This window comes from Netta rufina, assembly GCF_964035555.1.
Source record: "Netta rufina genome assembly, chromosome: 17".
Classification (NCBI taxonomy): domain Eukaryota; kingdom Metazoa; phylum Chordata; class Aves; order Anseriformes; family Anatidae; genus Netta; species Netta rufina.
This window is the reverse complement of record NC_140141.1, coordinates 7,821,281-7,875,604: the sequence shown is the minus strand read 5'-3', so window position 1 is coordinate 7,875,604 and position 54,324 is coordinate 7,821,281. Positions and strand designations below refer to the sequence as shown.

General features: G+C 45.7%; 3 protein-coding genes across 7 annotated transcripts; 2 read left to right on the top strand and 1 right to left on the bottom strand.

Moving 5' to 3' along the window:
- Window positions 1-2,128: 2,128 nt before the first annotated feature.
- On the top strand, window positions 2,129-15,608 carry RNF185 (ring finger protein 185). 3 transcript variants are annotated; one of them, XM_084297079.1, is made up of 7 exons: window positions 2,129-2,206; window positions 7,398-7,629; window positions 9,201-9,219; window positions 9,870-9,982; window positions 10,560-10,614; window positions 12,334-12,451; window positions 13,891-15,608. In XM_084297079.1, exons 2-7 carry the CDS (start codon window positions 7,448-7,450, stop codon window positions 13,986-13,988), a joined length of 585 nt encoding a protein of 194 aa, XP_084153205.1. In that variant the 5' UTR covers window positions 2,129-2,206; window positions 7,398-7,447; the 3' UTR covers window positions 13,989-15,608. The 3 variants fall into 3 exon arrangements, with proteins under 3 accessions (XP_084153205.1, XP_084153207.1, XP_084153206.1); XM_084297081.1 differs by having other exon boundaries at window positions 2,144-2,206; window positions 7,439-7,629; XM_084297080.1 differs by lacking the exon at window positions 2,129-2,206 and adding an exon at window positions 4,119-4,233.
- Window positions 15,609-16,374: 766 nt separating this feature from the next.
- Window positions 16,375-46,397, top strand: LIMK2 (LIM domain kinase 2). 3 transcript variants are annotated; one of them, XM_084297122.1, is made up of 17 exons: window positions 16,384-16,414; window positions 17,036-17,447; window positions 18,408-18,507; window positions 31,657-31,792; window positions 33,015-33,124; window positions 33,382-33,570; window positions 33,918-34,023; window positions 34,878-35,074; window positions 35,669-35,855; window positions 38,272-38,358; window positions 39,138-39,269; window positions 39,541-39,597; window positions 39,781-39,846; window positions 40,655-40,829; window positions 42,273-42,328; window positions 44,152-44,309; window positions 44,490-46,397. In XM_084297122.1, the coding sequence occupies exons 4-17, from the start codon at window positions 31,775-31,777 to the stop codon at window positions 44,644-44,646; spliced, it is 1,695 nt and encodes a 564-aa protein (XP_084153248.1). In that variant the 5' UTR covers window positions 16,384-16,414; window positions 17,036-17,447; window positions 18,408-18,507; window positions 31,657-31,774; the 3' UTR covers window positions 44,647-46,397. The 3 variants fall into 3 exon arrangements, with proteins under 3 accessions (XP_084153247.1, XP_084153249.1, XP_084153248.1); XM_084297121.1 differs by lacking the exon at window positions 17,036-17,447 and having other exon boundaries at window positions 16,375-16,414; XM_084297123.1 differs by lacking the exons at window positions 17,036-17,447; window positions 44,490-46,397 and having other exon boundaries at window positions 16,375-16,414; window positions 42,278-42,328; window positions 44,152-44,232.
- Window positions 46,398-47,278: 881 nt separating this feature from the next.
- Window positions 47,279-53,883, bottom strand: PIK3IP1 (phosphoinositide-3-kinase interacting protein 1). The gene is made up of 6 exons (XM_084297140.1): window positions 53,748-53,883; window positions 53,520-53,639; window positions 53,289-53,405; window positions 51,107-51,292; window positions 50,897-50,975; window positions 47,279-48,892 (listed from the first exon to the last, which is right to left on the bottom strand). The coding sequence occupies exons 1-6, from the start codon at window positions 53,815-53,817 to the stop codon at window positions 48,685-48,687; spliced, it is 780 nt and encodes a 259-aa protein (XP_084153266.1). The 5' UTR covers window positions 53,818-53,883; the 3' UTR covers window positions 47,279-48,684.
- Between the last annotated feature and the right edge of the window lie 441 nt (window positions 53,884-54,324).

Genomic DNA, 54,324 nt, shown 5'->3' with positions numbered 1-54,324 from the left:
GATTCTTGATATATGTATGACTTCCACAACTATGAGAATGTTTGTGCATAGCACAGATACACAGTGCCATAACCATTGTTTGAGTCTTGTGACTTAGATCATGAAAAAGTGAATACATCAAATTAATTTATTCTCATGCATGCCATGAGAATGAACTGGCAACCAGGCTACAGTTTTTTTTTCCTACCTCTAACCAATTACTGACTACCAGATACATTGAAAAACAATACACATAACACCTTTAGAATATACATAAACATTAATGGTATTTATATCCCTATCGTGCAAGTGATATTTAGCTGACTTCTTAGTTTCATCAAGGAAAGTATTCCCTTGCATCGTTTATTATTGCCATTCAATTTAATTCCTTCACCAGTGGGAGTAAATCTGGGTTTACCTACTGTTTTAAATAAGATTAATCGGACAGGAACAGCCTTCTCTGTAAACAAGCTTAACATTTACAGTCTCTTCTTGTAGAACGTCCTTTCCACTCACCCAGTCTTATTCACTGTCTATCTCTGGATATTTTCCATTTTAAAAAGAAAATACTCACTAGGAGTGGAACAAGGGTACTGTAAACATGGCATTATAGAAATGCATAATTATATTCCATTTTTTCTGAGACATAAAGGAAAGTATTAAAATGAACACTGGGCATTGTAAGTATTCCCTGGCTATGTCGTCTACAGCAGTAACTGTATTTCTTTACAAATTGCTTTTGTTATCATAAGATATCCAAACAATACAGGCTATTCTTAGCATTGCTCTTACTTCCATGATTAAAATAGCACAGGAAAAAAAATCCTCTATTACTACTGAAATTCCTGTGACTATAGACGTACATGGTGACTAGTCTAAGCTGGTCCAAATTTCAGAAGCTCGTCCTTGTTTTAACCAGCATCTGGAGGACACCATTTATACCTTTGGGGCCTCATTAACTTCTCAGTAATCTGATATTACACTGAGATGCCGAAGTTTTGCTTACGTGCTGAAGTTGTGCCAAGCCATGCTGCTTTACTGTCTTGGTGAAAATGAGTAAGCTTGTCTCATTAGAGAAATTTTCACAGACAGTAAATACACTGCTAGTGTGGGTAGTGGAGCTTCACAATGCGTGTCCTAGGACATAACCACAGTAATTTTCAGATACTATCTCCATTTGCACCCCAGCTACAAATTTCCCAGTGCAATCCACCACCATGCACAACAGTTCCAGCAGGGCTGCTGGATGACTGCGTTGTCATGGGTTTTGCCAAGCCTACGTGCTACTGTAAACTGTACGAAGGCTCAGGACATCTGTTTTTATATTGCTGAACACTTCCCAGCTGGCACGTTCAAACCCACACGAGACCTGTATAGTCACAGGCCATCTCTGTCAGTGGACAAGCCTCAGGCAATATCCTTGGTCTCTTTCTGAAAGGCTCCCTTGGCACTAATCTCCACTTGTTACCTTACCTGTTCCCTTGTAAGGCTCACCTCTAGCAGGAGACCTTAGCTCAGGATTCACCCATTTTCTATCAGGTAGCACAAGCTGCACTTCCAAGCTGTTTTCCACCTCAGCGTCCTCGGGACTGGTGGGTATGCTCACAGCGGGGCCAAAGCCCTCTGGTGGTGTCACCTTGGCTCTGACAACTCTTTCAGACACTAGGCCCCCTCCTCTCCCTCTTCCAAAGCACCTCAGAGCTGTGTAAATACCTTTATAAAGCTCTTTGTTCCCATCCCGGATGTGCTCCTCTGCTCAGATCCTAGCACTGCACACATCTGAACAACGATTCCCCTCAAATCCGCCTCCTTCCTTTCTCTCCCCACCGGTTCAAACGCTGGCTGCGGCTGACGACCTGCACTTCTCGCTCTTTTCAGAAGTGGACACCCGGCGCTGCCCCCGCAGGCTGCCGAGCTGCAATCAAAGCAGAGCAAAACGTCAGAGCAGAAAGCCGACAGGGAGCCGTGGGGGCTGAACGCGGGCAGAACGCGGCCCGGCTGATGTGAGACCGGCACGGGGGTCCTGGGGGAGGCCGGGCAGGAGGCACCAACCGCCCCCTGCCCCGGGGGAGCCCCGTGCGGGCGGAACGCGGCCCCGGGGCCCGGCGGGGAGGGAAGGGGAGGCCGGGCCGGTCCCTTCCGCCGGGGCCGGGCTTCCGGGCGGTCAGGTGACGGCGGCCGCTGGCAGGGGAGCGGCTCCGCGGCTCGGGGGAGCGGTGGGACCCCGGTGAGCGTGGGCCGGGGGCGGAGGGGGCGCGGGGAGGTGCGGGGTGGGGAGCCGGGAGCGGCCCGGAGGGGCCGGGCACGGGCAGCGCCGGGAGGCCGGGGCCGCTCCGCCCGCCTTCAACGAGCGGGGCGGGGGCTCCGGGGGGCTCCGGGGGATAGGGGCAGCCCCGGTGCCGGTGCCGGGGCGCTGCGGGGCAGCCCCGGCTGTGGTCCCGGCGGCCTGCCGTGTGCCGGCCCCGCTGCCTGACCTCCGGCCCTTGCTGCCGCCGTGGCGGTGTGCTGGGCCCGGGGCCACCCGGCGGCGTTTTCTGGCGAAATTCCCGTGCTGGGCGGCTTCCCGAGCCTCCCCGGCCGAGCCGAAACTCTCCTGCTCCTCCTCCTCCTCCTCCTCCTCCTGCTGCTGCTGCGAGGGGCGCCTGGCGCTGGGCAGGGTGCGGGGCGGCCGCAGGGACCCGAGCCGCTTCGGGTGCTGGGCTGGGAGCTGCCTGGCGCCCCTCGAACCCAGTTTGAGTGGGTTTCTGTTTTCTTTTTTCTTTTTTTTTTACATCGTGATGTTAACGTGGTTAGCCCACGGAGCACTTAATGTTTTACATAACACTCCAAACCAGGAAAATGCTGGGGCAGTATTACCCAACTGGTTATATCAGTTTGCTTTTTCTCGCTCTTTTTTTTTTTTTTTTTTTTCCTCCTGTAGACTTTGTGAGGTAAGAGGATAAAATCTTTGTTTAAGGATTTGTACAATGTTTTCTTGCAGTCTATATTACGCTCCTAGGGAATGGTTAAAGAAAGAGGATTATTGTAGTCACTTCCTTTTTTTGACAGCGTGTGACAGTGGCTGGCATTTGTGAGGTACGTTGAATCCTCGGAGCTGCCAAAAGCGCCTTTCAGCTGGGCTCTTACCCTGGAAGCAGCGACTAACCCAGACCTGCGCTGCAGAATCCCAATTAATGAAATGAGGCCAAGCAAGGGCACATTGGTTTGTAAGGCAAACGGGTGCTCTTGAAAGATCAAGTGATCACACAAAGTTGTATGTTGGGAGCACTTTGTGGCAGTACTAAAAAGCAGCTACGTGATGCTGGCCAGCTTCCAGGAAGTGAAAAGATGAAGTTGCAGAAAATGTTTCTGAGGAGTTAAAATGTAACGTGTTTGGTGGACAGAGTAAAAAGGTAGTCAGAGATAAATGGGTATTTAATGATTAACTGTGGGACAGCCATGTACTTGGTAACATCTATCTTAAAGTTACTGTCAAGAAGTAAATGTACTTTCTTCCAGACATTGCCAACGATTACCAGCTCAGATTATCTGTTACTTCTACTTGAAGTCCAGACAACTGTAATAGGTTAAGAATCAGATTCTTGTTACGCTTGTGAGCAGGAGGTATTTATACAAACAATACTGAGCAATACTTTTTAGATTTAGCTAGGATTTCTAATGTTAATATTCCTTTTATGCAATCTATAATGTATCTAAAAATGCCATTATCATTGTGGTAATAAGAAAAATAAGCTGACATTTTCCTTTCCATTTGAACAGCAAGAAGTTCAGAAACTAAATCAGAACTTTCAGAAAGGAACTACATTTGGGACTGTTTCTGTAATTCCAGACAAAATAAGAGCCATTGGCAAAGAAATATGGAAAAGTGTCTTTCTAGTGGAATTTGAAATCTAACTAGGCGCCTCTTATTTCATTGCTATGTGTTAGACATTGCAAAAAGAAAGAAATTCTAGGTTTTATAAATAATCTAGCCAGAGTCCTATCTCTTCACTGGATATTATTCTTATGGCTCATGAAAGAAGATTAAAAAGTAAATACTTCAAACATTCTAATATTGTAGTGCTGTGAACATATTCTACAACTGTTTCACACTGATGACATCAGCTTCTAATTTATGTTCTCTCTCTGTGTCTTTCTCAGGCTGAATTATTGTTCACCTGCTCTGTTTCCAATGGAATTTTTCGTATGCTTTAACTTATGCTGAAAACTCTCCCAGTCTGTCTTGAACAGTTTTTCTTGTATTTTTAGAGTCAGGTCAGTGTATTTTGGCAAATACAGTCACTTTTACTTTGCTGAGTCCAGAAATATGATCTTTTACTCTATCTATTGTGCTTACATTTTCCTGGTGTGCAGTTTCTCCCACTAGATTTACAGATTAGTTTTTAAAGTATTTGAGTAAAATTTCTTTCTTATTGCCTGTTAGTGAGATTTATATTAGCACACAGACCTTACCTGTTTCCCATGTTTAATTCTTTCAGGGAGCAGCTCCCAGCTGTCAGGAAACATTCAGGTCCCAGTGTGCCATCTGTTTCTTGGAGGTCTGCTTTCACCAGCTCTGTTCAGCCACACTTACTCTTTACACAGCTCTGTGGGATTCATGCTGGATCCCTAAACATGTAACTTTCCTTACACATCTTCTTCGACTTCCACCTGACTTTGCCAGTTTAGGAAGCCTATTGAGGATGTTTTTTTGTTTCTTAACCACTCATCTACTGCCACTCTTGGTCTCCTGATGTAGTCAATGTCAGCGATTCAGTCACTTTCAGAGCAGCCTGTTGGGATATCACAGAGGTGATGATTAAAATGCTAATTAAAAGGCATTTGTACTAGTTGTTTATTTCAAAGATAAATTTCAACGATCAAAGATTTTCCTATAAATATCTAGAGAGCAAAGAAATAAAGAAAAAGAGAAAAGTTTTGAGTGCTTGTAGTTAAATAACAGCTGATTTTTGTATCTTTCCTTTTGTTTTGTTTGCAACTCATCATGCCTGTAGTGTTAATTTGGACACCTGATCAAGGGCAAAGGTTTAGCAAACTGCACTGACATCTGTCCAGTCAGTCCTCTCTAAATTCTGTTAACTTAGCTCCAAAAATTTTAAGATAGCCCAGTGCACTCAGTCTTCCTCCTGAGCTCTCTGTTGAACAGCAAATGGGGTCTGCTTGGCCTGCTCTGTTTATTTGCCTCCACCCCTCCCCACCCCCAATTTTGTCTTGCAGTTTAAGTGGCTCAAGTGCTATTTCAACAATTTTGAGCTTGTCCTACATCTGGAACAAGTTGAATTTGCAGTTGAGCTTCTGCTTTAGGATTCACAGACCACACTCGCAAGTGACACGATACACAATTATCAAATGTACATTTTAGTCATAGGATGCTGTTTCATGCTTGCATCTCTGTAAGTGTCCAGCGTGCTTTGCAGATCAACAGCCACGGACAGCGCTTGCTGTGGACCTAGTTATGTTAAGCCATATTCCACAGAGAAGAATAAAGGATCGTGAAGGCTTTCCAGAATAAGATAGTTCATTTTTATTGTTACATTTTGATACATTTTTGATATTTTAAATTGTTTAAATCCTAATAGGTCATTAGGCACATTCAGCCTATGGAGAAAGAATTAAGAGAGGATTCCAGTACAAAGTAAAAATGACCTTCCAGGAGAGTAGATTCAGTGCCTGTCACGTTATATCATTTTAATCTTTCTTCTGTCTCAGCCACCTTTATTCCATTGCATTAATTATACTTCTGTGGATTTCTCTATCATGTCTTCATAAGTTGCTGATTTCTTTTCATTTTTCATAGTTACTGAAGGCTATTTTTTTTGGTTTGGTTTAGTTTTCTAAGCAGGTGTTTGTGAAGATAAAGTGTTTTTTTTTTTTTAATGATTCTTCATATTTCTGGGGTTAAATATATGAAATTTGATTTGGAGAAAAGAACTTTGCTTCCCGCATTGGATTTAGGGACATGTAAATTAATTTATTTGCCTCCTGCACATGTTTACCTTATGTTATATGGTTAGATACGAGAGCCAAGCATCTCTTGTACCCGTTCCATAAAATGATGTCAGCATTTTTTACAATGTGTTGTAGTTTCCTTAACTCCCTAAAACTAAGGAGACTAAGTCTCCTTAGTTTTCTTAATGTTGATATTAATTTCCAGCACACTTGTATTGGTCTGAGCTGATAAGCTTTCAAACATCACTGAAGAAGATAGGTTGATGCTACTAAAGATTCTGGTAGTAAGGATGTGTGAAAACTCAGCTTGTTTAGCGCGTAGTTTGTGGGCTGGCAGTGTTTCCATCTGCCTTGAACTAACATGAATTTTAATTTTGTACAATAAACTACCTTGCTGCTGAGTGTAAATGAGGTCACAGTGTGAAATGCTAAGAGTCAGCAGTGTTGAAAGCAGTGTATGTTGAAGTACAGCATCTGTGAATACTGAGCTGCCCTTCTGGGACACTGTGTGAAATGATGTAACTGAGTGAAAAGCTCTACAGAAATAAATTTCATCTCTCTTGCTGTAACTTAGTATCATTGCTGCAGTACTTCTGTGACGCTCGAGTACGATGCTTTACTTGATGTTTTCTTGACCGTGCAGTTGGATTATATTTTATGAAAAAGCTTTTGAGAATAACAGCTAGAGATGCTGAGGTTTTATTTTGCTCCCACACACTTGTGCTTCAGCACTGCTACAAAGACAGAACACTGAGGAAGCTTTTAAAGCTTGTGGGGTAAGTTTGTAAGGAAATTAGCTTCTGAAAAATCTAGTGTGCACTTTTCACATGTTTAACTGCACTTGCAAAAGGTTCAGATAGTCACCTGGTTCTTTCTCTCAACCTTTTCTAGATATTCATATCCCTGCAACAGCAGCATGATAACAGATTTATAAAAAGCACAGTGGATTTTTTTAAACATTTTTGTTTTGGTTAAATAATTTTTGTAACTGCTGAAACTGTCTCTAGTTCCTATATTTAAGTCTTGAAATAGTAAAAGTGTTTCTGGAAATGTAAATGTCTTCTGCTGAATCTCAGAGTTTCAAGTACTATGGAATTTGTATATCGAGGAATTAGACTGGAGAGGTTGTTGCTGCTGAAATAAGTTATCGTCGTATTTATCAAAGAAGATCATGAGAGTTGAAAGCATGTCAGCAGCACATTTAAGCTTAGCACTTAGAAATGTTTGATAGTTTGAAAGTATGACTAGGTGAGCTCATCTTTCTCACAGCAAGTGGTGTTAAAAGCCAGGTTGTACTAAAGGACCAAGTTATCTCTTGGACATGTTAAACTAAAACCATCAACAGGAGGATTCAGGTGCTTCTTAGGTAAATCACTGCCAGTTTGTAAAAGGTCAAGAATACAATGCTGTAATGCCAATAATGTGTTGGTTTTTTTGTTGTTTTTTTTTTTTCCCTTTCTCATTTTTAGGATTCCAACAGGAAAATTTTCTTGATCTTGTATCTGTGCAGCTCCTCAGAATGGCAAGTAAAGGACCCACAACTTCCACATCAACAAAGAGCTCCAGTACTGGAGGGACCAGTGGCAGCAGTAGCAGTAATGGTGCTGGGGAAAATACGAATCAGGACAACACTTTTGAATGTAACATCTGTTTAGACACTGCCAAGGATGCAGTTATCAGCTTGTGTGGACATCTCTTCTGGTAAGTACTCCAAGTCCCCACAGATAAACCAGATCACCGTGCACCTCTATGATCATGTAAAAGCATATTTTTCTTTTTACTTTTTTTTTTTTTATAATTCTAAATGTCAAATAAAAATCTGTTTGTCTTAAGCTGAATAAGGACCATGTCTTTGGGTTAGAAGCAGTTTGCGTTTGCATCTAAACTGCTTTTATCTATTAAACGTTCATGTTCCTAAGAGCAAGTTTCTTGCATCTTAAACCTTCTGGATTATTTTGTAAAAGCAAACAAATGAGGAAACCTCCTTAAACAGTTCGATGTTGATTAGTTGTGTGTGTTGTTTAATCAGTGCTGCCTGGTCTAGCATAGTTATCTTGTTCCTATCTAAATTCTTTCTAACCTGTGCATACCTAAAACTACATCTGAAAGCAGTTATTTTTTTATTCTTAAAAAACATGCTTTTACATGTGATCTAATTCTCTTTACCCATGGTATGCAGTTGTAATTACTAAATTTTCAGTTCTTTGATTTGTTTTGGTTATGTATTGCACAAGTATGTTAAGCATGTCACATTTATTTAAGTAGCTTGGTCAACCCTTATGTAGGATTGACATGTCCAAATGTGTTGGGTTTTTTGTTTGGTTTACAGTGGAAGCTAAATTGTGCTTATTAATAAGGAGGCCTAAAAGAGCACTTCTATCTGCTAATATATGTAACATCTAAAGGTACGGGTTTTTAATTTAAAGGAGATAGAAAATCACATGATGATGACATAGAAGTTATTGCAATAATTTTATCTTAATATCGCGAAAGGATTTGGAAAACTGGAACTGTAAAAAATAACACTTATCTTGTTCAAATAATGTTGGAAAGACTGTTTTGAGAGCAGATGGCTATTCAGCATTTTTATCTTGTAGTTTTCTTGTTTGCCTTCAATGTTGAGTTGCCACATTAATTTAACCTTAGGAGTAGTACTGTGTAATGGAGGTTTCTCTGTCTTGAGAAACCTGGTCTGATCTCACAGCTGACCCTGTCCTAAGCAGCAGACTGCACTAGAGGCTGCCTGAGATCTGTCCCTTCCAGCCTGAATTATCCCATAATTCTATGAATGTGCCCAGTGTTTTAGCTAAATGTCTCTTGCATGACTTCTGGTAAGGTCCTGGAGTCTCATTACTGGTATTTTTCTAATTTGCATATTAGCTCAAGGATATCTTCCATGGGATCAGTAGGGAAAATCCACAGTAAACACCAGAAGATGAATTGTATCTCTCTAAAGAGTCCCCCTCTGTATGGGGCTTTGGTATAGATGAAGATGCAGGAATCAAAGGCGATACGGAGAGAATCATGTTCACAACATAGTTAGATTGCATAACCTGAAAGGACCAGTGGAGATCAGGCTTGGGCTGTGCTTTCAAAAATTGTTTTAATGGGAGGTTATGGAACTGGCCCAGCTGGATTCCAGGGTTCTGTTGTCTGTAAGCTGTGCTATCCATGGTACACTTCATATGTTTGTCAGATCGAGTTGTCAGTAACTAATTCTGTTTTTCCCTTTTTTCTTCTCTGTGAACAAATTGTCCTGGGAATGCTCACAGTTGGCCTTGTTTACACCAGGTAAGACAGGTTTCCTTTTACTTCGTCTTTCATCAGCTCCAATGACTCAATAAAGCCCTCGGTTCTCTGGAGTATCCCCCTCTTCAAATGCGCTTCTATCTCTCCAGGGCAACTGCAGCGTGCTAATGCAACTTCATGTGCAACAACTTGCAATCGAGTCTTTTGGAAAAAAGAAAACTTAGATTCTATTCTGCTTACCTCCGACTTTTCATGTTATTAACCACTGGACATTTGTGGTTTTGTTAGGAGAATTACTGTAGGCTGTTTACTGAAGTGTAGTTTACAGGCTTAAATGCTGAGTGCACTTGTTGCATATGTAGTGTTGCACATTGTGGTACCATTATAAGAAAGGAAGATGACAGGAAGGTACCTGTGCTAGCCCTTGGCCTGTGAGGGACTTTGGTACTGTTTATTTCATAACATTTTCTCCAGTGCCATTCTGAATCTGTATGCATCAGCAAATAGATCATGGCAGACAGGCAAAATGCCAACACTTCAAGAGTACTTGGCATTTAGTATAATGTTTTCCACTGTGGCTTTCTGAGAAGTTGCTAAATCTCTCTGCCTGGATGCAAGTTAGGTTTGCATGTTGTTGTTTCCATGGTCTTTTACTAGTTTTCTCATAATTTCCTTCTGTTCTTTTTTTTAAGTGGCTAGAAACCAGGCCGAACAGACAAGTATGCCCTGTGTGCAAAGCAGGAATCAGTCGAGATAAAGTTATTCCTCTGTACGGAAGAGGCAGCACTGGACAACAGGACCCCAGGTAATGAACCCAAATACAACTATTTGTGTGAAAACTACCAGGGTTTAAGGTAAAACTACTGAAGTGTTTGATTCACAATGTGAGATATGTTGCCAAAAGATGGACAGAACATTCAACTCTGCCAAATATTTCTGGCCCTTTCAGCGCTTGGGTCTACAGACCTTACTTCTTGTTCAACTGGCAATTTGTTTTAATTTGAATTGAGTGTTAATTATCAGTTATAAATGGTAGGTTGCATGGAATTATGTTATCTGACTGGAGAAGCTTATATCAGATGTTCACGGCCTTCATTGGTCCTCAGTTTCCAGCCTTTGCAATGGAATATTTTATTACTCAAAAGTGCAATATCTTAGGTTAAGGATGTGATCCTGAAGGTTCATGTAGCTAGTTGGTCTAGTCTAGTTGGTCACACACTACCTCCAGCTTTGCTGCAGTACGGCCCTGTGAGAGTGTGCTCCATGTTTGTTCTTATTAGTCAGATTTTTGCAGATACTTATTAGATCTTATTAGTCAGATATATTGCAGATACTGTTGTCATGCATCCTTGCACTTGAGCTAATTCCACAACTTCCTGCAGAGAGAAAACTCCGCCACGACCCCAAGGACAGAGACCTGAACCAGAGAACAGAGGGGTAAGTGGAGAAAAAAAAAGACTTTGAGCAATCAGGTTGTTTTTACTTAGGTGTTATTTTTCATCTTGGAGGACACAGTGTGTGCATAAGGTCCTGTATGAGGGTCCTGCAGAGATCACCAGAGGTTGTTAGTGAGTAACTGACAGCTGCTATGTGGCAGAAAATTCCATTTGCATAGTACTCTTTAGCATCCTAAAGAATGGACTAAGTTCAATTGCACTTGAAGTGGGATCTGTGGTTTGTTGAGGAGATTGCAGAGTGAACTTAAACAGCAGCTGGCATATGGTGAAGACATAGGAGTGAGGCAGTAGGACAGACCACAGTGTTTTCTAGCATGATGACAGTGACCTGATGAAACAATTGCCTATTTCCGTGTAACTCAGCCTAGGGTCCTCAGAGAGCATGTACCTCACGATTCAAGCAAACAACTCTGCTGGGTGTGATTAAGGAACATCTTAGTTGTTCTCTCTCGCCAGGGAGTTGCTTTCTTATTAAATCATTTGCTGTGCTTGGTTCGACTTTTTTGCTGGTGCTGCAGGAAGTCAGTAGAGTCTGGTATGAAGACAGCAGTAGCCATGCTGCTTTCTTATTTCCTACAAAGGTAGGACTTGCCATGCAAGGTACTTTGCTGTCCCTTTTAGATAGTGACAGAGCACTTGACAAGAGTTGTGGTCAAGACTTAACTCATCAAATCTTATCATCAATCTCATCAAATACTTATCAGCCCAGAAATGTCTAGCTTTTATTATATGAGTGAAATCCTAATGGTACTCCACTGTTTGAAAAACCACTCTGGCCTATCATCTCCAGAGTTGAAATCACTGTTTTAATTCTGAAACCAGAGGACGGGTTTCCAGATTATAAAAGATAAAACTGTGAGTTGTCCAGTTTTCAAACATGACATAACTACTTGGATTCATATACAGTTGGTTCCCAAATAATACACCGCTTTTATACAGCAGGATTCATCTTAATTCAGAACACTTACCTTTTGATTTGACAGGGAATTTTAGTCTGGAGCTTCTGGGATCAATGTTGTTGCACTGTAAATCTTCCTTTTTATTTATTTTTTTCCCCTCTTTTATCCACGTCTTGCATTCCTGTCCCAGATGACTTTATATGGCATCTCAGTTAGAACCTTGGTGTGGCGGTGTTTTGTTTTTTGATACTGTTCTTATTTATGATGATCTTTGCATCCCACTTGCATTTTTTTTTTACATAATGTTTAGACAATGCACATGTATCAGAAAAATCAATGCAGTTTATTTTTCACAGTATCTTTCTTATAGCTATATGATTAATACCTATTAATACAGAATTATTGATAGAGTTTTAAAATGTTTCAAAAAGAATTGGTAATGTTGATTTTTTGATACATTGATGCATATATATACACATTATACTGTTTTAAATTGAGAAATTATAGAAACACTTCTGTTACTTTGCAGCCTTCAAGCAAGAAGTGTGATTCCTACTTTTCATTTTCTCAAACTCTTAGGTGCCTCTGGCAAGTTTGCTACTGTGTAAAACACTTTACCCATGAGAACTTGGGAAGTATTTAACAATAGTGGAAGACTGAAAGTTGCCAGGCTGCATGATACCCCTTCAGCCTTAAGAAAGCCAGTGAGAGGGAACATCTGCACTTCTGTAAAATATTTTGAAATAGGCTTTAAATTATTTGTACCTTTTTCTCCTCTTCCATTGTTTTGTTCTCTGCAGGGATTCCAGGGCTTTGGGTTTGGGGATGGTGGCTTCCAAATGTCATTCGGAATTGGGGCGTTTCCCTTTGGTATATTTGCCACAGCGTTCAACATAAACGACGGGCGACCTCCTCCAGGTACCGTGCATCCTATCTTCTCAGAGGGTCCTATCACAAACAGATCTTTTACAAACTCCTTCGTAACTTGGACAAATAGCCTGTTAAATGACAAACATTAATGGTAAAGTAAATCAGTACTGTATATAGAAACAGAGGATGAGGGGAAAATGCCCAGTGGAGAAAGGCAGTTTATTTCTTACATGTTTTGTATGAGGGCTTATATAACAAGCAAGTTTGTCACTTCTGTATTATTTGCTGGATGCCCTGTTGAGAGGCTAGAATGAGGGAGGGACAGTGACACTGGTGACTTTCCCCTTTAATTCTGAAAAATGAGGCAAGTTGGACTTGAGTTTCTAGTAAAAAAGAGTCCATAGGGGTGTATGGAGGACTGTTTTGAAATACATAAAAGGTGAAAATGAAAAAAATTAAACTGGTGCTTTTAGCCACAACAGAATGAAAGTGAAGATTGATCCTTTTTTCAGAAACTTACTTCAGAGACAGTCAGCTGTATTCCACAAGAAATAAATTTATGGTGAAATTACTTCACTGTTTTTAATTAAGGAAAAACAGCCAATTACTTCAACTAGTGTTACCTCTCTAAAAATTAAGTAATCCCTAGAAAACCCCCCTCCCCATCTGTGCTGTAGACAAACTGAGTCTACCTGTTTTGAAAGAGAAAACCTACTGCCCAGGGTTTTCTGGACTTCCTCTATGAAAGGTTCTGCCTGGCAGATTTTCCATGTGCCATACGGCCCAGGAATAGTAAGAACTGGCAGCACGTTCTTCATGTCACACCTGTGTTGTCTGTCAGTCAGATGAACTTGCCTATTAACTGCACTTCACTCTCCACTGAAAATTCGTGTGGAGATGTGACAGAGCAAAGAAACATGAAAATGTATGCTGCTGTAACAGCCATTGTTTCACAAACCCCTTTATCTGCTTTTCATCTGTGGTCTCAGTTCAGCAGTTCCAGAAAGGCACGTCTTGAGCTTTAACCTTGTGTGCTTCTCCTTAGTTCTCTTAGTCAAGCGTATACACGCAGCCTTGTTTTACTGTTTGCTTATTCAGAGAGATTTCACCTCGAGAGGAAGGAGCGCTCGGGCAGAGGTGGTAAGACTCCTTAGAATGGAGACACCTGGCAGTAGTGAAGTTAGCTCAGCGCTGTCCCCAGAAGTTCTCAGCACAGCCCTGTGCATACTCTAGCACTTGGAGCGGCCCACTCCTATTAGTCACGAGCAGGCTTACCGCAGGTCCTGATCCAGGGAGCTCATGCTTGTCTTCCTTTTGGTTTTCCATCACGGCTGGCCAATCTAAGAGTAGGAAATACTGACAGCAACAGTTTTTCAGCAGAGGGATTCCTTGCCTATTTGTCCATTTATGGATGTAGTATATGCAGAATACACAATATCCTGAAGAAGAGGAAGGTGCTGAACTGTTTTTTACTTCCTGTTTTCCAGCTGTTCCAGGGACTCCTCAATATGTGGATGAGCAGTTCCTATCCCGCCTCTTCCTGTTTGTGGCTCTGGTGATAATGTTCTGGCTGTTGATTGCATAAATCTCTTCCATTATTCTCTTTATTCATGGCCAGCAAGGCCATTGAAACAGTTACAAACTGCATCCCCATTCCCATTTTAAACCTCTTGGTGTCTGGTTCCATAGCTAACCATGGGTTTCAGAAATCGATGGTACCACAGCACAGTGAAGAATCTCGCATTTTGCACCAGAGTTGGAAATTAAACATTGGTTAAAGAGTGTATTTCAGCTCAGCTGTCTTGTACAACAGGTTCCTGCCACAAACCATGGGCCTAGCTTTGAGCTCTGCCCTTAAAAGAGTGCTGCTCTGAAATCCTGTGCCAAGCAGTTACAGCAGGTTCATGTGAAAGACAGTTGCCTCAAGGTAGGCTGGACAGGTAAGGAAAAACTTCTGCAGCGTGAACAGCGTCTCGTGCTTGGCAAATGTGACGGATCTGCCAGAGCTGTGGGTGTTATTCGTTGTCTTCACATCAACATCCGGCCACCTTCAGGAAATCATCTGCAGCACTGCTGGGAATCCTTGGGCACAGCACATGATGCAAATGGAACCAGCCATGGAGACTGGTTTCTCTTCTTGCCGTTTTTTTCCCAGAGTGATGGAAAACTCCTGCCTGAAGCAGCTCAAGTGGCTGTTAGAAGGGATACAAATTTATGCTGCAATTTTTTTAAAGCCTGAATTTTCTGGAGCCAGACACTGGAAGATTTTCTGGTGAAGCCGGGTGGGGAGGCCGAACAGTATGATATACCTGTCTGCCTCCCCCAGCCCCGCTCCCTACTGACAAAACAGTGTTGTCTTCCTTGGTTCTGTGCAGCGGCCATTGGCTGCACTTATGGATAATCCCCTCACAACCTTGCCACCATAGCTACGTTTCTTTTTCCCAGGGCTGTGAGACTTTCTACGCAAGGTCATGTACTCCAAATAAAATCCTGTAACAGACCTGAGACCAGCTTGTTTGGGAAGAGGAGCAAGGGCCATCTTTAAGTGAGCTTTGAGCTTAAGTTTGTCAAACTGTAAAATTATACAGAAGGAAAAATGAGATACTGCCTCTGCTGGCACGTGCCACAGTAGGGAACGTTTGGAAGAGCTTCTCTCTGCACCTGTGTACAGCTACAACATGCCACAACAGAACGGCTCTTGTGCGAGAGTCCCTGCAGTATCTACCAAAGATATTCATTTAAGTGCTGGAGAAGACCACAACCACTTCTGTGATGAGGGGAAAATATTTCAGAAGGTGAGCACTCTGTAGCCTCTTCAGAATCCTGTTGGGTATACAGCTTTAAAAAGTATTCCTGATGTATTTGTATAGATTCCTTCAGAACAGCAGATACGATGGATTTCCTAACAAGATGAACAATTTTGATATTTCTCTGACGAGGCAATTCCATGTCTTTCTTTTACTGTTTTTAGATTGTTTTGATTCAGATCACCCATAGTCATAATGATTTCCTGCAAGGTGAATATTGTGACTTCCCTCACAACAGACGTACGACTTACAAAACAGATCAACTCAGAGAAAGTTTGTTTCAATAGTTAGACTTTTTTCTCATGTGTATGGATAAGTTATGTGTACGGGCAGGGCACTTTGATTAATTGTTGTAGAAGCATATTTATGTAACTATAAAACGTTTACTTTGAGCAGCGTGTCAGAGGATGACTGATGTTTAACTTCCCAGCCTCCACACTTCCACCTGGCAGGTCCAAGTCTGAGAAGCAGTGGCGGCTGTGTCACGGCCTGTCAGGCTTAGGCCTGCCTTCCCCTGGCTGAGCGTATCGCTCACGTGAAGCCAGCCCCAGTGCGGGTTCAAGGTCTGTCCTACGGCGCTTCCAGACCCTTACCGTGTCCTGCATGAGGTTCTCAAGTGCACGGAACCTCACCTCACCTCCACGGGGTGCTGAGGACGAGGAGCGGGGACAGGCCGGAGATCGCCTCACTCACAGCCGCTGCGGGCGCGGGGCAGCAGCCCTGGCGCTGCGGGGAGCTGGGGGCAGCCTCCGGCGGGGCCGCAGACGCGTAACGGGGGCAGAGGGGCTGAACCGCCCCTGCTAGGCCGCGGGGTTATGGAAGCGGCGGGGTGACTGAAGCGGGCCGGGGGCGGCTGCCGTGTCCGGAGCCGTTCCCCCGCTGCCTCGTACCGCGGTGCCGGTGCCACCACAGCCGCCGCCAGCCCCCGCCGCGCTCCCTTCGCGCCCCGGCGCCGCCCTGCGCCTCAGAGCCCGCACGGTGGGCGGGCCTTACAGCGTGGCCGCGCCGCGATTGGTCCCCGCCGCGGTCAGCGCCACGCTGCGGCGCGGCGGATTGGCTCTCAGCCGTGAGGTGGGCGGAGCGCCTATTGGCCTGCGGCGATGAGCGGGGGGCGGGGCTCCGATCGGGGGCGTGTCCCGTCGGCGGCCCCGCCCCGCCCGCCCCGCCCCGCGAGGCCGCCGGGCGGTGATGGAGGCGCCGCCAGGTGAGGCCCGGCCCGGCCCGGCCCGGCCCGGGGGCGCCGCTGGGCGGGGGCGGGGGCGCCGCGGGGCCCGGAGGGCGTTGTGCGGGCGGGGGAGCTCATCCCGGGGCTGCTCCGGGCTCCGCCGCCGTCAGCAGCGGCTGGCTGCGGGCCCGCCGGAGGGGCCCGGCTGCGGGCAGCGGCTCCGGGCGGCAGGGGCAGGGCTGGGGCCGGGCAGGGGGCGGCCTCCGCCGGTTGCGGGCGGGCGCTGAGGGGCTGGCGGGGAGCGCCCGGAGGTGCTCGGTGGCCACCGAAGGAGGGGGGCTCGGTTCTGGGTTCTGCCTGGGCGCTTGTGCGGGGCCGTGCTGTGCCCGGCCGCTCCCCGCAGGCTGCTCGCACCCCGTGCTCCGGGCTGGGGCCCGGCTCTCCGCTCCGCTCTGCGCTCTCCCGGCTGCTGCCACCCCCCAAGCTGACGCCCCGCTCCTCCGGGCCGTGGTGGCTGCGGTGCTGTGCTGTGCGCTGACGGGCAGGTTCTGCTTGCTTTCATTAACCGCTCACAGTCACACCGCGCTGTCCTCTCGCCTCATTCTGTTGCCCTGCTGAACGTGTGACCTCGTGGTTGTCCCTTTGACTCATATCTACCAGTAACGTTCTCCACATCTAAACCGTGAAGATAAAGAGAGACTGGGGACTAAAGAAATCATCCTCCCCGTGAGCGAGAGGCACGCTTCTGAATGCTGAACTGTTAATCTAATGCGTCTTCCTTCGGCATCGCACAACTGGCTGTGCTGCAGCAGAGGGATTTCTGCAGAGTGAGAGGGAGCTTGTCTGGAGTAGCCATTTGATGTGGTCAAGAGAGGAGCTGTATGTTTCGGGGTGAAGTTGCAGGAGGAAGCAGGCTGCATCTGACCGCATGCTCTTAGCAGGTTCACCCCACCACGAGTTTTTGGTAATCGCCACTGACCTCAGAGAGAAACGTGTCCCCTTCAGTGAAGGAAGGGGCGATCGCCTGAGCAACTGCTGAGTTCTAACGTTCTTTAGAAACTGGAAGTCAGTGGTTAGTGGTTTTCCTCCTCTAAGCAGGCTTTCCTTGTGCAACTTAACTGCAAGTCAGCTTTTGGTAGCATGAAGAAACAGGTTTGAGACGCGCCCAGCTCCGTGGCGGGTCCTTTGCACCATCCTGTGCCCATCCAGATCCTTGACTCGTATTTGAAGATGCTCAAACAGCTGCCTGGATTTTGGATAGCATTTATCTGTGTGCCAAATGCTCTTTGTGCAAGGGTCTTCCTGCTGCTTTTTCCTTGCTTGTATGCATCCTAGACGTCTCTGGGGTTTTATGGCAGTTCTCTCAGAAGTTATTTTAACTTTCTTATTCACAATGCTTTCGGAAGGGACAATAGGCCGGTAGCATCTACCCCTCTTCCTAAGTCTGGCTCTAGCGTGACGTTGCTTGTACAGCCTCTACAGGAATATCCATTCGAGTGTGTAATTCCTTCCTGGTAGTCAAGTTGTACTCTGCCGAGTAGAGTTTTTCTTCCCTTTCTTTCTTTTCTGGGAAATCCAATTAATTATACAAGTGAGTGAAAATCTTAGGTGCTGAGTCAGTGGCACAGGGGAAACGGTAACGTGGCTTCCTGGCATAGCATGATTCTCTGTAGGAGCTGTCACACTGGGACAATAAGTTCCTGAAATCTCTGCTCTAAAGAGCAACGCAGCTGTAACCGAGCCATTTTCTGTGAAAAGTGATATTGCTTTCCTCTGCAGACTATGAAGGAGCACGTGGTGATGTTAGGTCTGAAGGGAAAAAGTCCATATAGATGTTAGGGTTCGTATTGGGAACTCCACTCTCTGGGGCTGAAAAATGCCAGGTATTGGCTTTTCGCTCTGTGTGTGTGTGTGTGTGAAGCCTTTAATGTCAGCTATGTAATTTCAGGTTGTTATTATCGGGGATGCAGCAATGCTTGAGTTTTCCTTGATGTGAAATGGTTGCTGTATGTCACCTTATTTCTGCACACAGGTGAAGAAGTCTGGAGATGCCTAGGATGCGGGGACAGCATCGCTGCTGGTCAGCGCCTCTACAGGACTGTTAATGAAGCATGGCATATCTCCTGTTTCCGGTAGGTAAAATTTTAGCCTTTTTAAACTCTCCTGGGACTGTTCAGCTGGCTCAAAGTGTTAACAGGAGGTTAGTTTAGCGGCAATATCTTGCTATCACCTCTGTGTCTGACCTGTTCTGGAGCCTCCTGCAGAAAATGCACGCTGCGGGTTGCAGCCATACCTCAGTGCCTGCAGCAGCCCTTTGGAACTGACCTTCAGCTCTAACAGTCGGCTGCTGCTGGCAAAGCATCACCACGCTGACGTAAACACGTACGGGAACACAGATAAAGTACACATGAAAGCTCTGATTTCCTGGCGGTAGCAGAAGCCATGGGTTGCACATTTGTCTTCAGCTGCATTCCGGAGTAGTGCCTGGGCAATCTGGATAGTCTGCCGCTGCTTCCACATGTGGTAGGTGCAAGGGCGATAGCAGGGTGCTGGGGAAAAAAGCTGCTGATTTGGGGGAGGGAGCTCTTGCCTTCTGCTTTGTCTCCCCGTCTGACTGCTAAGCCATGCAAACTTGCCAGAAATGTTTTCGATAATGTTGGACACCTTTGTCAGCAAGGACAAAAAAGGCTCTCTGACATGCTCTGCATCCTGGCAGCAGGAGTAATGCCTCCTGTGGGTGTTTCATAAATACTCCGTTGATTTCTCTTGCTCCAGAATCCCATTTCTGAAAGGGTTTATATTTGGGAGAGTGGTGGGGTACCTGCAGCTTCTACTGGCTTCTGTACCTGTAGCTTGAATCTGGAGAGGCTGATGTTTTGGACCCTGTCAAAGCATGGCTTTGGAGGAATGGTTGCTGTGCCAGCACAGGCATTTACTGTCCTTTTGTGGTTTCTTGTTGGTTTTGGTTGTTGTTGTTGGTTGGCTGTTGTTTAATTTTAAAAAGACTGATGAAGTATTGTGGTTATTGGTGCATTTAAAAGAAAAAAAAAAAAAAAAAAGCATATCTGGCTGCCAAAGCAATGCTAGCTCTGACTTGGAAAATGCAGTTAGTTAGAATGACTTGTTAATCACAGTCACTGTTTTAAATCACTGCAAATTCCCGTCTCTTTGGTTTCTATGGGTTTGAGTATTCCTGTTCAGCTATGTTGAGTCAGCTTCTCTGAACCCTGTTTTTCTCTCCTCTCTAACAAGCCGGTGTCCTGTTATTAAACTTCCCAAAATTCTCCCAGTTAGCCAAATTCAAATCTGTGTGTGCCAGTAAGTCTGCCTGTCTTCCTTTTTCTTTGACTATTTCTGATGTAGGTCTTGATTTGTGAATGTCTGGGTGCTTCTTGTTGTGGAGGTGGATTAACAGCTGAGCTGGAGGCAAATCGTGCCCTCAGGAAACCTTACAGAGAATTTTATATTGTAGTTTATATTGTAAAATGAAAGGGTTTTTTCCCCTCTTCATACAAGTGACGATGCCAGCTTTTCTCCTGAGCTAAGTAGTAGCTTTCTGTGTTTGCTGATGCACTTTTCTTACACTCTGTGCTTTTGGCTAGCTCCAACACCCAGCTAAGCTGCCATGCTGAGTGAACAATTGGAACCTGCACTAAAGGAAGCTGCCCTTCCCTTTTTCCTAGTTCCAGGCTAGGACTGTACATGAAAACAGATCCCGGTTTGCTCTCTGTTCTCCCTTCTCTTCTGTTATCCCCAAGCCATGCTGGGCTGCAGTCTTGTGCTTCATATCCCAAAGCCAAACTTTTAAAAAGCCTCTAATGGTAGGAGCCTTTGGCAGCTAGTAGCTGTGAGTTCCGGCAGCTCTTGTGGAGTGTTTTTTACAGTCTTCCTGTGGATTAGCTGAGTCTCTGGCCTGGCACATAATTTCTCTAATGCCGCTTGGCACCGCTCCAGACTCGTTAGCTCTGTTTATTCTTGGTCAGGCTAGGCTGCTGATCATGCTTGGCACTGGCAGTAGCTGACGTACATGCGTGTCTCTGAGGATTTAAGTTTTTTGTCACTTCCCTCCTTCCTCAAACTGCATGTGCAGGAGCTTTGTCTCTGAAACCTGTGTTTACTCTGCTCTGGCTGGAGGGTCAAGCAAATCCCAATTTGTGTAGCTTGAATATTTTCAATTGTTCCTTGGCTAGCTGATCTTTAGGCTTGGTGGGTTAGATCTGGCAGAGGACGTTTTTGGATGTTTCTGTCACAATGTCTGTTGTGAATTAACTCTGAATGTACTTTTTTGCCCCTGAATTCTGTTGAGATAGCAGTCGCTTTCAAAGGTCATTGTTGTTCCATTGGTACACGGTTCCACTGGATTTGGTACAAATATCGCACAAAAATTCAAACTCTCCACCTCGATAAGGAAAGAAAGTTGCTGTCTTTTTCCTAGGTCTGGATCACTTTAACCTAAGGGGACTATTGGAAGAAGAATGTGGTTTTTGTGTGTGTGTGTTTGTTTGTTTTTAACCTAGACCATGCTGTTCTTACTGCTTTTGGTCCTTTTTTTTTTTTTTTTTTTCATATTACAAAGTAGAAGATACTGCCTTAAATTACACCTTTGAATTTGTATTGATACCTCGTGTTTTGATGTACATTGCTTTGGTGGTGTTTTTTACCCCACAGATAGACAAACAAGAATAATTCCCTCATTTTTTCTTTTTTAATAGGAATATTGTGTATTTGAATCTGAGTAGGATGGGATGAGAAGACCCATGTGTAGTTGCATGGTTTTGTTATGGACACAGTATTTTTGAAAAGCGTAGTTTTGATCACTTGAAAACTTAATTCAGATGAAGCCTGTTGAATGCATTCAGGTGAAAAATGCTTTTGGATCCAGATGAAGAAAATTACTGGGAATGGTGGTAGGAATCCCTACTGTAGCAAGCTTTGTAAGAACTTTTTAGGAAGGAAGACAGCTGAGGTTCAGTTCCTTCCTAACTGAAATAACAGAGGATGTATATTACTATGGTCTATTAAAAAAAAAAAAAAATCTAACTTAAGTAGCCAAGTAAAACAGGCTTGCTGCAGGAATCTGAAACACAAGCCAAACCCACCACATTACAGAAAAAACTGTCCAAAGTATAACTTCAAAATACTTGAACTTACTGAAGGTAATGGATTACTAATGATTTTACAGTCAAAGATTTAAATATCCACTATTTAGTTTATACCCCAAACTAGTTAATTAAAAACAGAAAATCATCGGGAATTTGAAGAATGAAAAAATTCATCTTCTTTTTTATGGAAGACAAAAAAAAAAAAAAAAAAAAAAGGAAATTCTATATTGATACTTCTTTTTTTTTTTTTTTCATTAGTAGGTCTAAAGAATCAAGGGACTGAAGATGATGGTGACCATAAACTATTAATTCAATTTAGAAAAGAATTTCATTTTTGCTTAATATACCAGCTTTTTATGCATATACAACCCAGTTTGACCTGGAGAAAAATCCCGAAGGCATTATGAATTCTTTTTAAAAAATATGTTATGAAATAGTTGATGCTAAGTTAATCATATAAACAGCTGATTAAAAAGTGTAAGCTTTTGATATCTAAGCATAAATTAAACCTTTTAATGCTGATTAGGGGTTACAAGATTATATTTAAACAATGTTAATTAGCAAGTTGACTTTCCAGTAAAACATCCTGGCTACAATTAAATATAGTCTTGAAATATTTCAGAAACTACTTATACTTGTTAAAAAAAAGTCTAAAGTAATAAAACAAAATTTGGTTAAATCACAATGGAAATTGCATTGTTCCTTAAATCAATTCACCTGACAGACTGCTTTGCATTCAGGTGCTTGCACTCTTTTATTTTTTTTTTGAACCTGTTACTCAACCATTTAAATTTTTGTTAACCTTTACTGCAGCTAGAAATTAAAAGGCACAGTGTTGTAACCACCAGAACACTTTAAAAAGCAGACCGGTTTTGGCAGAGTGCAGAACAACAACTGGCTCTGTCTCCTATGGGTATTGTGTAGTGAATTTGAAACAAGTTCTCCTTCTGCCCATTTCTTAGTAGTGGAACAAGGTTAAAAGTGGATTCTTCCCGGAATCCCTCGTTGCCTGCCCATTGTGTGGTCTGCAGTGTGACAAGTGTCCGCTGGGAAAACAGAACGGCATTCACTGTCCTGTGCGCTGAGGGTGCCCTGAGCTCCCAGCCGCGGGGGAGAAAGAGACCCACTATTAATTTGCCAGTTCTAGTGGTTTGATTTTTGTACAAAGACTTGATTTTTTTATACTGAATAGCATGTTTTGTGTGTTATAGAAACATTTTTTGCCCAGCAAACCGTAGTGAATTACCTTGATTCTTTTTACATGTGGAGGCCCAGGAAGGCAAGCCTGGCAACCTCGCATTAGGAATTGTGTATGTATTGTTGCATATCTTATGGGGGTTGGAGGATAAACTAGATGACTTAGAAGGGGTATTTTGCAGATCTATTTTCTGTGGTTCTTAGGATATCTGCTAAACTTCAACTTCTCTTTGCCAGTTTGTAAGCAGCAATCACATCACCTGTCAGTCTCTGCTAGACTGAAGCAGCCCTGGATCTGGGCCTTTGGTTCACCTCTGTTGGTTCAGATTGGTACAGGCCTTCATTTTCCAAGAGCTGCTTTTTCCCCCACAGACAACTGGAAAAATAGATCTAGAGTGTCAGGATATGAAGCTACAAATGTTGACAGATAAAGATGTAAACAAAGGTGTTATTAAGATGCACTGGAAAGGTGGAGATATTTGCTACTCTGACTCTTCCTTGAACTTTTCAGCTGTGAACGCAGGTTTATACACGCAACAGCTGAATTTGAGAGCAGGGGAAATATGAGTAGTAATAAAACGTAGGTGAAATGTAGCAAATGTAGGAATACAAGAATCTTTTCTTTTTCCATGTCTTCTCTAATTTCTGGCAGTTACAGAAAGTTTATTGGGCATCAGAAGTGAAAGCTCTTCCCCACTAATCCCGCAGATTCCTGGAAATGCCTCTTTGATGGTGTCTCCATGGGGCATTGAAATTCAGCAGCTCACTATCTGATACAGGGAGAAATAGTTGCTAAGTGCCTGTTTGCACACAGATGGCCATAAAAGCTCAGGACTTAAAAATCCAAAGGAACAGCGAAGCACTCTGCAGGTGGACATGGTCACATTCCTCAGGCCAATCTATCAGCTACAGCACATAGATGACAACTGTTTGTATTTAAGGAGCCGGGCATTCCGGTCTGAACTTCTTAGTTAACTGGTGCACCTTGTCCTTAAGGGCATTGTTATCAGAGCATTCTTGTATCAATATAATTAGAATTACTCACACAGCGCAGTGTGTGCTGGGTTTTCCAGATGAGTAAGACAGGATCCTTCCCCTGAAAAGTTTAGCAGTCTGCAGTCGAAAGCAGTGAGTTAGAAAGCAAGTGAAGGTGCAGTGGTGTAAGTGCCAGTCTTACAGTCATCTGTCAGGTGTTCACGGATCAGAAGTCACTGCTTCTAAAAATATGTATAAGCAATGAAGTTTCAGTAGGCTGCATTTCTTTACTTTGCTTCTCAGCCTGTATGAAGTCAGTAGGTCTGCAGGCATTAGCTAAGTATGCTGGAGGTAAAAGCACTCCCTCTGTCCTAATGTGCTTAGTGGTGTTGGATACTAAGGTGGCATCACTCTGCCTAAAGCCCTGCCTCTGTTTAGAAGTAAGGTGCTGTGACAAAGATGAGTTTCACTTCACTAGTCGTTTTAGTTTACTCAAGAGCTGCATGCAAGAGCTTTCACTCAGAGGTACATGCATACCAAAACAGTATTTGTTTCAGTACCTGATGTCAGGAGCTTGACTCCGTCTTTCAACACCAGTGAAGCATATGTTAGGTGTAAGTGCCTTGGAAATACAATGAGGTGTTGGGATTGTATTGAAGGAGCTGGAATGCCTCCAAACTGCACCCATGCTGAAACAAAGACTTGCTGCGGCCTCCTGAGGCATCAAGCAGATGCCTTTCCCCAGCTTATACCAATCCCACACACATACTGAAGTGCCTGCCTGTGCCAGGATAAATTTGTATATCTTAGGGATGGTAGATATGCTGAGCAATGCATCTGTCTGTAACCATGCTATTCTGTTGATGAATCTGTCTGTGGACAGCATGAACCATGGTAAACAGTGTGTCTAGATGTGCAACCTAACCCCTACTGTCTAAAGATCATAATGACTTGAATATCACAACAGCTATGATGCCATTCTGTGGGGATAAAATGATAAAATCTATGACATTTTGCAACTCAATTTGCAATAAACTTCATGTTAAGGGTTTGTTGAAGTTTTTATTTGTCCCCTTCATTTGCCAGTTACAATGTTCAGGCTTTTATCTCTGGCAAAAATGACTATGCAATTCCAAACCATAGTAAGGAAAGCAAACCCCTGTGGTGGCTGTGTGTTTGTAGTGCAGATGCTGTCAGAATTTGCAGGAGAGAAATATGGATATCTTTGACTTCAGCTCATGCTCCCTTGCATTTTGGCTCTCAGAGATAGTATCAGTAAAATTACACAGAAAAGGTCTGACCACCACCACCTGTTTATCAGCATTTCTGAAGTACACTCATTCTGGCAGGAATTCAGGTCTAGAACTAATGAATAGATTACCACCTTTTCTAGAGCCCTTTTATCAGGGCTATTATGGTTTCAAATAGGTCACATAGACAAAAAGCAAGAAGTAACAAGAGCTCTGTGTAGGAAAAGGTAAGTTACTGACTGCTGCTAGGGCTTGTTGCAAAAGTAGAATCATTTTGATAAGATGTTTCCTGTTTAAATAGACATTTGGACTATGTGTCCTTTTGCTTTAAGGAAGTCTCAAGCAAAATCCCTTCCCAGTTGCTTGGCTGTCTGGGTGGTTTTTATTACTTTGAAGTTGGGCTTTATCTGCTGGCTTCGTTCACAGACTAGCTGGCTGCTTATCACATCTGTGGATCAAAACTTCAAAGGTTTTGTCTGAAAAGTTGGGATTTATGAGGTCACGTGGAATCCCCCTTGGAGGGAGTTCAGCCCGTGGTAGCAGTTCTGTGGGGGAAAGCTTTTGTCTGTAGGTGATACTGGGCAGGGGAGAGGCTCTGCGATGCACCAGAGGTATGTGTGTGTTGTGGGGTGGTGCTGATAACCAGGGGAGCGCTGGATTTTGAGCACTGGCCCATTTTCAGCATGCAACATATAGAGAATGTGGGAGACCAGAGTGCATTCCTAGACACAGACTCACCGTGTTGCTGCTTCCAGTAGAGCTGTGTGAAATGTTAAAAGGAATTAGACCCGTGCTGGAACTGACAATCACGTTGGGCTCTGCTGCGCTAGGCTTCACTGTGCTTTTACAGCCAGGCTCAGAAACTGCATTGAATGGGAGAAAAGGAAGAAAATTATATTTTTTTTCATGAAGGGGGGGGGGGGGGGACAGGACGGGACAGAGAGAAGCTGCCTGGTTTTTTTGCTTACTTCAATAGCAAGCAGCAGCTGTCAAATCTGTAGCCAAGACTGCCTCGTCTCAGCCCCAAGCATCCCTTGAACAATATGCCAACAGAATGAGCTGCTCCAGTAAAAGCACATTTGAGTACTCTTGCCTCTGGAACATAGCATGATTTTCAGGCTGTGTTCAGGCATGCCAGGCTTTGCTGACTGTACAAAAATGGGAGGCTCAGTGCAGCAGCATATGTTTGTTGCATCGCTCGGTGTCTTGCAAACAGTTTTAGCTGGTTTGGCCACTAGAGATCATGCTTGGCTTCAGAGCAAGCAAAGTGATATAGCTAGTTGTACTGTGAGCAGGAGAGAGTACTCGTCTGTGCTGATTTACACTTCTCAGCTTCCTTTCAGGAGGTGCAGATTCAGTTAAATGCCTGAATGATCTCTGTGTTAAAAGTGTGGGAAAGAAAGTTATTTTTCCTTGGATGAAGCACACTAGGAAGTTACCTCCTGCAAGAGGATGACCAAATAAATATATTGAAGGTACTGTTAAGGTAGTATACCCCAGCTCACTGTGAAGGATTTGGGAAAGTATGTAGCAAACACTGATTTGCAGTGTTTGGAGACATGGCTAGCTGTCTCCATCAGACTCAGCCTTCCTTGACTTGTCCACCAGATGTACCACCGCTACAAAGAGCAGTTTCACGCTCATTCATTTGGCAAAAGTTACTGTCTTTCAGCAGTTACTAATGCAAACCCCCTTTGGATCAAAGCTCCACCCCTAGAGAAGTAGAGCTTATTCAGGCTCTGTAGCCACACGCTGTCCTCCTGCAATGGCTCCTCCTCCCCTCCCACCCTTGGGTGGAACCAGAGAAGGGAAAACTTGACAATAGTTAGCAAGCAACAGAGCTCGCAAGAACTATTGCAGCAGCATGTCCAACTAGCCAGGTTAGCAGTTATTCCGTCCTTCCCAAGGGTGCCACAGCTGCTGAGCACAGGAGAGGATGGTCATAGCCATGGGAGCCAAGAAAAATCTGACAAGGAATGAGCAGAAGAGAGACCTGGCATTCCTTGGGCAGCTTGAAAGAGAGGTGAGGTATCTGAATCAGCACAAGACGAAATGAGCACTGGCTGCTGCCATGTTGGCAGAGCAGAGCTGTTCGCAGGCAGTTGGACAAGTTTGTGGCTGAGCCGGTTTATCCTGTACTGAAGATGGGAAGTTACTTGTCTGCCCCTGCTTACTTCGCTCCCAAGGATCCCTTTCGGTAAGTTTTGCACAGGGTTAGCAGTGGATCTTCAAGCTGTCATTTTGCTCCTGTAATGCTATCCTAAGCAGTTAGCATGTGAGCTGTGAAGTCAGGTCTGGTGCTTGTGTGCAGGAAGCAGCTGGCCTCAATGTGGGGTCCTGTCATATTTTTGAGGAGGAGATTCTTATTGCCAGCCTCCCTGGTGAAGGCTCTCAGGTACGAGAGAATGGTACCTGTGTTGCAAGGCAGTGTCTGCGTGTTCTGGGGCGAGCAGGCTCCCTTTCAGAGCGACGCTGTGCACTGCTTTATCCTGTGCCCCTGTGCTTTGCTCCACAGCCAGAGGAATGAGATCGCCATGGCTGCTGCTGCTTGCGTCTCTTCCAATGCTACTTGTGCACAGCACAGGCTGAGGGAGTGCCACATGCTGCTGCAGAGTTTGAGAAGGTGATGTAATCTGCAGTGAGGCAGTGCGCAATCTTGTTTAAGAAAGAAATCAAGTACTTTGCAGGTAACTAGGGGCTAGCAACACGCTTCACTTACGTGGAAAGGATTCTTGTCCCGTGATATTTTGGTTTGCATTAACAAACATTGTTGGCTCAGTCAAACAAGTAAGGCTTGAGAAAGGTGATAGCTAGAGAATAAGGCTTTGATTGCATTGCATCTCCATGGTGCAAACTCTTAGTGGGGCTGAGCACAGCCAGGATTGTGAGCGATGCTGATGTGCTGATAAGGTGAATGTATGGGGAAAGGCAAGGCTGGCAGTTTCATTGTCTCTGTCCTATCCCCTCTGCTTGTATTTGCTCATTATTGTTGATCCTGTTCCTACAAACACTGGTGCACTGATTTGGGGGTAGTGGGCCTTTTGTTAAAACAACCTGTGATAGGAGTAAATACTAATGTGCAACTGCAGAGCTTCATTAGGCAACCTTCTGAAAAAGCATCCACTTCCAGAAGGAAAGGGAGCAGCCTTTCATTATTTGTACTACGTGCAGGGCATCATGCTAAGCCATAGATGCACCTTTACTAAGTGGTGTGGAGGTGGTTTTGCATAGTCAGAGCTGAAATACTGCATCGTCTAGTACTTACTCTGTGTTTTCTAACATCTGTTCTTGCTTGGCAAACATCTCTTATGTAGCTAGTGCACACGCTTCTGCTAGGCCTGGGTGAGAAGCCTCTGGGTTAGCTGCAGGCTGGGATTATGCTTTATTCCGCAGCCTTCTGTCTGCATGACTGTCCTCTTCCCCTCTCTGCCTGTAGAATTGGAACCGCAGCTCTTTCAAGCCTGTCTAGCGTTAACTGATCTAGCCTGACAGTGTGCGGGGGGGTGGATTTTATTAATGAGCCCTTCTCAAAGGGATCGGCTCTTCAGTGCCAGGGAAGTCTTTGCTTCCATGAGGGTATTGGCTTTCATTTAGATGTAAAAGAGATGCCACATGGATTGAATCTCCATCTTGCTGAAAACCAGGCTGGTTACCTGTTGTGACCTGATCTTCCTACTACCTGCAAAACCATCAAGCACCGATTTGTGAACTCCTTCTGTGTTACAGAGCATCATACAGAGCAGGGCTGAACACTGCGCTCCAGATGCTGCCTGAGGTTCCTGGAGGATGACTATGGAAGGCAGATTAATTTATTCTTGATTACCAAGGATGGGAAGTGAAGACTCATAGTGTATGGGTCTGTATAATCAGAAAAGAGCTCTGCAGATCTGAAAATGGTGGCTGCATTGCAAGAGGAAACACATTAAGTGTAGTTGTTAGCAGTCCTCCAAGAGATTTGATTACCGTGCTTCATTACTTGGTAATAAGAACACCAAATCATTTAGGAAAAGATTAGCCTTTTCTAATCTAAAAGAAGAGGAAGAAATCTTCCTTCCTTTTGGTGGTGGTGACTGGCAAAGATTAGCTTGCTTAATGCCTCTAGAAGTAATTGTATTCCTGTTTCAGCCAATGTGAACTCCAGCAATGGCAGTGCAGTGATGCCACATGCTCCACTGAGGAGGAAAAAGGAAGGAGTATTAACGCTTGTATCTTCTGTGATAAAAATCTGACGTATCTCTTCAATGAGAGTCTTGTGGAACTAGCATGTGATGCATTTATCATTGGGCAAAGACACTGAAACAGCTGAAAAAGTTGTTATAACTATACCTGTGTGCTGTCAGTTCTCAGCACCTGACAAATCTAAAGCCTTTTCTAAGTGACAGTGTTTAACGAAGTAGCCAGTTAGACCCATTACCAGCACCTAGCCTCTCTGCTTGCTTTGTTCCTGTTGCCTCACTGCCCAGGGTGGGGTTCTGAGCCTTAAGCTGCAAACTTGTCCTGCCCAGATTTGTTTAATTGCATAGCAAAGAACTGACTGCTTGTTGGCTCCACCCCTCACCTTCATTTCACTGAGGGTGTGTTGCAAATTAGATACCAGTGCTTGTTTCCGGATGGAAGCAAAGTAATCAAAGTGCTGTGAGGCTGGAATTGATGAAGTGGGAGGACAAGTGTACGTGATCCTTTGGAACGTGTCTAAAACAAACTGCAGTTGTGTTGCTTTTGAGGAAACATTAGATTTTCTTAAGAAGAAAAGGGAGTTGAAGTTGGAGAGGGGTGAGGAAGGGAAGGTATTGTGCTTAAAAACAAATAAATAAAATAACCCACCTGCTTGGAGAGAACTTAGTCAGAAAGCCAGGTCTTGAAGTCCTGGTAGAGCAGTCCCCAGACTCCAGTATTGCTATCTGCATCCCAAGTGCAGGTCTGGTCACAGCTCCCTGTTTGAAGATGTAATCACTCATGGAGCATGCACTGGTACAGGCATGCACGCAGAAGTTGGATAAGTTTGAGGGATCCGATTTGCCCATGCTGAGCCAGATGTTCCTGCCACAGAGTGATAGAAATCTTTGCTGTTAGTCTCCACTTGCTCTTTTCTCCCTCCCACTCACCTACTTGATCATTCAGCGTGGGGTATTTACTGCAAATGAAAGCCAAAGACTAGTGGTTGAAGGCAAAATGCATCGCAATGCCCTCCAGGTCTCTTGCATACCATGAGCAGGGTGTAACCCTGACAGTGCCCCAAGGCTGAGGCTATAATAGTGCACGTACCTGGTAGCATGATGCTCACTTACTGCTCCCCCTGCTCAGGCAAAATTGGCAGGGCCTGTTGCACGTGCTGGAGTTCTTTCCCGTCACAGGGAGGGGGAAGGACAGGACTGGGAGCTGCTCAGCTGGGAGAACAAACAGTCTAAAGTAGAAGGAGCAGCTTTCCTGAGGGTAGGGTATGGCATTAAATACTTCATGAGGTGTGTTTTCCCCTAACACCATAGGCTACTTACAAGCAGCTTCATCTTGTTTGGCAGTCTCTTGAGATATTGGAGAACGTCTCTCTGTTGGAGCACAACCAGCTTCTCATATCACCACGCTTGTTACAAGCTGGTGGAATTTACAAGGAATGCCTTTGGCACAAATAAGCTTCGAGAAAGCTTGTGAAAGGTGAGACCAGTAGCAGCCCTCTTAGAAATGAAGCATGTAAGAAGTGTTCCTCCACTGCCACAGGCTGACTAAAGTGCATTTGGTGCTGTGGAGAGAGGCACGCTGCCCGGAGGGCACAGTTCCACCTAAAAATTCCCTCCCACCAGTGCAATGAGTTGCCCTCCAATGTACTAACTGAGCCAGTTGTTGGGGTAGGGGTAGAAGAAACTCCTACCTTTGGGAAAGCACTGTGCTGACAAAGACATTGATCTTGGAGGTGTTCCTTTGAACCAGTTAATGGTTACTAACCTGCCTTAAGTGCTGCACTCAGAAATGGCCAATACCAGACTAATTTTTCTTTTAAAGCCTGAGAACATGCTGCCCAGGGCTAATGGAATAATCTCCAATGATGCAAGGGCTGAGGGAATGTAGTCCTGTCTGTGCCTTATCTCTCCGTTAAGTCACACCTCTGTGCTGCAGAATTTAAACTCCCTTGCCCAGTATGTCCTGCTGAGGCAGGATTATTTGGTGTTCAGGCCTGAAGATCTGGGTTCTGCTTGTGATTTGCAGAAATGATATCTGCAACAGAATTGCTGCATCTCTTTCCTTGTTTGGGGATTTGGTTTGTTTCCTTTTTGTAGATAAGGGATGAATAATCACTTCTCGGAAAGGGAGCTGCTGTTGATGTCTGAGGGGCAGGTGCTCTGGTGCAAGGTTTGATGCTGTAGAAACACTGCCTAGGCAGAAATGTAGCAGAGCCATCTTAGTGCTGGGCGAGCCTGCAACTGGAAACCCGCATACTCCCGGGAAGAGGGAGAAAGGAGTAAAATTTATATGACATAATTTGTAAACCAGCTGATGTGTTTTAAGAAGTGGATGGAATTTGTTTGAAACTTTGAAAGTGCGTCTTTGCCCTTGAATTGTTTGGTACCACCCCTCCTTACAAACCTTGGTGCTAATCTTGACTTGAAAATGCATTGCCAAGTGGTTGGATTTAGTACGTCAGTGACCAGAACAGCCAGCAGTGAGCTGCTGCTGAATGTGTTTTCCCCACGTAGGAGAGAACATTCTCCATTGAACTGGGACTTGTTGCTAACAGGAACCTTGTTCTTTTGTTTCCTTCAAGGTGCTCTGAATGTCAGGATCCCCTCACGAACTGGTACTACGAGAAAGATGGGAAGCTGTACTGCCACAAAGACTACTGGGGGAAGTTTGGGGAATCTTGCCATGGCTGCTCTCTGCTGATGACTGGTCCTGTGATGGTAAGGACTCTGACATACCTGCCTCCAACTCCTTGTCCTTGGCTGGGAGTTGTCCTGGCTATTCAAATATCAAACTGAAAGTAACAGTCTCCTTGCTACTCAGCTTTTGTGTCACAGGTAAACAAAGAGGCTTGTATGTGCGTTGTCTAGATAAAGATTCATTTTGAAGAGGAGTAACTCTTAAAGGAGGGTGCTGTGAGGATGTGAAGCTTAAGAACAAAGAGAGCAAGGTGCTGAAACGCACAGATACGAGAAATAGAAGGGTGATTAATGGGACACTTGTTCAGTTTCTGTAGCACAGTGTTTGGGTTTCTCCATAGGGGGGGGGTTTCCACTGCCCTGTAGTGGATACCTCTCAGCTCGGGATAAGTGATGGGTTGTGGCTTTGGGCTAGATTGCCATCCAGATGCCAGCTGGGCTATAGCCAAAGTGGTTTTCTGGCCAATGGTATCCTGAAGTGGTGTTAGTCCTATTTGTTTTGAAACACTGAACTCTGCCTGGACAATACGGGGCTCACCTAAATATTCCACTCCTTGCCACAGCCTTGCAAATATTTAACCTTTATAACTGTCAAGAATGAAACATGGCCATTATTTTCTAGGGCCTAAATAAAAGCAGTATGGTACTCAGTACTGAGACCATTTCTCATTGTCTGCCTGAATCTTTGCGAAGTATCATCAATAAGGGAAGTTATTACAAGGAAAACAGAAAAACAGATCTCAATGAATAAGAATAGTCTTTAAAGGTATTTTGTTGTCTCAGCTTGCCTTATTTTTTTCTGTCAGCTGACTGGTAAGTATATAAATTTGTGCGTTGCCTGTCTGCCAAAAAAAAAAAAAAAAAAGCCCTTTCAGCTTTATTAATTCAGGCGTAGCATTAGTTGTCATGCCAAGAGCAACTGAACAGGAAGGTTTAATATCTTGTTTACTAGTCTGCAGCAGGCTATCAACTATTTTTGATAGTTGAACAGCTGCCAAATATAACAGAGGTTCCTGGGACACAAGCTTTGCTTTGCGTGTTGATATGTTTGTTTCAGAGAAGTTTTTTAAACAAGGTGCCAAGGATGAGGTTCAGGAAAGGTAGACTGGGCTAATTTAACTCTGAAGTAAAAGAATGCCACTTGGCTGTGAGATCTGAATGAACAAATTAATGAGAAGAAAGCAGGAGCTGCAGCTGCTGATTGCTTTTAGTTCTACTAAGCGCTTCCCTTTTCTGTCTGTAGGTGGCTGGCGAATACAAGTATCACCCCGAGTGCTTTGCTTGCATGAGCTGCAAAGTGATCATTGAAGATGGGGACACTTACGCGCTCGTGCAGCATTCCACTCTCTACTGGTAAGATGGAGCTGAATGCTTTGCCACTGGGAAATTGCGTTGTTACCTGCTGTATGTTTAAAGCACGTTTATCTGGCTCTGTGTGGGTCAGCTTAATGCCATGGTAAGGAATGCTGGGAAGCTGCCTTTTGTGGGAGGGAGGAAGGAATGGAGTAAGCACAAAAACTATGGATTAGGGTCAATGACAGAACGTGGAAGTGTGAGGGTGGCAGGGAGGGGAAGGACACTGCCATAACGACTTTCTTCACTTCTTTTAGTGGAAAATGCCATAACCAGATTGTGCTGACACCGATGATAGAAAAACACTCCACTGAGTCTCTGCGTGAGCAGTTGCCTTACACATTGACACTCATCTCCATGCCAGCAGCTACTGATGGCAAGAGAGGTTTCTCCGTATCTGTTGAAGGTGGCTGCTCCAGCTATGCCACTGGTGTCCAAGTGAAGGAGTGAGTATGACAAAGCTGTGTGCAAAGTTCATGCCTGTTCAGAGGGAGCAGGTAAATCTTCTGCAACACTGCTGTTCTGCCAACTGCTTTAACTGCTGTGGGGATCGGTCTTGGTGGAACAGGAACATTTGAGAATTGTAATGGACTTTCAAATTTTGCAACTGGGCAAATGAAGAGCCCTCCCCAAACCAGCTCAGACCGAAGCACTTACTCTAGTAGAGATTAGTATTCGTAATAAAGATTTTACTTCAAAATACCAATTCAAAATGAAGCATCAGAGATCAAGTATTTTTTATAATTCTGCCTAAAATGACTTTTTTTCTCCCCGCTATAATTCCCATGTTTAGAGTTAACAGGATGCACATCAGCCCAGATGTCCGAAATGCCATCCACCCTGCAGACCGTATCCTGGAGATTAATGGAGCTCCTATTCGTACACTACAGGTGGAGGAGGTATGTAGAGTTCCGTTCTGAAGCCTCCTTTTCATCAGTCTTTCTAGAACTTTCCTGTCTGTTGGCACTGTTCTCCCACCCTACGTAGTGTGTGTGTGTACAACCATAGTACTCATGGTAACAGTACTAACAGAAATGAAGACAAACTCTGCTGCCCATCCCAACTGAAGAGGGAAGTGTAACAAATGGAAATGCAGTTAGGGTGCAGTTTTGAATTTGTGGCATTCAGTCACAAGGGAAGATAAGGGAAGCATCTTAGAGGACAGAGGCTGCGAAGACCCTCCATGTATTACTGGTGAAGTCTGATGTTCTGATCACTTTAGAGGCAGCTAGTAATAGACAAAGGCTTGGCTGATCATAGGGGTGAGTTTCCCATTGCAAAAAAAAAAAAAAAAAAAGTATTTGGTGTCTATATTTACAAGTAAATGCTTTGTACAGTTACCAGGTGATGCTGCAAGTGTGTAGTGAGACCACCATTACCTGCACTACACAAAGGTTTTATATTCTGTTGGTATTGAACAGAACAGTAGGAGCACAACGGCTTTTGCAAAGCTGTTTTCTACAGCATTGTTCAGGATAGAATCCTGAGTAATTTTCAAACACTTCTCAGAAAAAATAAATATGTTTGGTCTCTTGTAGCTAACCAGAACAGAAGAGGCTTTGGATAGCATGAGAAATTTCTCTGTCACAATTTCTTGGCTTGTCTGGTAGACAACTGTGGTGTGTGTAATTAAACCACAACTATGGAGTGATCTCACTGAACTCTCTGAAGGGCATTCTTCTCTGTCTCCTCTATCTGCTATTATTCATGTTCCTCCTATCTGCTATCATCCTGTTCTTTGGTTTGATTGCAGGTGGAGGACTTGATTCGCAAGACAAGCCAGACGCTTCAGCTGCTGATAGAGCATGACCCTGTTTCACAGCGCTTAGACAGGCTTCGTTTGGACTCACGGCTTCCCACCCACATAAAGCCACCCATTTCCCCCCGCTCCATCTCTCCACTGGACATCAAGGAGAATCTGGAAGGAACGCTCCGCCGGCGATCCCTCAGGTAAAGACCTGAAAGCATGGTCTCTGACCTTGCTTGCTTTGCCCTGGCTGGGTTGCTCTGTGATTGAAAATGACTGCAGAGACATGACTAATCTGTGGTATGAGCCTTAGTATGAGCCATTGGTGAAGCGGTTGAGGAGCTCTACTTTTACCATAGAAAAGATACAGGGTTTACAGGGTTTTAGTTAGAAAACAAAATGGCTGGGAAAGAATGTGTCCTCAAACGGAATATGACTCAGGCCTGGTATTTGGGAAAAATCTTGTCTTCTTAGGCTGGTGTGCTCAGTTGCTCATTCAGTCATTTACCAGTATTTTAAACTTTGTTTAGAAGTAATAAGAGCTTCATCTTCACAGCTTCCTCCTTCTCAGAAGGTCCATCTCTGACTCTGCAGGAAATTTTGGGCAGCCCTGGCTTGGAGGCTGCTCTAGGTTTGCAGAGAGCTTCCGTGGTGCTGGGAGAACATCTGGCTTTTGAGATACAAAGAGCACTGAAGTACATCTAGAAACTGGTCTCTTAGGAGTTAATGATGGCATACATTGACTCATAAAGCGTCCTAGCAACTTCCCTGACCTTCTCATTTCTTTTGCTTTCTAGGCGAAGTAACAGCATTTCTAAGTCTCCTGGCCCCAGTTCTCCGAAGGAACCGCTCCTTCTGAGCCGTGACATCAGTCGCTCTGAATCCCTACGTTCCTCCTCTAGCTGCTCCCAGCAAATCTTTCGGCCCTGCGACCTGATTCATGGAGAAGTACTAGGAAAAGGATTTTTTGGACAAGCAATCAAGGTGAGGAAGCTCCCCAAACATTCATCGGTTACTCCGATTAAGCAGTGTCTGCCTGTCTCAGAAACTTGCCACTGTCCCAGTAGCCTTTCTTTGCTCTGCTGATAGTGGTCAGTCTCAGAACTCACCTGGGTTGCTCAGTGAGATCCATTTCTCTGTTTTGTTCCCTGACCATGAGCATCTCTAGCTGCAGATGGTTTTGACGTTGTCCTATTTGAACGTCAGCCTTGGCCATACATGATCATCTTCTGAGTTAGTGCCTGTGTCACAGCAGTCACCGAGGCTGGGAGGGAGAATGGGGAAGAAGTTACACTTGCTTTTATAAAAATCTTTGTGAAGAAGAGATGCTGAATGAGGAGTTAAACACGTTCTCACCCACCATTAGTGTGGCATACTCAAGGGTTTGTGAGGCTGATGTAGTGAACTCTGAACCCCCAGCAGAGCCTGAATGTGGTGGTAGTTGTCAGGTCTTGCATGACTCTCATAGTTAAAATCTCCATTAATAGCAGTTCTGCTCTCTTGCATTTAAGCTCTCTGATCTTGACTAGGGGTGCTCAGGAGCTCTTCTCCTAGCATCCCTGACAGCATCAGGAGGCAGCTGTCTCTGCCTTACCAAAGGTGCTGTGATCTCCTCAGTACTCGGATTGCTATTCACCATGTTATGGGACTTTTCTCCTTATACCTTGTTCATCTCATGCTTCCACGGATGGTGGTGAGCCAGTACTACAAACCCAATGCTTTTGATCTATACTAATGAGCATATTTCTCTTCTCCTCTGCTCATAGACAAATAACAGGTCCAGGTAAGCAGAACCCTTCCTCTGTCGCATGCTTTTGTCATCTGCGTCCCCACAGTTAATGGCACAAAGGCATTTCTTTTCTGCTCAAATTACCTGATAGCCATCCTGGTGCATGCTCTGGAAATTAAAATTGCCCTCTTAGAGTTTCATGATGACACCTGTTTCAGTTCTGCTGGTATGTCAGCTTAAGAATCCCACTTAGCCTTGTCTTGTCTTTGTCTTTTCAATTCCCTTTATCTTTGGGTATTAGATATTCCTGGCTTTCATGTCCCTGGCTGAAATGTGTAGTGTTCCCTGGCTCGCTACTTACATATGGATGCTTGATTTCAGACGGGAGCAGAAGAATATTGTACTCCTGCTTCTGTTGTGTCATTCTGTTATTCCATAAAATTGTATTCTACTTGTATCAGCTTGCTATGTCCAATGGTTCCAAACAACTCTTGTGCCACAGAGTTTGCAAGAGCTAACAAGCTTTCTAAATCCTGTAACTGGTCTTGTGTTCTGGGTTACAGTTCTGGAGGTTTTCCGAAAGGCTTTTTGTTTTAAAAGGTATGATTGGAAAAAAAAAAAAAAAAGTGATAATTTATTTGAGTTTCAGATTTGAATGTTTTTGGTGTAACAAGTACTGTATCCAGTCAGAACAGTCTCCTTCTGTTCCTAGAGAAAAGGTGGTTGTTTAGTTATCTGGAGATCTTAAGGAGACTGAGCTGTCCAAGCAAAGCGACTGAAGGGACAGAGGATTTCCAGTAAAACCTGCTCATCAGAATTTGGCCCCTTTCTATTTATTCCTGTACCTTGTGCACGTAAGGCAGAGCTGATTAAAAGAAACCTCTAGAACACAGCAAAATGTTAGAAACTAGTTGGATACAGGCAGCTCTTGAGGTATTTGAAATGCTTTCAGTGTCAAGAGCCAGGAAATATGTTGCTGAATACCTACTGTGTCGATTTCTGGGTTTGCCACCATATTGGGATGTTCCTTGCAGGTAGCAATACACTGTTCCGAGGAGCATGGTGAAACAACTGCTTCCCGCCTTAACTGAATACGCTGTGCATCCTGGTTCTTGCATGACTAAATTTGATAAGCTCATTAGAAAGAGCAAGCTTCAGAGTCACCATTAACACCAAAGCATGTGGTAATGTAGTTTTGCATTGCTGGGTTTCACTCCTGATGCAAATGAACATTGGTTCCTTTCTGATACAAATGAAGCTGTTAGGACCTGTGGACAAAATGTGAGCATCACGCTGGGCAAGTGTTTTTCCTAGAGGAACTTGAGACATGCACAAGTATGGAACTGATGCCTTCGGAGGTTTTGACAGCTCAACCTTATGCTGCCTAAAGTGGAGACTTCAGCTCTGGTTCTTGGGATGCTGTTGGTCTCTTGGTATGACCCTCTGTCAGCTTGAGGGGATTTCTGTTTCTCTTACAGAATTTCTGCTGAATTCTGAAAGGAGAAATTTTATGCTGTTTTCTGCAGATTCCTGGGCTCTTGTGTTTTCTCCTCTGTATATCCTCCTCCAGATAGAAGGGGAATATTACGCTCTCTTTCAGAAGAGTTGCAAGAGCTTTGAAGCTATGTATTCTTGAACCTTGCCTGTAGTTGTGGTGTCTGTTTCCACCAGGTGACTCACAAAGCAACGGGAAAGGTGATGGTGATGAAGGAGCTGATTCGCTGTGATGAGGAAACACAGAAGACTTTTTTGACAGAGGTAGGAGCAAGATTTCCAAAAATGACCAAGCCAGTAGTATGGTGGCACTCCGTTCCACCTCCCGCAGTGAAAAAGGGATCATGCCAGCAGACTAGCAGGAATTGAGGTGCTAAGGAGGGAGACGTTACACTGGGGAAAGCCTGATACCAGCTGAACGTTTGCTGCAGTGAAGTGTGACTTGCTTAAACTGAGCAGTAGGCATGACTTCAGCTCCCAGTTCATTAATTTTTCAATGATAAAAAGTGGTCTGAGTCTGAAGCAAATAGAGCTGTGCAAATACATAAAGGATTTATCCCTTGAGCCTTGTGCACAAATACAAGTGATGAGGGCCAATATCCATAAGATGTTTAAGACTCCTGCTGTATTTAAACTAAGCTTTTTTCTTGGTGGCTGCCTACCATGTTTTTCAAAGTCTGATTTAGCTTAAAAGCAGGCAGCTCTCTAAACAGCTGACACTGCTATTCTGATCCTGGCATGCACAATATGGAACAGATAGCTGCCCTGGAGAACTCCTATCTCTCTTAAAAGTTAACCAAACCCAAGGATGCTCTCCTTAAAGACTAAGATCAGGTTAATCGCACAGTGTGGAAAAGAAGAGGCAACACATAATTGACTGCTTTAAGATTAGGGTTTGAGTGTACTCTGTGGGGCCTGGAGGTGACTTACAGGATGGGAGTGCTGTCCTCTGCTGGGGCAGGAGCAGTACACACATCACTGCAGACAGAATTTGCCAGGACTTACTCCATTCTGCACCTTGGGGTGGGATGTCTGCTTCCCAGGTGAAAGTGATGCGCAGCTTGGATCACCCCAACGTGCTGAAGTTCATCGGTGTACTGTACAAGGACAAGAAGCTAAATCTCCTCACTGAGTACATCGAGGGTGGCACCCTGAAGGACTTCCTCCGCAATGCGGTGAGTATGTGCTGAGGAGAAGCCTCGTAGACCTCCATTGTGGAACAAGGTTGACAGTGTGCTGTGGCTGTGCCAACCTTACGATGTTTGGTAGTCTTTTGCTTTGGAGCTATGTGGAAAAGCTTTTTCTTAGCTGTGGGTGGCTTGGAGCAGGAAGGGCCTTCTTCCTGGGGCTGTAGCATTTCTCTGACTGCCGTAAGAGTCCCTGTTGAGGAATCGCTGTCGCCAGCTGGCTGGTAATGTAGACCCTGACTGAGGACTTGTCTTTCAGGACCCGTTTCCCTGGCAGCAGAAGGTCAGCTTTGCCAAAGGAATTGCTTCTGGCATGGTGAGTCAGACAGTTCATTTATCACTGAGCAGACCTCCAGGGTGAGGGTTAGCAGCTTCAGCAGTGTGGTGTATGAGGGGTTGTGGATCCTGCGTGACTACTAGCAAATAGTTGTTGAGGCCTGTAAATGTAAAGGGACATACTTGCTTGGAAATCCCTAACAGTGACTTCTCTCTATTCCAGGCTTACTTGCACTCCATGTGCATCATTCACAGAGACCTGAATTCACACAATTGCCTAATTAAGTTGGTGAGCTATACCTCTGTTCTCCACAGCATGCTGTTCCCTTCCTTGTCATCTTCCTACCCTGGTTTTCTCCACACGATGTTGAGTTCAGAGCCCCGTCTTGTCAGGTTGGAACTGATTTCAGAGAGGCTTAGTGCCCTAAACAAGGGAACTTCGTCTTCATGTGGGATTTCCCAGATTGATCCTGCTTTTACCGTTTCTTCATTCTGTTCTCTTCCCCTCCTTTCCTGTGGTAGCATCTATTAAGTTGTGTTATAAGTTAGTACATCTGAACTATGAAATGTAGAGCTCTACAGCTGCCTCTGTTCTTGTAGCCACTTGCTGACTGTTTTATTACCACTCAAGACTCAGACAAGTGTGCAGGTGTGTGCACATGTGTACACTCTCTTTTGAACTGCTTTTAGGTTGCAAGATTTTTGTGTAACTTCATTTGCTCAAGCCCTTGTTCACTTGACTGGAATATGAGATGAGTATCTAGGCTTCAAGTGATCCAGGATGAAAGGCTCAGTTAATTTCTGGCCAGGTAGAATAGGACGGTCTGAAAGGAAAGGTCCAAGTTTGCCCCAGCAAGTGTAGCAAAGTTAATGGGTTTCATGCTAGTGACCACAAAAGGAAAAAATATGAGAGGAAATAATAGGTTGGAATTGTGAATTGGGTGTCATATACCTGTCTAGACAGCTTGCTACACTCGATGCAGAAAACCTTGCTAGTAGTCTTTACAGTGTAGTTGACAGTGAACAGGAATTGCAGCCTCTTTGCTCCTGAATGAAGTTGAGGAGAATCAGTGGCTTAATCTAAATCCCTTGTGTAGGATAAGACGGTGGTGGTGGCTGACTTTGGTCTGTCTCGGCTAATTGTGGAGGAAAGAAAAAAGCCCACTCTGGAGAAACCATCTGCCAAGAAACGAACCCTGCGGAAAAGTGACAGGAAGAAGCGCTACACAGTGGTTGGCAACCCATACTGGATGGCCCCAGAAATGCTAAACGGTAAGATACTGATAGCAAGGCACAGGCAAGGAGCCAGCCTGTGTCAAGGTATAGGGATGATAGGATTACTGAAAGCTCTCAGCCCCTAGTAACAATCAAACCTATTAGAGCCTATGGTTTTAGACCTGCTAATACACAAGCTTATTTATACACACAGGTACCTGAGCTGCACTTCTTTTGCAGTACCTGCCCTGATAAGCCCTTGTACCATCAGAGGTAACATTTCTGGCAGATAGCAGGATTCTTCAGAAGGGCAGCAGACCTAAACTTCCTACAGTCCAGTATCAGGGAAGATAGAAAAGGCCTGAAACAAATCTGAACCCAAGAACAGTTTCTGTTAGAGCCACTTGCTTTGTAGCTGCCCCTTGAACTGGGAGTCATTAAACTCCAGGATGAGGCTTATGTGTGTGGTTGCGTAGATCCAGGGAAAAGCCATCTGCTGCCAGCTTTGCTGAAATCTTGGGATTGAGGTGAGGGTGGGGGTTGCCCAAGTGCAGGGAAATCCGTGTTTGTTTGTTTTTTGGCATATAGCCCACAGTTGCACTAAGGATGAACTATGTCCCTTTGGGCAAAAAACTGTCCCAGCAGGAGTTGAGGTAAAGGTGAAATACAATGGATACCATGTCCTCCCAGTGAGCAGGTCTGTCTGGCCAGGCTGAGCAGCTGAGCAGCTGGGCTGCCTATGTGATCAATGTTGCCTGACGTAGTCCATTGGAGAAGAGAGGACTTGGCTCTTCTCTCCAATATTCAACAGTTCTTCACGTTACCTTCTTGGGTACTCTCCTGTTTTCCTCCTCTCAAGGCCTACAGGCCCATCTGAGTCCAAGGCTGCTTCTCAGAGGCTGTCTCAGACCTGGCATTTGTCAGGAGAACAGCAAGAATGCAGTATGACATCACCTCTACAAAAAAGGCTGTTTATACCGGATATTGGCTTGGGAGGGGTGTGTCTGTACGCACAGAGTGGCGTGCTGGAGCCAGTCTAGTTCCCAGATTCTAAGCGCTGCTGGTACGTAATTTATTACCTCTGCAGTCACTGCAGCAGGGACTCGCTGCTGGGGAAGCTGAACACTGACTTACTGCTGTGTAGAGAGGCACTAAAACAGCAGTCAATGGAAATGGGCATTCCAGTCATCCTTAGCATTTGCTTTGACCTCTGATATGTGAGGCTTCCCTGCCTTGTCCTTTTCTTCTCCAGCAGAAGGAAGAAGCAGAGTTTAAAATAAGTAGAGGTGATGTATACCAGCTGCACTTTCCTATACATGTCTTGGGGCAACTGACCCTGCTCAGATTTAAACCTTGCTTTGTATCCTGTGTGGAGGGCCCTCCGGGAAATACGCTTAGTTAAGCTTTGGAGGCCAAGCCCAAGACAGATGCTGGCAGCTCCTGGAATAGATGGGTGGGGAATTGTCTGTCACAAAGCTGAATGCCTCATGTTTCCTGTAGGACAGAGCTATGATGAGACAGTGGACATCTTCTCATTTGGGATTGTTCTTTGTGAGGTAAGTCCAGGACATCACATGGCATCTTCAGTGGACTTTTCCTTTTCCATTACCATCTCCTTCCACATGTTGTATCAGACAGTTCCCTGTGGCTGAGTATGCAGCCTGTGACAGCACCGTGAGTTAGGCTGGGAGTATAAAACTTACCCTGCATCTGTTCTCTGTCAGGTTCTGAGTGAGCCCTGGTATCCATTTTGCTAGAAGAGATGTTCCCCAAAATTGTGATTTATTTATTCATATTGCCTCAATAAAAGAACAGTCAGCTGTATAATCTCAGTAAATTCAGGGCCTCCCCTGTGGATGGCACATGTTTTCAAAGAAGAGGAAACCGAAACTTCTTTGCAGGTGGATTAATGAAGCATGCATCCTAAAGTCTGCTGGCTTAGCATATCTCGAGTCAGTGCACGTTCTTACTATTATATTGGGCTTTTCTGTCTGCAGAGCAGAGAGCACCATTTAAGCTGCAAGGTATTTTCAGTTTTAAAAGACAGTGGAAGTACAGATGAAAGCTGCGGTGTTATGTGTACAGGGAACGCAGCACTGACAGGAACACCAGGAGAGACCAGCACAGTTTCATCTTCAGTGTTTGGATGAAGGGGACAGAAGATGTCAGTGCATAAATCTTTGTGGTCTCATCTGGAGCTCTGTCTGTACTGGGCTCTCATTTTGGAGAATGTTGTGGCTATGAGCGATAGTTTTAGGAATGCGGAAAATCTGTTTGTGGAACTAAAACAATTGTTTTATCTAGAGGAAAAAAGAAAAGACAAAGGGGGTGGTAGCATATGAACATTTCACTTGTTACCAAAACCAAGATGCTAAAATGCTTAAAAAAAAAAAAAAAAAAAAAAAAAAGATAAGGAAGTAACCCTGCCAAAATACATAATAGGCGTTCACTAGCTAGTTACAGGATGTGGTTGTACTGCTGAGTTTATTGGCAGAGAAAAGCGTAAGCAGTTACAAATAACACCCTTTCTGTGATACCTGATGAGGCTTTATACCTAACACTCTTCCCATGTGAGAGTTTGTATTGACATTGGCCTCCTTTGGACCCAGAGCACCCTACAGCTCTCTGCAATGGGTATGTTCCCTCTTAGTGTACTTTGAGTCCCCTAGCACTGTAGGTGGTGAGTGTACCTCAGTGGGGTATGTGGTGAGAACTGGGACTTCAAGTGCTGGGACAAGGCTTCTCTTTGTTCCACCCATCCCTTTCCTCTACTGGCTCTTGTCTGCAACCTCCTAGGCATTGGTTACGGTTGTTCTTTCTACTCCTTACCCTCTGGGTGTGGGTGAGTTGAATTTGCCAGTAACTGAGCAGCTCAGAATCTGTTGTGCTGTTGCATTTACAGCACTTCCTTGATCAAGTTCCATATGACAAGGGAGCTTTGCTGGTGGTGATGTAAGATTGTGTGGGAGAAGAGAGATGGGATGGGGATGCAGGTTGCGTTAGTTACCTGTGATCAGGAGGGGCTGCATCCTCCCCCAGCACCATACATCAGAGTGAAACACTGTTGAGCTCCCTGGGAGGTACATGTTGTCCTGTCCAGCAGAAAAACCCTGGGGAGAAACAAGAGGTGTCTGGGCCTTCCTCTACAACAGTAACCATGTGCCAGGTCTTGTAAAAGTTTCACCTGAAGTTTGCCCGTATGCAGTGTCTTGCTTATTCCCGTGTGCAGCTAGTCCCGTTGGAGAGGAGCAACAGCATTTCTGCTCTTTCTCTTTCAACCTAAAACTTTGAAGGAGTCCCTGCCTAATGTTGGAGTTTGCAGCTTGTTAATGCTCTGGGGCTGTTACTGTACTTAAGCATACCTCTCATTTCTCCCTAGATCATAGGCCAGGTTTATGCTGACCCAGACTGTCTCCCACGCACACTGGATTTTGGCCTTAATGTTAAGCTGTTCTGGGAAAAGTTTGTTCCTGCTGACTGTCCTCCAGCCTTTTTCCCTCTGGCTGCCATTTGCTGCAGACTGGAACCAGAGAGCAGGTAGGTTTGGTGCTGGGAGCACCCCTCTTAGTAAGCCTGGAGGATGTGTTCCACCCTTGGTGGAAGGATTGCTCTGCACAGCAGAGGAGGGGGGAATCATATTTGGGCAACTGGCCCAGCTATTCCACATGCTGTTCTGCTTCATCTTCCCCACTCACATTTCCTCACTGCTGCTTCTAGGCCCCCTTTTTCCAAGCTGGAAGATTCCTTCGAAGCTCTCTCTCTCTACCTGGGAGAACTTGCCATCCCCCTCCCATCTGAGCTGGAAGAGCTGGACCACAACGTGAGCGTGCAGTATGGACTGACCCGTGACAAGCTCCCTGAAAACACAACCTAGTCAGCTTGTCCTGCTGCCTGCACCACTTCTGTTGGAGTTGAGTGACGGGGAGGGAGATGCACTTCAGCCACTTCCAGGGCATTAATGGGGCACCATGCTGTGCGTTCGCTGCATTGCCTCTCTCTCCCCACCCAACCCTCCTCCTTTTGGACATCCTGATTCACTGTGGATTTCTGGCATGTTTCAGAAGCAAAAAGGGCTGTTTCCTGCCAACTGCACCTATGAAAGCTGCTCAACACTATTTTTCTGGCTTGAGAAATGTTTCTCTGGCCTTTTTAGGCTTCTTTACTGTGGTGCCTTAGAACTTGGCTGCAAGCTGTGAAGCCACCCCGGCCTGTCTGCCAGGGAGGGAATTGCTATAGGAAACTCTCCTGGGTGAGGACCAGCACTTCTGGAACTTCTGGAACTCCTTCCACTGACTACCCTGCTCAGAAAGTTGGGAAAATTGGACATCTGGCAAAAGGCCCCACCAGGACAGTGTGTGTGTGTGTGTGTGTTGTGTGTGTGTATGTTTGTGCATGTGTTTTCCAAAACAGCCTGTTGAAACTTTGGCCTCCAGTGTATAGGGAGTGAAAAAGCCTAGGAAATGGACAACTCTCATGGGGAAACATGTATGCATTTTTGTTTTGTTTTGTTTTTGTGGGTTTTTTCTTCTTCTCTCTCTGAATACCTCCAAAAGCCTGAAACACTAAGACTGAGCTCTGCTTGCCCCTCCTGATACTGACCCAGGCAGGCAGCAGATGAGGCACTTGAACATCTTCAGACCCTGAGCCTGCACAGCAAGTCTTGCCTGCCTAAGGACCTTAACCTATATGAGATTATTTGAACCTGAATATGTAGAACTGCACTAGGCACTGGCTGAGCTCATCCATGGAGAGATGAAGCTGCTGGAGTGCTTGGCCTGTGGACATGAGGTCACAGAAAGGGTGGCAGAAGGTGCTCTTCAGGAAGCTGAAGGTCTGAAGTGGCTCAGACTTTGTGCATGAGAGATGTGCCCAAGGCTACTTCAAGGATGGACTTGGTAGTAAACAGAAAAGTGATGGAGACTGTCCCATCCAGCCAGGAGTGGCAGCTGGAGAACTAATAATTCCGTTGCCATTACCTCATCTTTCCCTGCAGGCTGTGCAAGTTGCTCCCTTTGAAGGTCTTCTTGCAGCTGCTGTTGTAGCCCCTGAGCTGATTGTCCAAGCAGAAACTTTCTTCAAGGTCATTCCCTGCTTTGGGGAAGAAAAAAGGGCTTGGAGTCACTGGGAGGGGGGTGGGGGTTGTTTTCTTCCAGCACTTCAGCTGATGGAGAAGGAAGCAAGCTACTGTCTCAGTAGCTCATGTGGTTGTCAGAACCGAACAAAAAGCTGGCTCAAGTCCTGCTCTTAAGTTCTACAAACCTCTTGGTTTAACTGGAGTTTTAGTGTGCTTTCTCCTTGTGTCCTCCCCACCCCTCTCAGCACTGAATGGTGGGAAATGGGTGTTAAGTTACTTTGATTTCCACCACTTACCTGTTAATTTAAAGTATCATGTAAAATGACATGGGACCAGTCATCACCTGACAAAGTGTGCGTGGGGGTGGGGTGGGGCTAGTCTGTATAGTGGTGTTTTAGAAACCCTGGGGACGGCTCGTGCTGTGAGTCAGTGAAGGAGCCTCTTGGAACTGGGTCCAGTGGATTCAGGATTGTTAATAGGATTCCCCGCCTCCCTGCTTAGGCTGGTTTGTGAGGGGACCCCTGAAGGGGAGATTCCTGGGTCATGTGTGGGTGAGGTTTATGAACTGTGATTTGCACAGCTCCATGATCTAACTAAATTAAAAGACAGTAAATGTATGCTGTGGAAACAGGTTTGTGTTGTCTGTGTGGTACATAAAACATCAAGCTCTAACTTGTTTCTGTTGTCACAAAATCTAAGAACTCCCTTTATTGAGCCAGAGGGCTCTACCACACACAGGATGACTGAGGTGCAGTGTAAGTGTGCTGTAGTCCTAGTCATCTGGAGTGGTGGAAAGGGAAGAAGGTGACATGTTTTTTTGTTGTTGTTGTTGAAGAGTTGACACAAGGCAGCAGAATATGGAGCCTCTCTCTACTTTCCTTTTCTGAATCAGGGATAAAAACACAGCCTGTTCTTGGAAACATTGCATTCTGAACTATGTAGTTCAAGAGGCAGTTGTTGATGCCAGGACAGAAGGAAAATGCTAGCTACGTCAGTGCCTCCTCTAACCTGCTGTGATCTGTCTCCATCATACTTTCCAGTGCAAGGCCCCAAGGGATGGAGCTGCTGCTGAGTGGCACCAAAGCACAACTGACCTGCGTCACTGCAGGAAGGGGCTGTAACTGAGAGCAGTCTTCCCACGGGCCAGCCTGCTTAGTCAGCACAGCTCGCATACCCCCGGCTGCTTTTCAGGAACAGTCCCAGTACTAGGCTAGCTGCTGGCAGCAAGGAGATAAAGCTCTGTACCCCTTGTCAGTCCTGGTGAGCGGAGGCACTGCTTGTAGGGGATTTTACCTTTGGGCTTTGCAAACTGAAGTAGCATCTTCCCTTCTCAGTTTGACATCTGCAATAAGCAAAAGGATTCTGCTCTGGCAGGAAGGAATGTAGAGATTGAGCCACAGTCCACACAGATCTACAGAGCATTTTTCTTTTAAGCTTTAATACAAGGTAGCACAATCTGCACCTTCTCATACTGAGGTATTTAAAACATTTACAAAGAAATGGTATTCAAAGGCATTTAAAAATAAAATGTTTCCCTTTCCTGAATCAAACATTAACACTAAAACCCCTGCTGCCAAGTGCTATTCCCTGTTAGGCCCTCAGCTATAAAGCAGATGGCTAGAAAACTTACTTGAATGGCTTGATTCCCCTGAGATGGGGATAGATGTTTCCCTGAACTGGCCTTGACTCGGTGCCACTGGGGAGATGCTGCAGCAGCCATCCTTTCCAAAGTCCCTGGAATGCTGATAGAAGTTGTTACAAAATCTCTCTTATAAGGCCAGGCTCTGTAAGCAAGCAGGCTTGCTGCACAAGCTGTGTGTGAAGAGGGCTGGGCCAGAAGCCATGCTGTAACTTCAGGATCTTGCAAGAGCAGCTGCCCTTACAGCCAGAAGAGCAGGAGCTGCTGCCTCATGGTCAGCGTGACCTCTACAGCTCACTTGGCCACTCTGTCCAGAGCTAGCCCTGTAGAAAGTCAGGGGAACTTAGATGTCTATCCTCCGTGCTCAACCTGCTGTAGGTAGCAGAAGGGCACAGGTTTTTTTTCTTTACTCCAGAACTATCTGCTGCTGGCCTTTTGGTCTCCTGATCTGTGTACGTGAGCAGGAAGCAGACCACTTGGACACCTACAAGTGTGGCTGTGCATGTAGCACCGCAGGAAAATAGAGAAGTGGCCTCAGCCCTGGAAGACCTGGATTTTTCGAGAGCTTGAGGAGAGCTTTTCCAAATTTTACACTAGGGCTAAACCTACTGTTCCTGGCCAGAGCCATCCCTCAAATACTTATTTGGGGAAAACAAACATAAAAAAACAACCCCTGTTCTAGTAGCAGGATTCTGGATAGTGTTCCCAGCTCTCAGCCACTAAAGCAAAAAGACAGGAACTATAATCAGAGTGTAATTATCTAGCTAAGTCTGACGTGAAGCTCCCCTCAGTCCCTGCAGTACTGCTCCCTCCTGGGCTTCCAGGCTGAAACATAAGTAACAGTGCACACCGTTAAATAGGAAAGGAACAGAAAAAGGAAGCCAAGACCACACTCTGGGCTATGGGATCTGTGGCTAGGTGTGAGCCTGGCCCATCATCCCCTCCAGCTCCTTGGCACTCTGTGGAGACAGGTGGGAGGAAGCAGCAGGGTCCACCCCACCACTCCCCAGCTGGTCATGCACTGAATGGTGCCCCTCAAACAGATTGTGATGAATAGCCCATTGCTCTGTCCCCCTGCATCACCTTCATCTGGCTTTCATCAAAAAGAAAACAAAATAGAAATGAACACACACAACCCCCACACTCACAGTGGGAAGCTGGAAGCTTCGCTCAGCCTGCACCTCTCCTGCCCCAGCTGCTCAGGCACCAGGGGTACCTGCCTGCCCCATGAGCGGGCCGCTACCATCGTGTGTTTCCTCCACAGGCGTCTGGTTCGTGTGCACCACAATTGTGTTCTCATCTACAAGCTCACAGGCAGGATTGGTGAACGCTGAGAGTGGCAGCGTGATGCGCTGCATTTCACGCTCGTAAACTTTCTGCTCATGCTTTTCCTTCAGATCTTTTCCCCTAGATAAGAAAAAAAAAACAAACACATAGGTATGTGCATGAGGCGAGTGCCACTGGCTAGAGGCAGAGTTCCAGTGAAGACAATATACTAGAAAGGCAGATTTAGCTCTTTCTTTAACAAAAGGATGTTCCAGCTACATACAGTGGTCCCTGAAACATTCCCTATCGTAAACAGAGGCCCCTGTGTGAGAACCTTTACAAAAAAAGCAGCCAAGTAAAGCGTCCCTCTCTCTAACTGGCTTATTCACTGACAGTGCTTCGACTTAATGATGACTGTACAGCCAACTTCCTGCTTCAAGCCACGGAGCTGACGTGTTGCTCAGTACCTTACAGTCCCACAGCACTGCCTGGTGCAGGCCCAGGGGAGCAGTGAGACAGCACAGAGCCCACTGCTGTGCAAAAGAGCTTCTGTAGCCTGCTTCATCCAGCAGAAACAACCATCAGAGGTAGTGACAGATTCTGCCTTTTGTTGCAGCAAACAAACCTGTGTAGCAAATTACACCATTACTGGAAGTATTAAAGCCTACTTTAGAGCTGGCTCCGTTGCAGCTAACAGCTTAGTACCACAAGTGGCTTCTCAAACTGACTTCACTTTACAGCCTGTAGCTAAAGGAGATGACACCTCTGTAATTTGTGCCAAGGAAGAACTGCCTTGCTTTAAAAATGGATGGCATTAATAGCACGTTGTCTCCAGAAAAAAACGTGTATACCAAAAGCTGCTAAACACATTAGAGGTTTCTCACCACACCCACCCAAACCTGCCAGCTTGCACATGCAATTTAGAGAGCAAGACACCAGGGAAGAGAGGAAACATCCTGCACTGCAACCCTGCAGTGGGCTCTATGGGATTGAAGAAGCAAAGCTGCATTTGGACAAAGCTCAGCCTCTGTTTTTGGCTCCTTCCTGCCAAAGACAGGAGTGAGGTGCGACAGGCACCACTCAGCGCCTCCTGGGGCTTGTGATCCCAAACAGGCAGAGCTGCTGAGGGCTTCCAGTCAGCACATAAGCATTTTGGCAGCTTTTCAAAGCTGCCTACAAGCGTGCAGCAGTGGCTGCTGTTCCTGCCAGCACATGAAACAGCATTCTCTGAAGTGACACCTCAAATCAGATTCTTCGACAAGCAGCACTCTGTGTTTTGCCCCTTATGTAACACTCCTCCCTCTTTTTTTTTTTCTGCCGGCGTTTATTATAAACACTTACATAAGGACGTGTCCCAGCCTGGGAGAGGGCTCCTTCTGCTTGGTTGTGTCAGACTGCTGTCAGACAGCCAAACTACAGAACAAACCCTTCCAGAGGAGACAGCCCGGGCCTTCACTTGCTGCAAACCATATTCACTGGTATTTGTTAATCCTGCCCTGTCCCTTACAAATAACTAAGCTGCTTGCTGTTACCACAAACCCTTCTGATGCTCAAATGCTGCTGAGCTACAGAAAGGTTTCTTTCCAACACGCTGAAGTGGCTGAACAAGTTATAACTTACACATGAATCAAAACTGACCTTAGAGCACACAGGAGCAGACAGGGTTCCTTTTTGGTAAAAAGAACTTGTTCAAAAAGAGCACTACTTGATATGCAGCTTCATAGAATACAATGCATGTGTGCAAAGAATTTGCCATTTTCCTTCTAAAGGTACCTATGCTAGAAAAAGCTGGGGAACAGGTGGCCTGCTAAAAGGATCGCTTCTTCTGACCACAAAAGAAATTTCCTGTGAGGACACCTGGGATCTGCTCTCTCCAGCTCTTACCTGAAAGTCAGCTCCCCTGGGAGCACCTGAGAAAGCCACATCAAAGCACACACACATGCCTGCACACACAAGCCCCAAAACAAAAACAATCTTAATTCTTAAATAGTTCTTGTGACAAGAGAAACACTTGTATGAAAAGACAGCATGTAGCTGTCTTTTCACTAGGAGCTAGTTGGGTCTGCAGATGCTGCTCAGACTTTCCTTATCTATGTAGGTTGCTTCATGCAACCAGCCTTTGTACGAAGAAGAGTAGCCACTGACCTCTTATAGATATATCCCAGGACGATGCCAGCTCCAATGGCAATGATTATCACCATCATGATCAGCCCCAGCACATACCCTGTGGAAAGAAAAGAGGCAGAATTGGAGGCATTAGATCCAGTTACAGCGTTGCTTTCAGAGCCTCAAAAAAGTCCATCCTGCCAGAATTACAGGAATGGGTGAATCCAGCACACAATCCAGTGTTTGTACCTAGTGTCCCTAAGTCCTTCTTTTCTCTGGAGTTCATCTGCACTCTCTGACTTATCCCAATGACTGGCTGCACAGCGGCTGCCTCGCTCCGGGAGGGCAATGTATCAGCTGGTTCAAACACCTGGTTGACCTCCTGAGAAATATTAACCTCTGCTGTAGGGACTGGGACTGTGGTAGCAGTAGCATCTGTTGGGAAAAAAAAAGAGACAAAATACTAAGCATTGATGAGCACTTTAGCATAACATGTGCTTTGTGAGTGGAACAGATCTAGACTGCTATCACCGGACTACCTTCGAAATAACTGACAAACATTTCTTCCCTCTTAAGCTGTTGCCAAAAATCCTAGCAAGAAACACGTATTCCTCCCCCTGCTTTCCTCTACATGAATCTATTTAACTAGGAGTGTAAGGCACCACCACATATGAGACAGAAGTCAGACAGCAGAATGAATCCCAGGTTCAGGGCATGAGTCCAGGGGATGCAGAATGACTTCATTTAGTCTATAGATCGATATACAGGCTGCAGCTTCAATCATGCTGAACAGACATAAACAAGATGATGAGGATCTCCATCCCAAGTCTCCCAGGAGTCTTTATCTTTCTCCTGCCTCCATCCTTCTGACACAGAAAGGTTTGACGGAAAGAGACTCCAGCTGGTGGAAGAACAACCTGGGGACATTCTTATGCAGCCCCTCTTTGCAGCCATATCGCAAACTCCTTTAGCATTAGAGACAGGTTAAGTCAGAGCTACACTTCAGGCAGCACGGTCACTGACTGGCCTAAGTACAACAAGTCCCTCCTCAGCCACAGCCCAAAGAAAGGTGCTTAAGGATGGATATCTTCAAGACAGCTTCTTCTTTCATGTCACAGCTAAAATGGAAGCTGTAGCACAATATAAGCTATGGCAGTGGAATGTATGCATCTACTACTTGTCCTAAACAAACAAAAAAATAATAATGCTTTTTGGAAATGCCATACATGGTATGCATCCACACCTGAAAACTTCCTCCATCTCTCAGTAGGCCCTTGGATCTCACCCCACAGCTGGCAATAACTCCATGTGGATTTTCTATCTGCAGCCATTTTGAGTCCTCAGTGGAATGTGAAATGGAAGTACAGAAGGGGAGTTAGAAATCAGGGTCCCCTGCACTGCACAGTTATTTTACTTAAAGTCAGCCAGAGAAGCTGAACTAAGGCAAGCTGCAGGACATGACTACAATAAAAAGGTACCCACTCTGAGACATAAAAATAGACAAACCATTAAACATGCAAATCATGTATTGGCTGAAAGGTCAGTTAACTCTCCAGATCCCAAAGCTGCAGGGCTGTTTTGAGTAAAGATCTTGGCAGTAGAACATTGTTTTGCTTTATCTTTAGGGAAAAGCAGGCAAAAGACAAGCACAGTGAAGAAAAGTGGAGGAAGTACGTGTGGGGAAAAACTGTTTACGTGCAAGGCTAGTGATCCCGAGGGACAGTGAAGTGTGTAAATCTCGAGGGGCTCCCAGAGATAAACAAAAAGTTCAAGAAACAAGTGGCTACTTTGCCCTCAGGCAATAGAAATATCTTCTCTCCCTGAAGCAGGCTCTCAGCTACAGTTCTTCTCTTGGCAGGTCATTTCACACCCTGACACGTCTGACCATCCAGGAAGAATCCAATGCTTGGGGTTTTCTTTTTCTTACTGTCCTCCCTTCAGTTCTTGTTTTTATCAAGTTCTATTCCCCCTACCTATGTCCAAACTCACCCTGGCACTCATTTAGCAGCTGCATACTTGTTTAGACAGCTGTAACACGCCCCATGGTAATGTTCTACCCACGTCTCTGTAGTTCCTAGATGTCCAGACCTCAGCCTTTTGCAACACGACCCAACAGCCCCATAGCGACTAGCAAAATAGGTGCAGGGGCAAAGCTTTGCACAGGCATTTTGTGGTGCCAACACAAAAGCTCTAGGGGTGGAGCAAGGTGCAGCTGGGAGGCAGATGTGCAGATAAGGGCCAGAGGGGAGCCCCGGGTACACTCTGTTCCCGGAGAAGGGCAGTGGAGGCTGGCGGAGCTGGGGCTGTCCGTGCGCGGGGGGGGGACCCCACCCACCCTGGTGACAAACCCCAACCCCAGCGGCGGGATGGGAAAAACAAAGCCCAGGGGAGGGCAGCAAAGAGGGGAAAGAAAGGGAGGGGGCGCTCCTACCTGGGCACGGGGCGATGTCGCAGGGTCTCCTCTCGGGGACCCCATCGGCACCTCGGACGTAGCACCAGGGCGCGGCGGCGCCGTCGGGGTTCCTGCAGCTGTTGTGATCCTCGGAGGCTGCGGGAGGCACGGGGCCGTCAGCACGGGGACCTCGGCGGCCCGATCCCTCCCCCCACAAAGAAAAAAAAAAAAAAAAAAAAACACAACAAAACGCAGACCCCTCGCACCCACCTGCCGGGAGCTCGGCGCCGGGCCCGCTCCGCACCGCCAGCCCCCAGTTGAGGCACGGGGCTCCCCCGGAGGCCACGCTCCGGCTCCCGCGGTAGGACGCGCCGTCGCCGCGGAGGCACTCTGCGGGGAGAGCAGGCCGGGTATGCGGGGAGAGCCGGGCAGCCCTCGCTGCACACCCCGTCCCTTAAATCCCCCCCGGGCCCAGCCTCCAACAAAGCCCCCGCTCACCCTCTGCTCCCCGGGCGGAGGCCAGCAGCAGCAGCAGCACCGCGCCGAGCCGCGGGGCCCCGCGCAGCATCCTCGGCTCGGAGGGGCTCGGAGCAGCCCCGGCTGTGCTCGGCGAGACCTGCCCCGGCTCTCCCCTCCCCGGTAAACAACCGCCGGGCTCCGCTCCCCCCCCCCCCCCCCCCCCTCCTCTTCCCTTCTCCCCTCCCGCCTCGCAGCCGCCGCCGGGTCCTAACGCTGCCGCCACCGGGCGGCTCCCGGCTCCCGGCCCCGCTGCGGAGCCCCCCGGAGGGGAAGGGGAGGCCGCCGGGGGACGGCCCCGAGCCCCGCAGAGCCCCGGGACCGCGGGGACACGGCCCCGAGCCCCGCAGCCGGGAGAAGGGCTGGGGCCGCAGGGGAGAGCCGCAGCACGACCCCTGCCTGGCCTCGGGGGGTAAAACGGGCACTGCCCCTGGCCGAGCAGCGAGGGGTGCGTTCTGCTCCCCTAAATCTCCAGTCGGGTTCTCCAGTCGGGTGCACGGGGGGCACACGCTCACCTCTTGCTGTTCATTGACTCCATGTGCTCAGAGAGCCGCCTGCT

Excerpts from the sequence above, each read along its gene's own strand:
- RNF185 (XM_084297079.1), top strand. The coding sequence starts at position 7,448 with ATGGCAAGTAAAGGACCCACAACTTCCACATCAACAAAGAGCTCCAGT. Across the intron at positions 9,983-10,559 it reads ACTGGACAACAGGACCCCAG|AGAGAAAACTCCGCCACGAC; the intron begins GTAATGAACCCA and ends AACTTCCTGCAG. Across the intron at positions 10,615-12,333 it reads CTGAACCAGAGAACAGAGGG|GGATTCCAGGGCTTTGGGTT; the intron begins GTAAGTGGAGAA and ends TGTTCTCTGCAG.
- LIMK2 (XM_084297121.1), top strand. Across the intron at positions 35,856-38,271 it reads TTTTTGGACAAGCAATCAAG|GTGACTCACAAAGCAACGGG; the intron begins GTGAGGAAGCTC and ends TGTTTCCACCAG. Across the intron at positions 44,310-44,489 it reads AGACTGGAACCAGAGAGCAG|GCCCCCTTTTTCCAAGCTGG; the intron begins GTAGGTTTGGTG and ends TGCTGCTTCTAG.
- PIK3IP1 (XM_084297140.1), bottom strand. The coding sequence starts at position 53,817 with ATGCTGCGCGGGGCCCCGCGGCTCGGCGCGGTGCTGCTGCTGCTGCTG. Across the intron at positions 53,640-53,747 it reads CTCCGCCCGGGGAGCAGAGG|AGTGCCTCCGCGGCGACGGC; the intron begins GTGAGCGGGGGC and ends CTCTCCCCGCAG. Across the intron at positions 48,893-50,896 it reads CTGGGATATATCTATAAGAG|GGGAAAAGATCTGAAGGAAA; the intron begins GTCAGTGGCTAC and ends TTTCTTATCTAG.